Source organism: Salvia miltiorrhiza, chromosome 7 (assembly GCF_028751815.1).
Source record: "Salvia miltiorrhiza cultivar Shanhuang (shh) chromosome 7, IMPLAD_Smil_shh, whole genome shotgun sequence".
Taxonomy (NCBI): Eukaryota; Viridiplantae; Streptophyta; class Magnoliopsida; order Lamiales; family Lamiaceae; genus Salvia; species Salvia miltiorrhiza.
In genome coordinates, this window is record NC_080393.1 from 31,960,395 (window position 1) to 32,032,483 (window position 72,089).

The 72,089-nt window shown below is 37.1% G+C and overlaps 5 protein-coding genes and 1 pseudogene across 5 annotated transcripts in view; 4 read left to right on the forward strand and 2 right to left on the reverse strand.

The window, feature by feature from the left end:
• Window positions 1-7,222, forward strand: part of LOC130995950 (cysteine-rich receptor-like protein kinase 43) — a 9,199-nt gene extending 1,977 nt beyond the window's left edge. Inside the window, exons 4-6 of the mRNA XM_057921473.1 lie at window positions 6,073-6,307; window positions 6,398-6,548; window positions 6,653-7,222. Coding sequence (XP_057777456.1) covers window positions 6,073-6,307; window positions 6,398-6,548; window positions 6,653-7,048 — 782 coding nt within the window. The 3' untranslated portion in view covers window positions 7,049-7,222. The remainder of the gene's footprint in view (window positions 1-6,072; window positions 6,308-6,397; window positions 6,549-6,652) is intronic.
• A 5,989-nt stretch (window positions 7,223-13,211) lies between these two features.
• LOC130995963 (lignin-forming anionic peroxidase-like) lies at window positions 13,212-14,578 on the reverse strand (annotated as a pseudogene).
• A 2,789-nt stretch (window positions 14,579-17,367) lies between these two features.
• LOC130995952 (lignin-forming anionic peroxidase-like) lies at window positions 17,368-18,794 on the forward strand. Its single transcript, XM_057921475.1, is given in 4 exon segments — window positions 17,368-17,878; window positions 17,966-18,131; window positions 18,227-18,594; window positions 18,596-18,794. Coding segments are annotated over 4 exon segments (954 nt in total). The 5' UTR covers window positions 17,368-17,476; the 3' UTR covers window positions 18,614-18,794.
• A 9,195-nt stretch (window positions 18,795-27,989) lies between these two features.
• LOC130995965 (lignin-forming anionic peroxidase-like) lies at window positions 27,990-29,650 on the forward strand. Its single transcript, XM_057921493.1, has 3 exons — window positions 27,990-28,671; window positions 28,759-28,924; window positions 29,020-29,650. The coding sequence occupies exons 1-3, from the start codon at window positions 28,270-28,272 to the stop codon at window positions 29,403-29,405; spliced, it is 954 nt and encodes a 317-aa protein (XP_057777476.1). The 5' UTR covers window positions 27,990-28,269; the 3' UTR covers window positions 29,406-29,650.
• A 4,217-nt stretch (window positions 29,651-33,867) lies between these two features.
• Window positions 33,868-34,867, reverse strand: LOC130995985 (uncharacterized). The gene is made up of 3 exons (XM_057921517.1): window positions 34,685-34,867; window positions 34,489-34,596; window positions 33,868-34,410 (listed from the first exon to the last, which is right to left on the reverse strand). The coding sequence occupies exons 1-3, from the start codon at window positions 34,853-34,855 to the stop codon at window positions 34,072-34,074; spliced, it is 618 nt and encodes a 205-aa protein (XP_057777500.1). The 5' UTR covers window positions 34,856-34,867; the 3' UTR covers window positions 33,868-34,071.
• A 17,324-nt stretch (window positions 34,868-52,191) lies between these two features.
• Window positions 52,192-53,815, forward strand: LOC130995968 (lignin-forming anionic peroxidase-like). The gene is made up of 3 exons (XM_057921496.1): window positions 52,192-52,873; window positions 52,961-53,126; window positions 53,222-53,815. The coding sequence occupies exons 1-3, from the start codon at window positions 52,472-52,474 to the stop codon at window positions 53,605-53,607; spliced, it is 954 nt and encodes a 317-aa protein (XP_057777479.1). The 5' UTR covers window positions 52,192-52,471; the 3' UTR covers window positions 53,608-53,815.
• The last annotated feature ends 18,274 nt before the right edge of the window (window positions 53,816-72,089 follow it).

Below are 72,089 nucleotides of genomic sequence, written 5' to 3' on the forward strand. Positions count from 1 at the left end.
CACGCGCCCAATCACCTCAAACGGCCCATAAAAACGAGCAGATAACTTGTGATGCGGCCCGCTCCGCAGCGACGAATGCCGAAAGGGACGTACCTTCAAGAACACCCTATCCCCCACTTCAAATTGCAGCTCTCGGCGATGTTTGTTGGCGTGCTGTGCCATATCTTGCTGAGCTCTTGTCAGGTTATCACGAAGATGGCGCAAAATCTCATCCCGGCTGCCCAAGCTATCTGCCACCGCCGCGACTTGGCATTCTCCCAGAAGGAACCGTCGCAAAGAAGGAGGAGGCCGCCCATAGACAACCTCAAAAGGCGTCATCCGAGCAGCCGATTGGTACGAAGTGTTGTACCAAAATTCTGCCCAAGCGAGCCAACGAATCCACTGTTTCGGTTGTTCACTGGTAAAGCAACGCAAGTAAGTCTCCAACACCCTATTCAACACTTCCGTTTGTCCATCCGTTTCTGGATGATACGCCGTACTAAACTTGAGCTTCGTCCCCGACTGCTCAAAAAGCTCCTTCCAGAATGCACTTACGAACATGGAGTCTCGATCACTAACAATAGATTTTGGAATACCATGCAGCCGAACCACTTCTTTGACGAATACCTCGGCTACTGATCGAGCAGAGATAGGCGGTTTCAGCGCCATAAAATGCGCATACTTCGAAAGTCGGTCCACCACCACCAAAACAACTGAGAACCCTTTCGACTTTGGCAGGCACGTAATGAAATCCATTGAAATATCCTCCCAAATCTGCTCGGGAACAGGCAATGGCTGCAGCAATCCCGCCGGGGAAATCGCCTCATATTTCATCTTCTGACAAATTAGACATCGAGCAACGTAGTCCTTCACATGGCGGAACATGCCTTTCCAATAAACGTTACCCGCAATTCGGCGATACGTACGGTAGACCCCGGCATGTCCGCCCGCTGGGGTATCATGAAATTCAGTAAGGAGCTTGGGTATCCAAGCAGATGATGCCGGTAGAACCACACGGCCCTGGTAGAATAGCCGGGACCCCACCAACTCGAACCCCGGCTTGCTGCCAGGTTGCTCTCGGACTGCTCGTATAATCGATCCCACATATTCGTCCTTCGCCTGCTCCTCCTCGACGTCACTAAAGCCCACCCACTCGGGATTGCTCAAGGTTGCCAGCTCACCGTCACCATCTCTCCTTGAAAGTGCATCAGCCGCCGCATTCGATGCCCCGGTCTTGTATTCAATTTCAAAATCATACCCCAGCAATTTTGCCACCCATACTTGCTGAGCCGGAGTCACTATCTTTTGGTGGAGCAAATGTTTCAAGCTGCGATGATCAGTACGGACCACGAATTTCCTTCCCAACAGATAAGGTCGCCAATGTTGCACAGCCAACGCGAGGCCCATCATCTCTCACTCGTATGCTGATTTTGACAAGGTGCGGTCGGAAAGAGATTTGCTGAAGTACGCAATCGGTCGCCGTTCTTGCATCAGCACAGCCCCTATTCCCGTACCCGATGCATCGCACTCTACCACAAAATCCTTATCAAACTGTGGTAGCGCCAAGACCGGTGCCTCAGTTAACACCTGCTTCAGCTGGCAGAATGCCTGCTCCGCCTCTTCTGTCCATTTCATAGGTTTCGGGGCGTCCTTCTTCAGTAGGTTCGTGAGCGGTCTTGCTATTAACCCATACTCCTTCACGAACCGCCTGTAGTACCCAGTCAAACCTAGGAAACCCCGAACACCTCGCGGTGTGGTTGGTCTCGGCCAATCGTTCACCGCACTCACTTTTGCAGGATCCATCGCCACGCCATCCTTGGATATAATGTGACCCAAGTACTCAATTTTTTGGCATCCAAAAGCACATTTTTTTCTGTTTGCCAAAAAGTGGTTCTCTTGTAGTATGCGTAGCACCACCCCAACATGCTCCCTATGCTCCTCCTCCGTGTGGCTATAAACCAAAATATCGTCAAAAAATACCAATACGAATTTCCTCAGGTGGGGCCGGAACACATCATTCATGGTGGATTGGAACGTTGCCGGCGCGTTCGTAAGGCCAAAGGGCATCACCAAGAACTCGTAGTGCCCACTATGCGTTCGGAATGCAGTCTTCGGGATGTCTTCGGCTGCCACACGGATTTGATGATAGCCTGATCGAAGATCGATCTTAGAAAACATTACTGCTCCCGATAGCTCGTCCAACATCTCTTGAATTACCGGAATAGGGTATTTATCCGGAATCGTGACTTTGTTGAGCTCTCGATAATCCACAAAATCTCCAACTACCGTCTTTCTTCTTTACCAACAAGACCGGGCTGGAGAAAGCACTCGAACTCGGACGAATGATACCTGCTAGCAGCATGTCTCTCACCAATCTCTCGATCTCGTCCTTTTGGTGGTGGCCATAGCGATACGGCCGCACCGATACTGGTTTTGCCCCTGCCTCTAGTGTGATCCGGTGGTCCGTGTCTCGCGGCGGTGGTAGGTCTTGCGGGTCCCCGAACACCCCCGCGAACTGCTGCAGCAACTCGTCGAGCACCTGTGGAACTGGTTCGGATAATCGGGCCGCTGCTTCCTCGCTCACTACAGCCCACATCTGCGCCTCGGTTGTATGAGATAGCGACTTCACCCCGATGGGTCCTCGGCACAGTCGTGGATCTCCTCGCAGTGTGACTCGCCGCCCTTCTAACTCGAACTCCATTGACATCTGCCCAAAATCCATCCGCACTACCCCCAGAGTTCCCAACCACGTCATGCCCAGGATCAAGTCGACGCTTCCCAGTGTGAAAGCGAAACAGTCGATCTTGATTCGGCATTCTGCAAACTCCACCTCTACATCCGTACACCTCCCCTCTGATTCTTGCCTCCATCCATTGCCGAGTTCCACGCCAAATTTCCTTCTCTTATCCACCGGCAACTCTAACTCCCGTACCAACTTCTCTGATATGTAATTGTGGCTGGCCCCACAATCAATGAGTATAGTGATTTTCCTTTCCCCAATCTTCCCATGCAGACGTATAGTCCGGGCTGTGGTGATACCTGCCATCGAAAATAAAGGTAAGTCGCCTTCCTCATACTCCACAGGTTCCTCCCACTCTTCTTCCAGTCCTGTTGGTTGATAGTACTCATAATTCCTTAGCTCTGGCTGCTCCCCCTCGTCGGCAATCATCACTCGGAGTGACCTCATCAAGCACTCATGTCCGGGTGAATATGGTTTACGACAACGGAAGCACAAGCCCTTGGCCTTCAGATCTGCAAGCTCCTGTGCTGATAAGCGTGTGAACTTCGGCCGATATGGTTGCTGAACAGATGCCTCACTCCCCTTGATTGGTCCCGACTTCTCCCCTGGTCGAGAGCTGTTGCTGGCTGACCCTCGACCTTGTGCGCTCCCCGCCCCAGACCAACTCGACGACCCGCTGCGCGTGTAGTTATTGTTTCGCGCAGATGGGCCCCATAATCCTTGGTTGATTCGTCCACCTCCCTGCATGGCCACATTTGCCTCCACGTCTCGAGCCAAATCCATCGCAACTTCTAACTCTGTGGGTCTGAACATTCGTAGAAACCCTCGTATTTGGTCCTTTAGTCCTTTCATAAAATAGCCCAGATAATGAGCATCCGACAATCCTGGCACTTGACTAGAGAGCTGGACAAACAAATTGATATACTCATCCACCGTACCCGACTGTTTGATGTCGGCTAACCTCTCGAATGCATCTCCTGGGAAACGGGTGTCGAAACGCGAAACCAGCGCCTCTGTAAATTTCTCCCATGTGAGAGATGGCTTGCGAGAACGCAGCCACGTCGTCCAGTATAACGCATCACCTTCCATAGCCACCACTGCTGCTGCGACCTTGGTTTCGGGTGGCGTATCCATGATTTCAAATTGTTGATTGGCGCGAGCCACCCACCCAATCGGATCGGTTCCGTCGAACGATGGTAGTTGCAGCACGCCTCCGTTGCTTCTCCGGCTGCGCTTCTCTCCTTCTTCGCTCCCGTGCTCGGACCCGTTCTCGTCTTCAGCGTGGGATTCCTTCTCGCCGGAAGAAGACGCCGGCGTTTTCTTGATCTCCCTCAGCACCTCGGCGAGGGTGGCCGTGATGGCCACCAGATTCGCCCTCATCTCTCTCTGTTCGTCTCGTATCTCCTTCTGTTCCTTCTCCATCTTCTCGAGCCGTTCATTCACCGATCGTGTCTCCATCGCGTGAGAAAGGGATCCGGCAGGTCGGACCAATTGATAAGAACTGTTTTGATATAATAAAGTAAAGACCAGAGATCAATAGTAATACGGCAAAGCCGTCCCAGCCTCCAGGCTCCAAAATAATATCCACCAAAATTAATAACAATAATAAACCCTAATCTCCTATAAATACTGCTCCAACTATAATTAAGGAAATAATATCAAATACTAATTGAACCCTAATGATAAAACTACTCCTGCAATAGCCCAGCCCACGAACGTGGGCTCACTCCCTTCCTTCACGCGATCTTCTCTTGTAAACAATCAACGGCTTCGGCCCATGCATCTCATGCACGTCAATATCCCGACCCTCTCCTTCAGCGTCGATCTCGGACTCTCTATCAGCATATTGTAACTTTGAGTATGATTTCTGTGAGGATTAAACATAATGTTGCCAAATGCACATGTAGGAATGCAATCATTGATGTGAAATGAACTTAATCTGATAACATAAGTCGTTCTATTGGCTCATATCATTTTGCATGGATATGGAGTGCGATTCATGTTACCTTTTAGTCATCAGCAGCTCGGTAGAATTTGTTGTTTTTGACATACCTATATATACTTGAACAGAATTGAATTTTTGGGTGAGGTGGAAAATATATATGGTGACCACTACTGTGTTCTTGAGTGACAAATTTGTACATAGATCTTAAAATGACTGACATTTCAGCCAGTTTGGTATCCAGTAGCATGTAAATGTGCCATGACAGAAAACTGCTAGCCAACCGTAACTAGGTAGTAACTGAATGGCTTGTGAATGATGTTTTGTTAGGTGCATCTCTGTTTTTGCACACGAACCTATGTAGTTTGTCATGCGATGAAGCGTCAACTAAAAATTAAGCATTTGCTACTGAATTATGTTAATATTGCATGGTCAATTCTATTCTCCATAAAGTGTATATTCTAAAGGCAAACATATTCTAGTTTCTATATACCACCTATATGAAATTGAGTTGACAGGAATACGACATCAGTAACAAAATTATAAGGTAATCATAATTCATTTCTGTGTAAGCTAAAACAATTCTGTACCTTTCATACTAAAAGTGAAATTTATATATTCTCATGTACTCTCTCTATCCCCAAAAAATAGTCCTAGAAGGGGACTACACGGGTTTTAATAAAAGTGGTTGAGTGTATTGTGAGTGGAGAAAGGGTTCCACTTAAAGGGTAGCGTTAATAATGATAATTGATTGTATTGTGAGTGGAGAAAGGGGCCCATCATGTGGTAGAATAGGTATATAAGTTGATATATTGAGGGTAATATGTTGTGGGGTAGTATCTATAAATAAAAATGAACTATTTTTTGTGAATGTACCAAAATGGCAGAAATGGACTATTTTGCAGGGACGGAGGGAGTATTAGAGAAAACACCTCTTGGGATAAGCACTGAATGAGGGGTGAGTAGAAAAGAAGTTTCAATGCCTATGCAATATTAGGTTTCTCTCAGAAGATTGATTAAGGAATTGTGTAGCTTGGGATGGCAAAAGATTCCTGCAAAACGTAACGCAGTTTGCGTATAAATATAGATTATAGAACACTTGACCAGTCATGAGGGAATCACTAGAATACTTATGGGTTGGTTGTGCTCAGCCCATTGTTGAGGCTAATCTCCATCATCATGTGTTGTGCTAATGAATAGCTTTCAAAAATTTCCCACTCTCTATTCTAGAAGTTGGTATGAGGAAACTTTCCAGATTTGGTTCTCGTTTCTTTCCCCTGGAGAATTTCAATATGGCAAATCATTTCCAACTGTAGTTTAATAATTTGTGGAATTTAGGTAGGAAAGCTTTACTTTCTGATGTCCCATGAAAGTAAAATTGACATTACATTATGTGGTTCTCTTTATATAGAGGGTGACAAAAGAGAGTTGCTGGACTGGAAACGACGGCATGATGTGATAGTAGGTGTGGCGAAGGGCCTGCTCTATCTTCACGAACAAGCTCATTGTACCATCATTCACCGGGACATCAAAGGCAGCAATATCCTACTAGATGAGAAATGGGTTCCCAAGATTGCTGACTTTGGCATGGCACGGCTTTACCCAGAAGACCAAACACATGTTCAGACCCGTGTAGCTGGTACCAAGTATGGTTTTTCTTAAGCTTATATCTTGTTACTACATGGCCATTCGAGTCGAGTTAGAGAACAAATATGGATGCATTTATTTGATTGCAGTGGTTACATGGCACCAGAGTATCTCTTGCATGGCAATCTCTCCAAAAAAGCCGACATTTTCAGCTTTGGGGTTGTGGTTCTCGAGCTGATCAGCGGACAAAAAAACTCCACTTTTGCTCGAGATCCAGATTCAGATAGCCTGCTCGAATGGGTAAGAAGTTAAAAATTTGGGTTTCATAAATGTATGTGGTGGATTAACTATTACCTAAGCTCCGGTAAGCTCGTTTTTCATGATCCGATAATTGTTGTCTGCAGGCGTATAAGCTTTACAAAAAGCAAAGGAGCTTCGAGATCATGGATCCAATACTGGTGTCATCAGCAGATATGGAACAGATACCTACACTCGTACAAATTGGGTTGCTCTGTGTCCAGTCTGATCCACAATCGCGGCCAGACATGGACCGTGTGGTGGTGCTGCTGTCAAGAAAACCGAGTCATCTTGAAGAACCAAGGAGACCGGGAGTACCTGGGTCGAGACAAAGGCGATACCGTACCGGAACCATGTCATCAGCCACCGGGAATTCTGAGGGGTCGAGTTCAGGATCGTTCGGGTCCACAAATACGCAAAGCGCCTCAACAACTGCGACTGCGACTACATCATCGAGCCTTGCGAATACCCGGTTACATCGCCATGGAAAGCGTCCTATCTAAGATTAGAGCATCACATTCTTTCGTATATACATTAGTTTCTTTGTTTTCTTTATTTTTAGAAAAGATGATTCATCTTTTCTTCCTTTTGGCCCGCTCAGAATACTGTGTAGCCTAATTGATGTTTTGCTCGTGTACAGAGATAGATTTTTAATACATATTTATATTTATTTTTTATGATTGCAACTTACAACTGTGTAGCCTAATTGATGTTCTGCTCATGTTGTAACTTATAACTCAAGCACTTATTTGGTTTGCATGTTTGGAAATAGATTGATTTTGCCCTTCAATCATCTCCAAATAAATTCTATTTCTTTCACAAAATAAAAGTGAGCTCTAGCACCTTTTATTGTCTTAATTTTAGTTATCCCCACCTAAATTCTCGTATCGAAAAAAAAGTAGATATTTGTTATGGAATAGAGGAAGTACTATAATGTATCACCGAACATACAAATGCCGAGTCATCTTTTTTTATTAATGAATTACTGCAAACTAAATATATCTACAATAGGAGCAATTTTTTCAAAGGAATCGTTCTAAGTCAGCCATTCATGAGAAGGTTATAGAAGATTTGTTGGACTAATTTACAACTTGAAAAAATAATACTCCTATAATACTAAAAGCAATAAATAAGCGTTTGATTCTCTTCTGGTTCTATTCACATGACTTGTTTGAAATTGGGTATGAGATTAGTTGAATGCTAAATATTTAAAAGCAGAAGCACAGCGTATCGGGAAAGCGGACTATTTCCAATTCTAACTCTTCAAATTAGCTACATTGTCAACTTTAACTATAACAAAAAATCCAGTTTCTATTAATTAACTGACATGCTTTGAAAATTTAAAAGTTCTACCACTTCTCTGCTATAGGAAGAATCTGCACTTTTTACCGTTTTGATATATATATGTCCCACGAGAGCGTATTTTTTATTTTTTCTTGACATTATTCCATTGTAATTCTCTTTTTATTCCACTTTATCAAATTATTTACAACTTTACTACATAGGGCTCACCATAAACCCCTGATTTATTATTTCACTATCACAATATTACAATAAAACTGAGTCCAATCCTCCACTCATAACACACCCACCTGGAGTAATATCTATTAAAATTAAGTTAATTGCATGTAAATAAACCAACTTTGGTCAAAATCCATTTTTAACGCTTATTTAGAAAACTTCAATAAAATACACGGCGGCACGGTGACAGTGGCAACACAGCGACAAATTGGGCGGCGGTGCAGTGAAAAGTCAAAGCAAGCGGGTTGAGAGAGAAGTAGCGCGGTTAGGGTTAAGAATGTGTGAGGAAGGGAGTAATTTTGAATTTAAGTTTCACTAATTGCAAGTAACATTTTAATTTATTTTATTTAATATTTAAATAATTTACAATATGAGTTAATTCTAATTAAAAATATTTAATTTTTTAATACGTACAAATTTTATCTTAATTATTAATATTTAAATCATTATTTATAATAATATAACTCTTTTTTTTTCACACATAAATTCATAATTGTTAAATACTTAAATGATTAATAAAAATCATTACAAAATAAATTAACTCTTTAAAATTTTACATGCAATATAGCTTTATCTTATTTAATATCAAAAATATAAATTAATTATTTAAAATTTATAATTATTTTTTATTTAAATAATTATAAATTAAATTTATTTTTATTTAATATATACTACACTTTCAAAATTAATCGTAAAGAAAAGTATATATACACATGCTCATACACTACAATTTGAAGGTCACCGTAGAGAAAAGTAAAACTACAAACGCACATGCACTACGTTTTGGAGAAAAACATAGAGAAAAATTTGGAAAAACAAGCTCATACACTAATATGAACCGTAGACTATGCATATTATAGACTACGCTATAACTATTGTAGTCTATAATCATGAAAAACAAGCACAAACACTACGCGTGTGGTCAAAAAACGAAGTCTATTGGTATATAAACTACGGTTTAGAAAGATCAAATTTGTAGTAGGATCAATTAAGTAACGAATCATGTTTGGGTCTCTATTCTTTCCATCGTTTTGAATGAGGTCCCTGCACTTTTATTTATAGACGTTGAATCCTTATATCGACCCCCCAAATTTAAGCGTAACGCACTTGATTTTAACATCTTTTTTAGAACAACAAAATAAGGTTTAAAAGATATTTATAAATTCAGTTTGTAGGATAGCCTTATAATATTCTACTAGATACTTAATTTCAAAATAATGCCACTTAAAATTAGTTATATAGAGTCTAGCTTACCCACTTTCACAAAATTAATTTCAATTAAGTAATCTGAGATCAGCTCTATCTCAGATAATCTTAAGACAATATTTAATATCAATCGAGCAACTGAAAATACAACTTTCTAGTAAACTTTAAAGATATAAGGACTAAAGCATGTATTTGTCTTTTGATTATTTACGCATGGGCCAAATATACACACTTGAAGTATTTGAACTCGAGATCGAACATAACATTATATTGCAGCAGATTCAACAACTTATATTAGCTAGGTTGTAGATGGCAAAACTATTTGTGAGTTATTTATTGGTTTTAACTAAGAGTTTTAACTAATAATTAAGGTTCGTTAACATAATAACTTGTACTCTACTAACTTGCAAATACAACTACTAATTAAATTGAATTTGATCTTATATCTTTCCGTACTGATTGAATTTACTCTACATTCAAATGTTAATTCAAATCGAATCAACCAATTTATACATTAATATGGTAAACAACGAATAATTTGAAAATGTAGGTCCTAAGCCTTTTTTTTTTTTTTTTTTTTTTGAGGCGATATGATGTACGTCCTAGCCTTTATTTCTATTAATTTTGAGAAAGCCAGTGCTTTAATTTAGCCAACTTACTAACCATCTCTCTCTCTCTCTTTGCCTTTCGATCTTTTATAGAACTGAGCGATTTTAATAATAATAAAAAAAAATAGTACTCCCTCCGTTTCATTACAAATGTCTCATTTTTCATAATGGTATGTCCCATTATAAATGCATCATTCTATTTTTGGTAATATATATTAATTTCTCTATACTTAATATTTAAATAATTTTCACAAACTCACTTTATCTATTTTCTTCATATTTTTTATTTTTCGTGCTCAAAAGTAATGAGACATTTGTAATGGGTACTAATTAATAAAATAAAAGAATTGAGTGATCCTCCGACGTTGAAAATGGATACGTACATTCGCAGGGGCCAAAGTCAATGCAAGCGAACTAGTCATGGGATTCTTAGGATTTACGTAATTACATATAACTAATTCAATATATGGCGCTTTTTACATTGAGTAACGCGGCAATGTCAAATTTAAACAATTGCTACACGATATTGGCATCACACAATTAATCGAAATTAATTATTTAAGAAAGCACCGTCAAATTATTTCTTACCTGCTTGTTATGATTAACTTTCACTAATCTACTTTTTTTTTGCATGACAAGAATTCTTTATTCCACTTTTTTATGTCGTCCGAATAGTGTTTTATTAGTAATTTTTGTAGGCACGCTTCGGTGTATGTGTATCTGAATGTATGATATGCATCCATCTTAATTAAATATTAATTATAAATATGATAACTCATTGTTGAAAATTCATAAATTTAAAATGAAATTAATAGATTCTAACTGGATTAAATTAGGACATATTTACCGTATATTCACTTGAAAATTCATAAATTTAAAATGGAATTAATAGATTCTAACTGGATTAAATTAGGACATATCTACCGTATATCTGAATGCACATGGTTTTTTCAAAATTTTAAACATTTCTCAATTTCAGTGTCTTATATTTCAATTATATTTTAAGATTATTAATGGGGGCTCATATATCCAAGTAAAATTTCAATTAGTATATCTAGTAATTAATTATATATTAGAACAGATTGCATTTGCTTTCCACACCGGCAAAAAACAAGCAAATCAATATATATAGTATCTAGCTCAGTTCAAATTAGCATACATTCAAAGTTCAAATTACCTAAGTTCTCGCTCGCCTGTATTCTAGTTCCTTGATTTTGCCGACGAAGTCATTTTATTTTTAAAGACGATACGCCATAACTGAAAGCACTCGATAGCTACATCATTATTCGAGTTTGTTATTTCATGTAATTTCAATTCACTTCTTTCTGTGTAATTCCCATACTTTCGGTTCATGTTTCAAGTGAAATCGTCCCGTTACAAGTATTTAATTGTACTCATATATTTCTAACAGGTCGAAAATACAATCATATTTGTTGGAGTATAGGATTTTTTTAATTATATTGTCATTATATATGTGGAATCCACAAGTATCAGCCGATGTACGTACTTCCTGAGGACATCTGTTTACTAGTTCGTACGTATCTGGAACTATTTTGATACTTATCCCTGTAGATTTTTAACAGCTGTTAATAGTTATATTTATGTGATTCTTATGAATTTGCATAACTTATTATCTACTAATTTAATGAAGTATTATTGAAGCTTCATTGATTGAGTCCTCGTCCACCTAGCTAGAGATCCATTCATGATTAGGAATGATTAACTTAGGCTACAAGACAAGATTGAGGGCCATATTTCGTTCAAGATGGCTAGAAAAATTCGTGTTAAATATCTCTCGCCATGTAGTCAAGAATTCTTCTGTTCTTGCTAGATGTCCCGTAGACTTATTGTTTGTGGTACAGTTCTTGATATTGTACCTTTCTTTATTCTAGCATAAGAGTGTTTGAGGAAAATACACTATCGAGCATATATTGTAAAAGAGTTATAAACTCTTCTTAATTTGGTTCTTGTTTTTCAAGGGATTAGGTGGTGTGGACGTCGGTGTTCACGCCTAGAAAATTTGTCCAGTTTTCAATATTTGTCCATCGTTGGTGAAGTTTTGGGATGATATATGGGCGTACTAATTAAGAGAGAATACTCCTTATTGTATAAGTCCATATGTATATCTTAACTTCAATTAGTGGATCATTTTTTTTGCCCCTCAAAAGTAGGTGCATGTTTTGTCATCGAACTGGGTAATCATTCTCGACTAGTACGACCATCCGTGCGATGCACAGCGAAATCGAAATTAAACAACATGTTTAAATAAATAAATATAAATATTAAACAGAAACAGAATATAATAAATGCAAAATATGATTTAAAAATAAAATATTAATTACTCAATAAAATCCCGAATTTAAAAACGTAATTTTCATTTATGTATAAAGTGTAATAATAATTATAGTTATTAAATTATTTTAAACTATTTGATAATGAAAATTAATATTACACAGTAGTATTATAGAGTATTTCACATAAAAATAATAATGAAATATTTTCATACACAAACATATAAAAAAAGTTGTAAAATTTTAACAAAGAGAAAGAAAATAAAATATTTTAAATTATAATAATCTATTCGTTTTAAATTCATTTTTTTATGATTTTTATACCATATTAAAGATTTTCTGACAAATTTAAACTTAAGATGCACATTGAATATTTTTTCATAAATTAAATTTGGCGATGTTTAGAAAAGAATTAAAATTATAAATAAAAAAGAAAAAAATAAATAAAAAATGATGAGAGAAGAGAACGAGAAAATGAAAGGAAAAGATGGAGAGAGAAAACCCCTCTTTTATATACTCCCTCCGTCCTAACGAAGATGCTACATATTCCTTTTTGGGCCGTCCCAACGAAGATGCTATATTTCTAAATATGAAAAAAAAATAAGGGAGCTTAATTGCAGAATTACAACTAATTAATTAATCACTCCCTTATAATTACCTTTTCTCTATCCTACTTTATCACTTTTATACTAAACACTTAAAACATTAATCTACAATTCCTTAAATCTCGTGCCGAAAAGAAATATGTCTCATCTTGGCTGGACGAAGGGAGTATTATATATATGTGCTATTTTTTTTATACATTCTGTGATATTGTATCTACACACATAAGTGTTGTATCTGTTGCTACACATCTCACCACATGTTCTTTGAATTAGCCATTCTTTCAATATTCGTATATATATATATATATATATATATATATATATATATATATATATATACACACACAAGTCATTGCTTATTAATTAGATCCATAACTGGACGAAATATTCAGAAGGTGAAGATTTCATCAAGTAAAATGTATATGCAAAATACTATTGTACGGTAAATTACTATTCGTTGTTGATAATTTTATTTCAAATAATTAACATACAATTCATCGATATATAACACATGCAGACGAATTATGCTGAATTAACTAGAAATGAAATAATTGTTGTGAAATCAGAAAAAAGAAGCATCTAGTTGATGGCGCTGCATGTGGTTCTAATGATTCCATTCTGTCCAAGGGTCGGCTGAATCTCCGACATCTTGATCATCGCTGCCGCAAAATCGGCGGCGAATGTTCTGGGGTTTCCACTGTACTGAGACACGATGGTGGCCGTCTCTCCGCTGAAGAGAACTTGATCCGACTGCAGCAATCCCTTCCTCTGCACCAAATTCCTAAAGTAAGTTGTTGTCGAAGGAATTGGGCGTCACCAAATCCAGCGCCGCCAAGTTGCTGTCGCCGCCGGTCTGGGGGCAGCCCCGCCTTCTGGTGCTCGCAAAGCCGGCATCAATGTCGGTGCCGTTGCTGTATATCCTTCCACGGAACAAGAAGCATTGCGATTGACCTAATGTGTGAGCTCCTGCATATATATATATATATATATATAAATAAATAATCCAATCATTCACCTAACTCTTCTTAATTAATAATCATTCACAAAAATTGGTGTTTACCAGATAGGGCAACCATGTCTCTTGGAGTAAGACCCTTCTTGTCGAAAGCGTCAATAAGAACGTCGAGGCCAGCAAACGGACTCGGGAGATCGGTGTTGGCGGCGCCGCGGTTAGCAGTCGTAGAATCCCTTCTTCCCAGTCTCACACTCCATGACGGGCCACCAACCTGCAATTCAAAAGATAAAGTTTAATTAATTTCTTTGATTGCTCTAATTAAGCTATGTATTGGTACGTAATTAATTTATGATGTATACATACAGCGACAGAGGCGTCGCGTGCGGCTAAGGTGAGTATGTCGGCACAGGAGACGACGCCGGGGCAGACGCGCTCGACGTCGCGCTTGGCCGCCTCGATGACGTTGAATCCTCTAACGGAGTTAGCGTTAGGGACAGCCGTCTTCTCGCTCTGAATAGTAGCGGTCTCGTCGAGCAGGATGGAGGCGTCGCAGCCGTGAACGAAGCAGTCGTGGAAGTGGAGGCGGATGAGGGACGCCGCCATGCGCCGCTCAGCAGAAATAGCGCGGCGGATGGAGTTGCGGATGATGGTAGATGCATTGGGGCATCTAGCATCATAGAAGCTGGCTGATAGTTGCGATTGGCATGGAGTGGTGTGTAGGAGGAGAGAAATGGGAAGAAGAAGAGTAAGGAATAGTTTGAAGCTATTCATCGTGGAGAAGATGAATATGAATGAAGAGAATGGATTAAAATGCTCTAAACTGTGAAGATGATTGAGAAGGTGTGAGAGTATTTGACCATATTTATAGGCTACTAAAACGCGTAGTTGCTATTTTTGTATTTAGAATATATATAAAAAGTAGGAAATTTTGTTTGAATATGTTTTGTTGATCATGCAACTTTATTGTTTCTATGATAAATAATTGGCGTGGGTAATATTATATCAAGGTGTCGAGAGGGAAAACAACCAAATCACAAAAGTCAAATTTACGTTCAAGTATTGGTAATGTTAGTGGAGATTGAAATGATCACAGACTGTGTATGTGCGCCGATTATCTTTTTGTTATTACCTTGTTTAGGAAGGAGCATGGAAAATGACATTTCATGAAACCAAACTTTTTTTAATGTTTTGCTTCGAGTCTAACAAGAACTCCTTTTTTTGAAGAAGAAATATTATTTGTACCTTTTAATTCTTTTTTGAGTTGGTTGCTTTTTCAAGTGAGAGAAATATTGCACCCTTTAATAGTTTCCTATATATACTCTACTTCTTAATTAAAGAACAAATTAATAAATGATACGAGCACAAAATCTAATCAATTGAGTTCTTCCTCTTTTTTGAGTTAGGGAAAGAGAGCTAGACGGCCAAAAATTGAATTCTAGAATGTGATTTTTTACACAGAGGATGTTCACCGCTTCAATGTTCCTAAAAGAATATTGAAAATTTCTTTTAGCTATATAGCTATAGGAATCACAAATTTATTGATTTTGATCTTAACTATTTATAAATACGTACACGGATACATCTATATACTTAAATATTTCTAGCACATGCATTTGCAAGCAAGGCAAAATCGTGTTCCAGTTTTTTCTAATAATTAAATGGTCCCATATATTAATTATTATAGGATTTTACTAGTATTGCCAAATAGGGGATGTGATGTACATTTTATTTAAAATGTAGAATTTGCATGATATAGACCAATTCTCTCTTAGTTTAAGATGATAAGTCCAAGTTCAACTTATAATATAGTGACTACATTTTTTATTATTAAATTTGTTACAATTTTGACTTTTAACATGCCAAGTGCTAGTACGCAAACTATTTTTTTAAGGATAAGCAATTGATTAATTAGTATATATATAAATTCAAGATCATAAATGACTCATAAAATATTACTACAAAAAATTAACTAACCATTCATTTGACGTCCAAGTTGGGCACATAAGTCTTAGGTTACAGCTTGAGACAGCATATATCAATGTCGAATATCAATTTGTTTTACTAAGACAATTTCCGAACTCCAAAAAAGAATTTTCATTAGGTCTAGGAAATATACAAAGTCAGATAGTTAATAATGCTATTTGGATAAAAATATATCCAGATACAATATAATTAACACAGACTTACTTAAAATATTTGTAATTTTTTAATTTGAGTTATTTTTTTTAAATATAAAAATTATAAACAATTAATAAAAATTTGATTTGAGTTATTTAAAATTTATAACTAATAAATTTCTCATGTCTCAGATTGGGTCAATTCAAAAAATCATCAATTTTAATAAAATAATAAAATAATAATTTCTTGGAGAACCCCTTTAAAAATATATAGATCCCGTTAATATTATTAATAATTTTTAAAATATTAAAATTACAAATAATATGGTAACTTGTTAAAATATGAACCTATTGTTGAATCATCTTTAGCTTGATCATCATTAAGATCGCTAATAATATCGACCACAATAAATTGATAGATACATGCAATATTCAATTTAAATATAATCCCTCATTTGTTTTTGCACATTATAACTTGATTTAAAACTATAATTTCTGAAACTAAGAAAACATTCTATAAATTAAAAGTTATTAATCTTATCTATAAATTAATAAATTATTAATTTATTGATATGTTAATAAATTATTAAATTTTTGATAAAATTCTTAGTTCCAAAAGTTATTAATTTATAATGATTTTATTATATTTTTTAAGAAATCTTGCTAGTAATTTTACTGAATTGTCAAACACATACAATTCAATGTATGATTTATATACAACTTAGTGAATATGTGATACACACTCTATATTTATTTATATAATTGTGCGTTATTGTTATTCTCATTTATCTAATTAGTTAAATAATCTTATAGGATATTTATCTTTTCCAGGATTATAAAAAGAGTTCTAGATATATATTACATAGATTTTGGTAATGTAATTAATTAGTAATATATTTTTTTATATTTTAATATCTAATAAATTAATACTACATATATATATATATATAATATTGATATAATTATCCGTAGAATTAAATATATAATAGGGAATCTACATTTTTTGCTAAAAATAGTTTTATATAAGTATAGATTTAAATGTCGGTATTACAAAATGATTTATGCGTTTACAATAGTAAGTTTTTGATTGGAGCAGCTGTTTTTTCTTTTATTTAATTGTTCTTCCTTTTTCCTTCGAATACTACCACTAATTCCCCGCTGCTTCGTCGATAAGGTGATATAGCTTTTTCAGTTTTTGCACTTTATACTTAACGTAAATTGACTTGTAAATTATTAGCTGTTTGTATGGTTGTCGTCAGGGAATCTCTACAAAAGTTACCCATACCATACCACATCCCATTGTTGACCAAATCAAGCCAGTTGACTTTCTTCCAGAAACATTCACCCAATCCAACTTGGAGTAAATAGTTGAATTCCACAAAACACACACAATACATATTTCCTCTTTTAGCTAAGCAACATACTTGTTGATTAACCATACGCGTTCATAGCAGCCATTACAGACCTCAACCATGCAACTCTTTTGCTCTATAAATATCATCATCTCCACTTCTTCTCCTCACTCATCTTTTCATTTGCAGAGATTCATCGATTTTCACTACTTAGTTCATCACATTAATTATAATTATACAATCCTCTCTCTCTCTCTCTCTCTCTCTCTCTCCAAAATGATTGGTAGGTTTGCTACTCCTTTAATCTCTCTAATGGTTGTGCTTAGCATCATCTCTTGCCAAGCGCAGCTATCAACCACTTTCTATGACGCCAGATGCCCCAATGCACCAACCATCATCCGCAACTCCATCCGCCGCGCTATTTCCGCCGAGCGGCGCATGGCGGCGTCCCTCATCCGCCTCCACTTCCACGACTGCTTCGTGCAGGGCTGCGACGCCTCCATCCTGCTAGACGAGACCGCTACTATTCAGAGCGAGAAGACGGCGGCGCCCAACAATAATTCAGTTCGAGGATACGAGGTTATTGAGGCAGCTAAGCGCGAGGTGGAGCGCGCCTGCCCCGGCGTCGTCTCCTGCGCCGACGTACTCACCTTAGCCGCACGCGACGCCTCTGTTGCTGTAAGTATACAAACAAGCATCGTTAATTACCAAAACATATGTAATTAATGCTTTGCATGTTTCTTAATTAAAGTATATGAATTGTAGGTTGGTGGCCCGTCATGGAGTGTGAGACTAGGAAGAAGGGATTCTACGACTGCTAACCGCGGCGCCGCCAACACCGATCTCCCGAGCCCGTTTGCCGGCCTCGACGTTCTTATTGACGCTTTCGACAAGAAGGGCCTCACCGCACGAGACATGGTTGCGCTGTCTGGTAAAACAAACTTTTCTTATATTGTGTATGTAATAATAAAGAATGGTTAGGTGAATTAAAATTAATGATGGAATATTATGTACATATATATGCAGGAGCTCACACATTAGGTCAATCGCAATGCTTCTTGTTCCGTGGAAGGATATACAGCAACGGTAGTGACATAGATGCTGGCTTCGCGAGCACCAGAAGGCGGGGCTGTCCCCAAAGCGGCGGCGATGGCAACTTGGCGCCGCTGGATGTGGTGACGCCCAACTCGTTCGATAACAACTACTTTAGGAATTTGGTGGAGAGGAAGGGGCTGCTGCAATCGGATCAAGTCCTCTTCAGCGGATCCACGGCCACCATCGTGTCTCAGTACAGCGGAAATCCGAGGACGTTCGCCGCCGACTTTGCGGCTGCGATGATCAAGATGTCGGAGATTCAGCCAACCCTTGGACAGGATGGAATCATTAGAAACACATTGCAGCGCCATCAACTGAGATTCCACTAAATCTTTCTCTCTCTTTTCGTTTCGTAAAGATTAGCTAGTGTGCATGCAAATCGCAACGCATGCAGTCACCCTTTTTATTTCCAACTGTTCAATCCTCATTCAATTCATTTTACCATGTGATTTGTAGTTAAATTTATACCACCAATCAATGAATTGTTCATTTTCAATAATCTCATGTATTTGTGGTCATGAAATTTGATAGTATTTATCCATTTGACTGCTTATTAATTACTGATTATAAACTTAACCATCAACACGTGCGGAGTCTAATTGTTAGGAATTAAAGTTAAACTAGCATCTAACCCATCGAAATTCGACGGGAATTATTTTATATCATTATGTATAATTAAGTTATGAGAATAGTCTCGTTTGGAGCTTGGCATGCCATATCTGACTTTTGAGCACCCTCTCGTGTGGAACTTGAAAAATCACAACTTAATTTTGAGCATCATCTTGTCTAAAATTTAAAATGTGGTTAGTGGAGATTCCAATGATCAATCACCGCATCACTGTAATTATTATTACTCTCTCCATCTCATAAAAATATGAATATTTGTAAGTGGCATGCATTTTAAGCAATGTTAGATAAAAATGTATTGCTAGTGAAAAAAATTACATTTAATTAAAAATAGAGATACAAAGTAAAAGGATTATGATGGTGTACAAAAATAAAAAGATTTATATTTTTGTGAGACGTCTCGAAACGAAAAAATGTTCATATTTTTGTGAGACGCCCCAAAACGAAAAAATATTCGTATTTTTGTGAGACGGAGAGAGTATTATATATAAGTTGCCGATTAACTTTTTCAATTTTCATTCATTGTTTAGGAAGGAGCACCGAATATGACATCACGCGAAACCAAACTTTATTCTTGTTTTTTTATCTTTTGCTGAATTTGGTCAATGCTTCGAATCTAACAAGAAACTTTTTTATTTTTTATTTTTAATTAAAGGATTAGGAGGGTTTTTTTTTTTTTTTGACTTGGGAGAGTTGGGGAGGGGGAGCAGTGGGGTTTGAACCCGACTGTTCACACAGGAGGTCGCATCGCTTGGTGTCCCATTGGGGACAAAGGATTAGGAGTTACCTATGGTATCTTTGCACATTAGAAGAAAATTTGTATTTTTTAAAATTCTTTTTTGAGTTAGTTGTCTTTTTTTAATGAGAGAAATATTGCACAAAAGATATATATTTCCCAACTTTCTCCCTTAATGTATCATGTACTTTACTTTTTAAATAAAAAATTTAGAGTGAACTTTGAAAATGATCATTTTGAAATAATCATAAAAAAATTATTCATTGAAATAAAAAATTTAAAATTTGGTCACATTTATCATTTTACTCTTCATATAAAAAATTTAAAAATGCTCCAATAAATTGTACTCGAATTAACAACCAAGACTATTCTTAGTTGGGAATTCAAGCTTTAAAACTTAAATTCACAACTAAAAAAATTAGAGTGGACTTTGAAAATGATCATTTTAAAATGATTATAAAAAAAAAATTATCCATTAAGATAAAAAAAAAAACTTAAAAATTGGTCACAGTTATGATTTTACTCGTTATATAAAAAACTTAAAAATTATCCAGTGAACTCAAATTAACAACCAAGACTATTCTTAGTTGTGATTCAAGCTTTAAAACTCGAATTCACAACTGAATAGCTAGTGTTAGTTGTGAATTCGAGTTTTAAAGCTTGAATTCAGAACTAGAATTAATGTTAGCCGCGAATTCAAATTTTAAAGCTTGAATTCACAACTAGAAATAGTGTTACACTACAAAAAAAAATGAAAATACCGGCGGCGCTCGGCAGCCAGTAATTACCAGCGGCCTTCCGACGGCGAAAGAGCCGACCACCCGTGTTTTTAAAATTTCAACAGAAATACCAGCGGTAAAATCGCCACCGGTGACCACCAGCGGCACTACCGCCGGTAACAAAGCCGGCCGCCACTAATATATATTAGTTATCTTTTTATTATTTTTTAATATTACCGGCGGCTTTTGCCGTTGGTAATTAGCGGCGGTAAAAACGCCGCCGGTAATATTTAAGCCCAAATTGGGCAGTGCCCTAGCCAGCAGCACATTTCAGCGTTAGCAACACCTTTTCTCTCTCAACGCCTCTCTCAAGCTCCAGCCCTCGCCGCCGCCGTCGTCGTACGCCTCCGTCCAGGTAAGCTCTCTTCTTCCTTTGTGTGTGTGTCTCTCTCATGACCCCCTCTCTCTCTCCCTCTCATGACCCTCTCTCTCTCTCTCTCTCTCTCTATCTCATTTCAGCCCCACCACTACTGCCGCCACCGACCACTACTGTACGCTCTCGTTCTCGTTTGGTTGCTCCGCTGTTGGCATTTTCACCTTTTGGCGTCGAGTTCTTGAGACTGACGAGTTTTGGTCGTTGATACGCCATGTCTCGCTCTTTTCAGAGCTTTGGTCTTCTGGTGGCTGCAAGAGTTGTTTAAGGTTGAGATGTATGTGCTGTCATAGGCTGCTTGATCACTTCGATTTCTCCACTTTTCATAGGAGCTGGCTTCGTTGGGATAACACTTGGTTTTGTTGCTCTTTTTGTTGGTTTCTTTTGTTTTATGCTCTTGCTTACTTGCATTTTCTTTTTTTCTTTTCTGTGTTGGGTAGCCGAGACAATCTAGGGACGATGGTTAGGCCGGAGTCTTTGAGGTGGTCTCACTCCGCTCCCTCATAGTTTTTTTCTTCGCTTCTTTAGACGAATACTCTTTTTCCTCAAGTTGAGGTTTTAATGAGGCTCGGCCCTTAGTCTGCTTCGCTGTGCTTTCAAGGGTTTAGGTTTTCGTTTTTCTTTTATAAAATCTTATTTTAATAAAAAATAATGAAAATTGGAGTGTTACAAGTGATTAAAATTAATGTTAATTAATTTTAATTAGAAAATTTAAAATTTCTCTAAAAAAAAACAAGTGATTAAAATTAATGTTAATTAGATTAATTTTAATTAATTTATAATATGATTAATTATGAAGTATGATTAATTTTAAATTTATTTTTACTATTATTTTGTTAGAATCTAATTAATGTTAATTAGATTAATTTTAATTAATTTATATTTTGATTAATTATGAAGCATGATTAATTTTAATTAATTAGATTAATTTGTTAGTTTATAAAGTATGAATAAGTATGAATTTATTTGATTAATTTATTTATATTAGATAATTTTGTTTAATTAAGTAAGTATGCCAGTATGGTTTATAATGAAATGATATGTTATTATATATTGTGGGATAGATTTAATCAATTTCTTAAGGATCTTCTCCCTTTGGGATATAAATTGATTATTTCTTAATTAAGGATCTTCTCTCAACAAATGATTGCTTTTAATTTAATTACTATATTTTTTTATTGCTTAATATGTATTGTATTGTTTCGACAATGGGGGGCCGGGTAGACCTAGCATAGCTTAGTAAATTAGGACCACTATGATCACTATAGCTGTTGTATTGGGGGGACGATAGTGAGTTGCACAGCTGTAACTTCTGTGGCGAGTCATGATATAAGGAGATACGGCGTGCATCTGGAAGATTGCGAAAGCCAGCAAGATGTACAGTGACATAATGAGCGACTACAAGAGGAAGCTCAGGGCTAGCTAGTATCGATGCAGGCCTGCCGATGGATAGACCCTTCTGGATGTCTGCCGAATTCTGGACGGGACTCCAGGCATACTGGGACCAGGAGAATGTTCAGGCCATTTCCCAACGAGCACATGTGAACCGGATGTCTGAGCCCGATGGACCCGATACAGGGATCAACTGGCACGTGGGAGGGTCTCAGTCAGTCCACTCGTATCCTGCAATAGAGTCTGGTTAGTAATTATCAAATAAGTTCATAAGTACTATACACACACACACACACACACACACACATATATATATATATATATAATATTGCAAATAATAACTTATTTATCTTATATACATGCATGAACAGAGTTTGGAGACTGGACTTCCCCTAGCTGCACAGAACTATAACACCTTCCTCCGCCTCCACATGCGGGAGGATGAAACTTTTATGTCAGCGAAGGATGAGAGACTAGATGTAAGTGCTTAAGTTTAATCAAATATTAGTAATACATAGTGAAATGTATTTTCTAACAATTATGCATTGTGATGTATAAATTAGGTGGAGATTCGTCGCATTGTTGTTGAGACTGAGCGAGAGAACCGGCTGGATGAGATCTACTTGGAGGTCGTACAACCCGACAGGTCACGTTTCTACAGCACTGAAAGTGCCGGTCGGAGCCAGGTTAGTAGGGGCTCTACTCACAGCACAAGCACTTCCGCGATGTCTCAGCAGCTGTATGAGACACGGATCTCCATGCTTGAGAAGCGGTTGCAGAAGGCTGACGAGGATAGGGCTACAGCACTTCAGGCTGAACGAGCAGCACGTGAGGCCCTTGAGCAGCGGATGACCTACTTCGAGGAGATACTGAGGTGGTCGGGCCAGCTACCTTAAGCAGCACTTCTACGTATTTTTGTTTGATTGAACTATTCAATTCATGTTTTGGAACAAAATTACACTTGCACTTTCTTTTTACATTTATGTTTGCTTGAACTATTTATTTCATGTTTTCAAACAACATTGCACTTACTTCGTAACAAATTAATAGATAAATATTTTTTCGACATAATAATAAGGACGTATGGAAATAAATGCAAAATACATTACAATTACCAAATTAAAATACTTATGGTGTATAAACTAGATTGATAAAAAAATTAATAAATAAATATTTTTTCGACATAAAAATAAGGACGTATGGAAATAAATTCAAAATACATTACAATTACCAAATTAAAATACTTATGGTGTATAAACTAGATTGATAATATATATTGGAAATATATATATATATATATATATATATATATATATATATATGTATATATTAATAATAAATTAATAAATAAATATTTTTTCGACATAAAAATAAGGACGGAACCAAGATGCACCGATTCGTAATTAACAACATCACTTGGATATCATCTCGGCATATTATAAGGTTATGAATATATGATATTGTATATTAAAGTAGACTTTAAATGAATTAATAGGTACTGGATATATCAATAATACGAGTGTTCTGTACTGATGACCATTCGAAAGGAACTTCAAGGTTAAGCGTGCTTGACTTATAGCACAACTAAGATGGATGACCGACTGAGAAGGGACAACTTATGCAATACTATATAAATACGAAAATAAATTATGGAAATAAATAAATAAAATAAAATAAATAAATAAATTAAAAAAAATACCGGCAGCAATAGGCCGCCGCTAACACCGGCCGCTGGTAATACTCCGCGCTTCCGGCGAGAGGCGCCGCCGCCGTCCGATCAACATTACCGGCGGCGGAAGCGCCGTCGGTAATTAGCAGCGGCCGAATGCTGCCGGTAATTCTCCGGCAGCTCTCCGCTGTTCAACGACGACTGTTAACGGCGGCGACTGCCGGTGGCGTGTGTTTGCCGCTGGTAATCGAGTTACCAACGAGGAACCCTCCGGCGGCGTCTAGCCGCCGGTAGTCCTTTTTCCGGCGGCCGCCTCCAAATTACCGACGGCAAACGCCGCCGGTAATTGCCTGTTTTTTTGTAGTTTAATTCGTGAGTTCAAGGTTTAAGACTCGAATTTATGACTAACACTATTGCAAGAAGTGAATTCGAGCTTTAAAATTCGAATTCAAAATCAACATTAGTGATTCAATTGTGAATTCATTGAATTGAAGAAAATTAACAACACAAACTCACATCCATAACAATTGACAGCACGCAACCTCACCTATTTGATTAATTAAATCCACATAAATTTCTCCATCACTTGTATTTTTTGTATTTAAAAAAAAATCGAGCTTAATTTTGAATTTCCAATGCCTCCGATGAAATTAAAATTGTATCTATGCACTTTCGCATGAGAAATTGGATCTGAAGCAAAGCAATTAACGGAGGCAGCGCAAGACGAAGGCAGCAGCTGCAGCTGAAGCTGAGGATGTGGAGAGTAACGAAATCAGACAAGGTTCATATGAAAAGTAGCTTAACTGTTGCGGTCAGAAAGGAGTCAAAATAGATCTCCACTATAGTGCAATATGTTGTTCTTAATACAAACAATGGTCGTCACTTCCACAATCATCATGTTCACCAGCGAGGAGGTTTGCTTTGCTTCGACAACAATATAATGATTGCTCTACCCATATCACATATAATAACCTCTACTCCATAAGCTCCAGCAGATTGGTTGAAGGCAGCAGCTTAAGCTGCTTCTTATTTCCATTCTCATACGAAGCTCATCCTTAACTTCAAATCATCCAAATCGAAGCCTCGTTCATCGCGTGGCTGTGGAGCAGGGGTGAAGGGCGGCGGCGACCGCTGAACGCGGCCAATTAAGGACCAGCAACAACGACCCTCGATCGGCAGTTCGCCAACGAAAATCGCTTAAGAGAGACAGAGATGTGAGGCGCCAAAAGGATGATAAGGGAAAATTTAACTTATTACACAACACGTGACTAAATTTTCATATATTGTACTCAAAAATTTATACAATCACAAAATCTAATCAATCTTCTCAAACAAAATCGGCAACATAGCTTGTAAAATAAAAAAGAAATTAATAAGCAACAAGGTTTGTAAAATTATGGAATTACATCATTCCTTTTTAATTCAGGTGCATAATGATATGATTTTGTTAAGTCTCGTTATTTATTATAATAAGTTAATATTAATAATAAATTAAATCGATTGTTAACTATCGATATATCGATATTTCAATCGCTAAAATAAAAAAATAAATTAAAAATTAAAAAATTTCAAACAATCACCCAACGGTCGTTAATACTGTAACAACCGTTATTTTCGATCATAATATGCGCATTTTCTAGTAGTATAAACTATTGAAAATACATGTAAACGTTCTATCCACAAAAATCATTATTCTTTCTGTTAGTATAATAACTTTAATAGTTTGAGCATTTAATTGATATTATTAATAGTTTCTAGCATTTTTCTTACAAAGTTCAATAGTTGGGTGTCTTAATTGATATTGTGGCACTGGATATATAATCAGGTTTAAATAGATATCCACCATAATTTATTTCACTAGATGCATCTCATATATATAAACACAGACATGCATGCATATATAACATCTTCTCTAGAGATCATCCCACATATAAAATGACATTATCAAGGTACATATGTTACGATGAATAGTGATTCTAGAGACAACTTGCATTGCTAAGGAAGCCCCAACCGCGTTCCAGTTTTTCTTTAATATTACTAAAAGGTTTCAATATATATATATATATATATATATATATATATATATATATATATCATAGAATTTCATATCATTCGTTCCATTACAAATGTCGCAATTTCTATGATGAAATATCCAATTACAAATATGTCATTTTTTTGACAAATAATCAAGGAATTAATTAACTAATATACGGCCCACCCATCCTACTCTCTCTCTAATTATACCTATTTTTACAAATTTTAATTTACTTCTCTCTCTCCCGCAATTTACATTATCTACTAATTACACACTTTTTAAATCATTGTGCCCAAAAGTAATGAGACATTTGTAATGAAACGAAGAGAAGTAATAGTTTGCCAAATAGGGGATGGATTGTAATTTATTATTATTAAAAATATAGGAATTTACATAATAACCCAATGCTCTCTTACTTGAAGATGATATTAGTGTTAATATATATCAATTTATTTAATCAATATATATATATGCATTTCTCCCATGATATTAGTCCTAGTTCACTTTATTTAATCAAGTGAATATATTATTTTAATAAATTTGTTGCAATATATTTTGACTTTCAACATGCCTAGTACTTAATAATTGAGAAATCACAACTATTTTCTAAGGATCGACATACATAGTGAAGATCATAACTGACTCAAAAATAAATTAAAATAAACTAGCCATTCCTTTGACGTATTAGTGTAGCATGTAACGTCACGCAGGGAAAAGAAGTCTTGGGTTACAGCTTGAGACAGGATATATATTAATAGTTGAATTTCAATTTGTTCAACTAAGACAAATTCTCCCTAAAAAAACACTATATAAGACAAATAAATTTTAGTATATGCGGATACACACATATATATAGGTGGTCTTGGGTACATCCGAGTGTACCGTACTTAGATTGACTCGTATCCAAATTATGATCCAAATTCGTATCCTGACTCAAATCGTGTAAATGACACTATTTGGTTATACAAATGACACTGCCTGTAATTTACACTATTTTGTTATACAAATGACATTGTATATAAATGACACTATATATAATATTGTAAATGACATTGTGTATAATTGACACTATTCAAAAATATAAATGATACTTCCTGTAATTGATACTATAAGATTGTAAATAACATTATAAAATTGAAAATGACACTATAACATTTTAAAATGTTACAATGTCATTTACATAATTGAATAGTGTCAATTATAAACATTGTTATTTGTATAATTGAATAGTGTCATTTACATTTGGGCTAGGATGCGGGTTTCGATTAGCATGCGAGTCAAGATCGATTTGGGTACGAGTCAATCCAGGTGTACGGTACACTAGGATGTACAGGAGATTTTGTGTGTGTGTGTGTGTGACACTTAGCTCAATTACCGAATAATATTAAAAAATTTGAGATCTTGGAATTTCCACATTTATTTAAAAGTTTGTTTAATTACTTGAATTTCCACACTTAGTTAATATTTGTTTCCATTGAACTTATTTATCATAAATTATTGTGGATTTTATTCCTCATGATTTAAGTTAGGAGGTGTACGTCAATTTATATGTTCTCATTTAGCGTTTTAAGAAGAAGGTTTACTTTCTCTCTCAAAAAAAAGAAAGAAAGAAAAGTTTACTTTGTATTTTCCGCATCTAGTATTTAATTAAATTTAAGTTCTAAGTCATTTTACAAATTCATTTACATTTTAGCATATATAGTACTAAGTTTTTTAATATTGGAACAATGTTTTGTTGGTTTGTTTTTTTCTTTTCCTTTTTCACATGCCACGCACTGTTTCCCTGCTCCTTCGTGGATAAGGTGGCGTCATCATTTTAATCCCCACGAAGATAATGTGACATGCATACATTCTATACTGTGTGGAATGCTTTTGAGTTTTGGCATCCACTTTTACTTATTTAAAGTAAATTGACTTTCTAAATTATTAGCTGTCTGCATCTGCATGTCGTCGTTAATTAGAGAATCTTCCTACAAAAGTTACCCACACCACGGAACATCCCATTGTTGACCAAATCATGCGACTTCACAATCTTTAATACCACTATTTGACATTGAAACACTCACCGATTTGAATCCAACAAAGATACAGAATTGCCTCTTTTTGCTAAGTACTAACATACTTGTTAATTAACTTGGTCCAGACGCGCTTATAGCAGCCAATACAGACCTCATCACCAACTTCTCAACCTCGCTACTTCTATATATACTCATCCCACCTTCTTCTCCTCACTCATCTCATCTTTAATCCAATCAAACAATTAATTTCACAACACTCTTCTGCACAGATCGATCGAGCTTCACTACTGTGTTATTAGCATCGCATTGCTTATATAATCCTCTCTCTCTCTCTCTCTCTCCAAAATGATTAGCAGATTTGCTATTCCTTTAATCTCTCTAATGGTGGTGCTGAGCACCATCTGTTGCCAAGCGCAACTATCAACCACTTTCTATGACGCCAGATGCCCCAATGCACCAACCATCATCCGCAACTCCATCCGCCGCGCTATTTCCGCCGAGCGGCGCATGGCGGCGTCCCTCATCCGCCTCCACTTCCACGACTGCTTCGTGCAGGGCTGCGACGCCTCCATCCTACTCGACGAGACCGCTACTATTCAGAGCGAGAAGACGGCGGCGCCCAACGATAATTCAGTTAGAGGATACGAGGTTATTGAGGCTGCTAAGCGCGAGGTGGAGCGCGCCTGCCCCGGCGTCGTCTCCTGTGCCGACGTACTCACCTTAGCCGCACGCGACGCCTCTGTTGCTGTAAGTATACAAACAAGCATCGTTAATTACCAAAACATATGTAATTAATGCTTTGCATGTTTCTTAATTAAAGTATATGAATTGTAGGTTGGTGGCCCGTCATGGAGTGTGAGACTAGGAAGAAGGGATTCTACGACTGCTAACCGCGGCGCCGCCAACACCGATCTCCCGAGCCCGTTTGCCGGCCTCGACGTTCTTATTGACGCTTTCGACAAGAAGGGCCTCACCGCACGAGACATGGTTGCGCTGTCTGGTAAAACAAACTTTTCTTATATTGTGTATGTAATAATAAAGAATGGTTAGGTGAATTAAAATTAATGATGGAATATTATGTACATATATATGCAGGAGCTCACACATTAGGTCAATCGCAATGCTTCTTGTTCCGTGGAAGGATATACAGCAACGGCACCGACATTGATGCCGGCTTTGCGAGCACCAGAAGGCGGGGCTGCCCCCAGACCGGCGGCGACAGAAACTTGGCGGCGCTGGATTTGGTGACGCCCAATTCCTTCGACAACAACTACTTTAGGAATTTGGTGCAGAGGAAGGGATTGCTGCAGTCGGATCAAGTTCTATTCAGCGGAGAGACGGCCACCATCGTGTCTCAGTACAGTGGAAACCCCAGAACATTCGCCGCCGACTTTGCGGCTGCGATGATCAAGATGTCGGAGATTCAGCCAACCCTTGGACAGGATGGAATCATTAGAAACACATGCAGCGCCATCAACTGAGATTCCACTAAATCTTTCTCTCTCTTTTCGTTTCGTAAAGATTAGCTAGTGTGCATGCAAATCGCAACGCATGCAGTCACCCTTTTTATTTCCAACTGTTCAATCCTCATTCAATTCATTTTACCATGTGATTTGTAGTTAAATTTATACCACCAATCAATGAATTGTTCATTTTCAATAATCTCATGTATTTGTGGTCATGAAATTTGATAGTATCTCAATTTGCAGATAAGATTCTCTGTCCACTATTTTGTGTGTACCACTCTTAATCTATCTATTTTATAGTAATTGTTTTTTATAAAAATAAGTATTATTATATTATGAACACTAATTAATATTTATAACTAAAAATTGAAATTTTAAAAAATTATATACCCTAACTTTGAATTAATGAACCCAAATAATCAATTATTAATTCAAATAAATACTCCCTCCGTCCACGAAATGAGTACTCATTTGTGGACGGCACGAGTTTTAAGAAATGTATTGAGTGTAGTGTGAATAGAATAGAGGTCCCACCTTTTTGAGTGTATTAATTAAAGTGTTGTGTGGGGTACACTTGCCAAAAAGGGAAATGGGTACTCATTTCGTGGACGGACGAAAATGGAAATATGGGTACTCATTTCGTGGACGGAGGGAGTATAAAAAAATAATTATGAGTGAACCCTTGTTAATTATTGTGACAGCCCGAAACCAAATAATTCATTTAAATTTTTGTTTTAAAATTATTTCATATTTAAATTATTTTGAAGCATTTTATATTTAAATTGTGAGGTTATTCAAATTTTAGTCTATGTCATGAATTATCTAATCGCGCCCCTAGTTAGATGTATGATTTCGAACTATAGATTATATCTATGGAAATGGAAGATTATATTCAATTAATTTTACTTTAATTTGGGCTTAAATACTATTATTTGCAATTTAATATATGTTGGACCTTGTTTAATTTTTAATCTAAGCTTATATACATTATACCGGCCCATTTACTTATAATACATTCCAAGCCCTATATATATATATATATATATATAATTATTGTGTAATTAACTTTTCATTGAAATGAAAATGAGATTAACGTGTATCTTTCTTTCAGCTAACCAAATTTGATTTCACTTTCCGTAAGATTTGATTTTTTTTTTTCTTCACAAGCAGCAAATTTTTGATCTATTTCACATTCAAATCTTTGACGACGAACGAGTAAATTCAATCTATTTAAACCTCATTGTATCATCCTCATTCCATCAGCTTCGAATCATAAACCATCAACTGAATTCTCCATTTGCTCTTTTCACAAAATAACTCAAATCTGCCACTCTCACTACAAATTTCAGCTTTGCCACTTTCAGCTGGTAACTTTAATTTCTTCTGTAATTTCATTTTAGTACATCAATTATTTTATGCAAAGACAAAACTTTCACAAATCTTTCGTTTTACACAGCATATGCATAATCAAATAGGATAAATCTTATAAATTACATGAAAAAGGGGAAATAGAAATAGAAGAGGAAGAGAGGGCGTCTGGTGGCTGCTGCGGGGCTGCTGTCCCAGTGGCGCCACTGCTGCGCTGTAGACACGGGGGTGAAGTCGTTGGAGAGAGGCGACGAAGAGAGGGAGAGTGAGGGCGAGAGGAGGCAGAGCCGCCAGCTCCGGCGGCGGCGTTGCCGCCTGGTGGTGGCGGAAGGGGAAGACCGAGGGAGAGAAGGGGAGAGGGAGAGGGAGAGGGAGAAAAGGGGAAGAAGGGGGCTGCGTAGGAAATGGGCGTGAGAGTTGTGTGTGTGTTTGTGAAGTGTGAATGTGTAAGTTTAATTAGGGAAATGTTAGATGGGCTTGACTTTAGGTTAGTTTAATTATAAATGGGCTTTAATTGGGGCTTAATTTATTGAATAAGTTGGGCTTAATTCTACTTTTAATATGGCTGCATTTACATATATTTTTACAATGATATTATAAAATTTTATATTTTCAATTTACACTATTAATTTAAATTTAGTTTTCATTAAATATTGAGCTCAAATATTTTCATAAGAAAAACTCTTTTATAATCTATTAGACCAATGATTTTTAAATGGCTATATGATAATAAATTCTTAAGATTTAAATTACTATTATTATTATTTTTTTTAATTCAATTAGGCCCTTATGTTTATTATTTGAATTTATCTGACTAGGTGCGGCGCGACTAGGACATAACTGTTGATCTGAAATTATTCAAGTTATCTATCAAATCCATATTTTCAGGTGTGGGATTTATTTCAGTACATGCACGTGGTTAATATTTGTCCATTTTAATATTATGTGTTTACCGTATGTGTTGTAAAAATATTTATCGCTAGGGGCCAGCATAATTGGTCCAGGACTTCACCGTCCTTGGTATGCCACAATGCGATTTCATGTTACAGGGTTGCAACCATTATATTGTCGCCAGGGGCCCACATATAGGGTCCGGGACATTAAAGTCCTTGGATTGCCACAGTGCGTATGGAAGTTATGTTACGTTATGACAATATGTGTTACCATATTATTAACATGGACAATTATTGCATGTTTCCACACTGAGTGTACCCTGTATGCTCATCCCATATTCAACAGTTTCAGGTGATTGATATTGGAGGCGCGTGGAGAGTCGAATGGGCGCGTCGAATCTATTTAAAATAAATGTTTCTTAAAACATATTATGTTATTTCATGTGATATCTTTTGGTTATGTAAACTCTGAAATTCTATACTATTTGAGATTTGTGTGTGATTTATTTAAATAAATGTTGTTATATTATTTTAATGTCATGACTTGTTTAATTTATATTTAAATTCATTTCAAATATTTATTTAAGAATTTATATCTTTACAAAAATATATACATGGATACATACATAATTTTTAATTATATAAAGATTTTATTTTGTTATATTTTCCGCTGCTAAAAAGATATTATTTTATATTTAGAGTTTTTCCTTAGTACAAGTTTTATTAATTAGTTAATTATTTTTCTGACATCTTCATGTCGTGCTTTGAAAATAAAGTTGTTAAAATTATGATTTCAAAATCAAGATTTATATTTGAATACATTATTGAAAATTTTGATATCTTATAAATCTTTTAAAAGTGCTTTAAAAACCAAATTTTATTTAAAGATTCTTTTTCTTAAAATTATTTTCGAAAATATTTATTTTAAAAGTGAGTTTTAAATTATTTTAAAAGACTTCCGCATTAAATATTTATTTAAATTTTATATTTAACTCCTTAATTAGATTAGGGTGTTACAATTATCTTTTTATAATATTAAAGCATAATAAATTAAAATTGAAAAAAATATAATTAAAAATTATAATAAATTAAAGTGGTACACGGTAGTACATGTACACAAGATAGTGGGACAGAGGATCCCATGCGCTCAATTTGATTTATCCATTTGACTGCTTATTAATTACTGATTATAAACTTAACCATCAACACGCGCGCGGAGTCTAATTGTTAGGAATTAAAGTTAAATTTGTTCCCGTAATTAATTGGGCATGCATTGTCGATTTATGTCACGTTATTACTTTTCATATGTCGTTATAACATGCACAAAATCTTGACATTCCAATTATTTATGGAAGCCCAAGTTTCAGGATTCGTATGCATGTTCTCCCTCTATTGGATTCCAGAGGATCACGTTAATTATATAGATGTATACGTAGATGAGAATAATAAGATACCTTGTCCCACTATTTTGTGTGTACCATCATATACAACTCTTAGTTTATTTATTTACAATTATTTTTTATAAAAATAAAAAATATTATTATATTATGAACTCTAATTAATATTTATCCACTACAAAAAAAACGTTGATTACCGACGGCTAAATAGCGACGGAAAACTAGCGACGGCGATTACCGCCGCTAAATAGCGGCGGCGAAACGCCGTCGGTAACAAGCTACCGCCGGCCGGTGGGTCATGCCGGAGGATGGCCGTGTATTTACCGAGGGCAAATTGCCGTCGGTAACTACCGACGGCGTTTTGCCCACGGTAATGTTTTTTATTTTATTTTTTTATTTTATTTTATTTTATTTTATTTATTTATTTATTTTATTGTATATTGTATATCCACAATTTATTTCCGTATTTATACGGTATTGCATACTTTAGACGAACTTCCCAGTCGGCGACCCGACTTCCCAGTGGGTCACCCATCTTGCTTGTGCTCTGTGTCAAGCACGCTTAACTTTGAAATTCTTTTCGAGTGATCACCAGTACAGAACACTCGTATTATTGATATATCTACATCTATTAATTCATTTAAATGCTATATACTCACTCATATAATTATAATCTTTGAATGTGTGGAGATAATACCTGAAATATGTTGTTAATTAGTGAGCGAGTTCGTTTCGGTCCTTATTTTTATCGTCGGTAAAATATTTAATTAATATTTAATAATTAATTAATTTTTTTTTTAACATTAATACACCAAAAGTGTTTTAATTTGGTTATTATAATGTGATTTGAATTTATTTGTTTATGTTAAATGCAATCATCATCATCATTGCCTTAAATATATAAAACATATATAGTTTTAATAATTAAAGCACTTGAAATATATAGTTCAATAAAACATAAATTTGAAAAGAAAGTGCAAATGTAATTTTGTTTGAAAACATAAATATATAGTTTTAATAATTCTAAGCATCATCATCATCATCATCGGCATCAGGCCCTGGAGGTGGCTGAGCATTATACATCCTCATAAACGCCTCCAATTGAGCCATGCGGTCCTCCATCTGTTGGCGTTGTGCTTGCTCTGCGACCAATTGCTCCTCCAGCGTGGAGATCCGTGTCTCATAAAGCTGCTGAGACACCGCAGAACTGCCCGTGCTGCGGATAGACCCCCTACTAGCCTGACTCTGCCCGGCACTCCCGACGCCGTAGATCCGTGACCTATCAATTTGCACCACCTCCAAATACACCTCGTCTAGCCGCTCCTGTCGTCCTGTGGCAGCGGCCAGTCGATGAACCTCGGCCTAATACATACATAACAATGCATAATTGTTAGAAAATAAATACATTCACTAAATATTTGAATAAACTTAAACACTTACGTCAATTCTAGCATCTCTCTCCGACGTATAACTTCCGTCGGCGTACGTGTGGAGGCGGAGGAAGGTGGCATAGTTCGGTGCATCCTGGGGAGTACCAGGATCCAAGCTCTGTAGATGCATTTATATAAGATAAATAAATTATATTAGTCAATATATTAATTTAATTGATATACTTAATTATTTGTTAATTACATACCATATACTGCTGCAGGATACGAGTCGACTGGGACCCGCCCACGTGCCTACTGATCCCTGTACCCTCCCCATCGGGCTCGGACATCCGGTTGGCACGTGCTCGATTTGAAACAGCCTCAACCTCGGGCTGATGCCAGTAATCCCGGAGTCCAGTCCAAAAATCGGGAGTCATCCAGACGGGCCTAGACATCTCTCTCCCTTGGCGGATACACTGCTTGAGATCTGTCTTGTAGTCGCTCATCATGTCGGAGTACCTTTTGCGGGCTTTTGTCTCCCACATTTTCCTCACGTCACGCTCATCATCGGGCTGCCACATAAACTCTTTCTGTTGAAAGAAAGAGAATTAATTTAATATCAAACATTTTAACAATTTAATATGATATATTTATATGTATTATACTCCCTCCGTCCATGAAAAAGAGTCCCATTTCGGGTTCGGCACGGGTTTTAAGAAAGTTGTTAAAGTAGGTGTAAGTGGAGAGAGAAGTAAATTTATAGGGGTAGTGTTAATGATAATTTTAATTGCTTAATCTTTCAAATTAACTATCAGTAAACAATTTCAGCAAATTGCAAACAATGTCAGTGAATGGATAAAGAAATTCAACAAATTTAGCAAATTTCAAACAAATTTAGTAGATGGTAAAGATTTTCAACAAATTTCGAACAGAAATTCAGTGAGAAGCCATAGCCAAGAAGTGAGAAGCCATAGCCAAGAAAGTGGAGCAGAGAGATGATTTTGACAGAAATTTCCCAGAATCCATTCTCATTTCTTTGCATCTCTCAAACCCCATTTTTCAAACAAATTCGACTCCAGTAGTAAATGGATTTCACCAACAAATTTAAGAAATTCCAAAAAATTCCAAAAATAAATTTCAGCAACAAATTTAGGAAATTCCAGCAACAAATTCAAACAAATTCAACAAATCGATTCCAACAACAAATTTAGGAAATCCGAGCAACAAATTCAAGAAATTCCAGCAACAAATTCGAACAAATTCAACAAATCAATTCTAGCAACAAATTTAGAAAATTCCAAACCAACGGAGGCAGAGCGCGACTAGGAGCGGAGCAGAGGAGGAGTCGGCGTCCCAGACAACGGCGAGAGCGAGTTCCTGAGGTGCGGAGCGGAGCGCGTCGACTGGGAGTGGAGCGGAGCGCGTCGTAGGCGGCGAATTTTTGGGAGGTGGCGCCTTAGGGTTTCGAGCTCAGAGGGAGCGAGGCAACGAGATCAGTGAGGCGGTGCTTTCAGACGATGACGAAGAAGGAGAGAGAAGCCGCACCACTCTAGAGAGATCTAGAAGATAGGGTTTGAAGAGTTGATGGGGGCGGTGAGCCGAGGCACGGCGCCGGCGACGACCTAGCTGCTGCCGGAGAGGTGAAGGGGAAGAGGGGCGTAGGTCGGGTCCGAGCCTCGCCGGAGGAGGAACCACGTCGGGGAAGAGGGGAAGGGGAAGAAGGGCGTAGGTTTGGTGAGGGAGAAGAGGTGTGCGTGCGTAGAGTGAGAGAATTTTATGATTAATTGTGTTTAATTAAGTTTAAGTGAGGAGAGTTTTTAATTATTGAGGTGGGTCCTCAATAGCAAATGAAGTAAATACATAAAGTTATAAAGGGTATAATTGTATAAAAAGTGAAACAGGACTCTTTTTTGTGGACAAAAAAAAGAGGGAAAATAGGACTCTTTTTCGTGGACGGAGGGAGTAAATTTAATTGTACCTGTAATTCATCAAAAAATTTATCCTTCATCGCCGGGGGCGTCAACTTCCATGTGTACCCGCCTGGGTTTTCAAACATCTTAAATGTGCTCGTGCAAGCTTTGGACAGGCCAGTGGGCTCTAACAAAACACCGTGTACAAGTAATTTTGTCACTTAATCATGGTGTACGAGAAACAGTAATTTTAACTAAAATACTTACCCAGTCGTAGGATGCCTCTGAAATACCGTCCTCCCATCAGGTGCCTTAACCTCTCTCTCTCTGATAGCGGCAGCTGTAGGGCCCCTAGGCCTTCTAGCCCGTGAACTACTAGAAGCCTGGGGAGTCTCGGGAGTCCCAGAAATATGCGTCCCAGACCCATCAGATGTATCTGCTGTAGCTTCTGGCGCATTAACGCCAGATCGCCTCCCAAATCCCAAGAAACCTCGAGAGGTAGACATGATGCATGTTGCATACAATTAAATTAACAAATATATAGCGAAACATAACATTAACAGTAACTAACAAACATAACAAATTTGCAATCAAATTCAACGTCATATGTGCATTTACATTTATTCATAAGCATCACTACTATCATCATCACTATCGTTAGATGTCAACGGGGAATCATCGTCTTCTGCTTCATCGTCATCTTCAATCTCAACGACTCCACCGAGGGGATGAAGGAGAAGTGGTTGTTCAATGCCTACACTTGTGTGAGTAGGCATAATAGTAACCACTTCTTCTTGAAATGGTTGATCTAATGTTGATGTAGATGCTGCAGTAGACACTTCAACCTTTGATCTTGCGTTGACTTTGCATGCTGACCACCAATTTTTCTTTGATTGGTTCGTACTGGGATAGGGACAGTAAAACACTTGAACTACTTGACTCGCCAAAACAAAGGGATCATACTTCTTATATCTTCGTGTGTGGTTCAGTGAAACTAACTTGAAGTCTGTATCAATAGAAGTTCCCTGAGCCGACAAGTCAAACCATTCACAGTTGAACAAGACTGTCTGCTTAATTGGATACCCCGGATACTCCAGCACGCAAACCTCTTGCAGACGCCCATAAAAGTCTAGCACATCTCTATCACTACCATAGACCGAGCCTTTTATGCAAACGCCACTGTTCACAGTCGCACTCTCTCTATCATGATCAGTTGTGTGAAACCTGTAGCCATTCACGAAATAGCCGGAGTATGTTTCAATCTCCCTTAATGGTCCAGCTGCAAGCGACCTAATATAAGGGTTCAACTCGTCGTTACAAGGACGACAAACTTGTTTCACACAAATATCATTTAAGTTTGCTAGCCAATTTTAGAGTAAGTAAATGTATATTTAACATAAATTTATCGTCTCTTACGTAATGGTTAAACCACACAATAAACTCGTTGTGAAACGCGACTTCAAACTCTGCATCAGTCATGTAAGGATTTGCATATCGTTTTTCCTCCTTGAAGATCCTTGGATACAAAGAATCAAATAAATATGTTAACACCTATATATGATGAACACTTCTTATACGTAAATTGAACGAGAATACTCACTTGCTATATGTCTCTGCAACCTCTGCACAATTGCTCAAAATATACATGTGTGCAGCAAGCCATTCGCGCTCATCCATGTATCTCTTCGTCCCTCGGCCAAGTGAACGCCCAATAGGTTTGAATATGGCGAGACAAAAAGGATCATCATTTTCAGCAACGAGCATCTCAATATTGCGAGGCAAAGTTGTCCACTTTGTAGATATTTGATCTTCAAAGTAAAACGAAGAGAAGGTTGACATTTCTGCAAGTAAGTATGCATTGGCGATGGACGCCTCAACCTTGGCTTTGTTTTTTATATGATTTTTTAATGTCCTCAAATATCTTTCAAAAGGATACATCCACCGATATTGCACTGGACCAGCCAATCGTGCCTCATCTGCCAAATGAACTGGTAGGTGCTCCATTGAATCAAATAAACTAGGAGGGAAGATACGCTCAAGTTTGCAAAGAGTAACAGCTATCTTCTCACTCAGTATTCTCATGTCATATATGGCCACGTTGCGGGATGTTAATTCTCTGAAGAAGAAACTTAACTCTGTAATTGCCTCCCAAACATTCTTAGGAAGAAGTTCTTTAAATGCAACAGGTAGAAGGATTTGCATGAACACGTGACAGTCGTGACTTTTCATGTTGTGCATCTTCAGGGCGTTCATGTCAACGCATCTACTAATATTTGACACGTACCCATCGGGAAACTTAAGACTCTTGATCCATTGAAGTAAGATCTTCTTCTCTTCCCTGTCAAGCGTATAACATGCTTTCGGATACCCTCGAGTTCCATCCACTTTCTTCAACTCTTTCCGCTTGCAGAAGGTGTTCAATTCTTCTCTAGATTTTTCTGTATCTTTTGTCTTCCCCTTCACATTCAGGACAGTATTAAACACGTTATCAAACACATTTTTCTCAATGTGCATGACATCCAGATTATGTCGAATCAAAAGATGTCTCCAATAGGGTAGATCCCAAAATATGCTTTTCTTTTTCCACCCTACATCTTGATATTTGGCGAGTTGAGCGTTCCTGCCATCGAAGTCTTCGGTAACCTTCACGAAGCCTAACCCCTCGATTTGATTCAAGATTTGTATTCCTGATCTTTGTTCTGGTGGACCAACATTGCATGTCTTATTCCTCAAGAATGAAGTTTTGTTTCTCCTAAACACATGGTTAGGAGGTAAGAACTTCCGATGATTATCAAACCACGATTGTTTTCCACTCATCGGCAAAGTGAATGCTTCTGTATTTTTCATGCAATGTGGACATGCCAATTTCCCAGCTGTACCCCACCCAGACAACATAGCGTACGCTGGAAAATCACTGATAGTCCATATCAGAGCTGCTCGCATCTGGAAATTTTGCTTCAACGATATGTCGTAAGTGTTCACACCAACCTCCCACAGAGATTTTAACTCGTGTATCAATGGCTGTAAGAATACGTCCAACTTCATCTTTGGGTTTGATGGGCCAGGCACGAGGACTGTGAGGAACATGAATTGTTCTTTCATGCACAACCACGGAGGCAGGTTATACGGCGTGACAATAACTGGCCAAGAAGAATATTGACGCCCTGATTGTGCAAATGGGGCAAAACCATCTGTAGAGAGGCCCAATCTCACATTTCTGATCTCATTGGCGAATCCAGGAAAGACTGAATTCAAATGTTTCCATGCCGGAGAGTCGGCCGGGTGGCGCATTATCCCATCGTCTGTGGAGGTCGCATGCCACCGCATATGTTCAGCAGTTGCAGGAGATGCAAACAATCTCTGCAATCGGGGCGTCAAGGGAAAATAGTGCATCTGTTTGGCGGGCACTTGTTTCTTTCTGCGACTCCCAGATGCACGCAAGCTGTCCTTATATCGTGATTGGTCACAGAACATACAACTATGTAGCTCACTAGTTTCCCCCCAATACAACATGCAGTTATTAACACAGCAATCGATCTTCTCTACTGGCAAACCCAAACCACGTAGATTTCTTTTCGTACTATAGAAGTCTTCTGGACAGTTGTTACCCTCTGGTAAAGCAGCTTTCATCATCGAAGACATCTGATTGTAAGTCCTCTCTGACATGTGGCTTTCAGTCTTTATGCTCATGAATTGAGTCATCCAACTTAATTGTGTGTACGTGTCACATCCTGCGTACAATGGAGTATCCGCTGCATCCAACATGTTATAAATCTGTTGAGCGTCATTATTGGGCGGCTGCTCCAGATTTGGAGGATCTTGATAATTACTAGGTCCAGCATGGTCATGCACCATCCTTTCGTAGTTATTGTATAATCCATCATCCTCATTCATTATAGCATGTGCTCTCGGCATAGACAGCGGTGCTTCCCCGTGACAAACCCAAACTTTGTAATTCAGGACAAATCCATGCCTACTAACATGTTTTCTGACCGTAGGTACATCTAAATACGCTTGATTCTTACACTTCTTACACGGGCACCTAATGTTACCTTGTCCATCTGTGTACGCCGTTTGATTGAACGCCCACTCAAGGAAAAACTCAATCCCCGTTTCAAATGCGGTACGATCATTGTATCTCGCGTACATCCACGTACGATTATCACTCATTCTTGCAAATTCTAATTGAAAAAAACAAATAAAATATAATAAATTACTTGAAATCTAACAAAATTTCGACAGCATAACCCCACTATCCTAACTACCAAGTGCTCGACTCTACCAGCAACTATAGTGACCATAGTGGTCCTAATTTACTAAGCCTATACTAGGTCTACTCGGCCCCCCAATGTAGAAGCAATAATACAATACAAATAAAAGCAATAAAAATCATGGTAATTAAATTAAAAACAATCATTTGTAGGGAGAAGATCCTTAAGAAATAATCAATTTCTATCCCAAAGGGAGAAGATCCTTAAGAAATTGATTAAATCTATCCCACAATATATATATATATATATATATATATATATATATATATATATATAACATTTCATAAACACATAGCACATAACATTTAATTTAACAAAATTATCCAACATATATAAATTATTCTAACAAACAATTCTTAAACTAATTGATTAAAATTAATATAATTTAAAATTAATCATGCTTCATAATTTAAAATTAATCATGCTTCATAATTTAAAATTAAACTAACAACATATATTAAATAGATTAATATAATTTAAAATTAATCATGCTTCATATAATTTAGTTATAAACAAAATCAATTATAAATTAATTAACTATATATAACAAATAAATCTATTTAATTAATATATAATTAAATACATAAATAAATTCATAATTAAATAAATAAATAAATAAGAGAGCGTACGGTGGTGGTTTCCGGTGGGTGTCGTGAAGAAGGCGGTGAAACGAGGTCGTCGAACTACAATAAATAATATAAGTGAAAATTATATAATTATATATATATATATAATTAAAATTAATGAGATATATATATATATATATATATATATATATATATATATATATATAGATCTAGAGAGAGAGAGAGAGAGAGAGAGAGATACCTGCTAGGGCGGCGGCGGTCGGCGGCGGCGGCGAAGCAGCAGAGGGGGGGGGGTGGATTTTCGTGTGTGTGTGCGGCGCAGAAACTGAAAAAAGAAGGAACCCGCTGCCCTATATTTAAACGGTTACCGACGGCAAATGCCGCCGCTAGCTAGCGGCGGCAACTTTGCCGCCGTTAATTCTATAAAATAAATTATTTAATGCGTATTTTAATATTAACGGCGGCGTCGCCGCCGCTAGCTAACGGCGGGGAATTTGCCGTCGGTAGATGGCCGGTAAATTCGAAAGTTCGGGTCGCCTGGACTGCCGCCGCCGTGCCGCCGTTAGCTACCGACGGCAATTTTGCCGTCGGTAGTTTTCGCCGGTAAAAACGCGTTTTTTTGTAGTGATCACTAAAAATTGAAATTTAAAAAAATTATATACCCTAGCTAACTTTGAATTAATGAACCCAAATAATTAATATTAATTCACATAAATATAAAAAAATAATTATAAACCCTAATTGGACGAGTGAACCCTTGTTAACTATCTTTTTATAATATTAAAGCATAATCAATTAAAATTGAAGAAAACATAATTAAAAATTATAATAAATTAAGAGTGATACACGGTGATACACACAAAGTAGTGGGACAGAGGATCCCATTTGCATGTATACATCAGATTAATAATTTGAAGCTTTTCATAAAGGATTTGAATGAATTAAGATGGTAGAGAGAGTATTGAGCATAAATGCATTTATAGGGAAATGGAGGGTTGCTAAAACGCCTAGTAGTTGCTATTTTGTACTCCCTCCGTCCCACTCCAAATGTCCCCTTACTTTTGGGCACGGAGATTAAGAAATGAGTATAAAGTAGATAAAGTGGGTATAAAGTCGATAAAGTGGGTTGGTGGAAATTATTTAAATGTTAAGTATATAAAGAGAGTGTATTGCCAAAAAAAGTATGAGACATTTGGAGTGGGACACCCCATTATGAAAAGTGGGACATTTGAAGTGGGACGGAGGGAGTAGTATTTAGAAGAAAAAAACAGTAGGAAATCTTGTTTGAATATGTATTAGGAGGGAGTTTGACTGAGCTTACAACTTCTTTAAAATTGCTTATAAACACTTTAATTATAAAGTTTATAATCCCCTTCAAAGTGTTTCTCAAAATAAACTCCTAAAGAGCTTATGAGCAATAGAAATAAGTTCTAAGAATTTATGAGCTCCCCAAAAGATAAGTTCATCTACCCCAAAGTCATCCAAAATCTCTCTTTTGTGACTTTGCACACGACCTTAAAAAATAGCTCCATAATACACGAAGTATTGATTTAATTGCAATTTGCACACGGCGAGAAATCCGATTAAAATTAGCGTTGACCGGCAATGACGTGGACTATTATTAAATTTATGTGGCAGTACACATGGCATTTCTAACACAGTGGCATGAGAAACTTCCTTCCTTCTTTAATCTTACACACGCACAACACACGCAACACACACAACACACACACACATTCAAAATGCACACGAGTCCTTCCATTCCTCGGCTCTCCTTTCTTCTCCAACGGCGGCGACCGCCGGCGGCCCCAATCCCAGTCACCACTACTTCTAGTCTCCGGCGACCGGGCCGATAGCAGCATCAAGCCACCTCCGCCACACCACGCTGCCTCTAATTTCTCTACAAATTTCCTCCGTCGACCTTTAATATCAGAGCCCTGCCGCCGCGACTTTCTCTCCCAACCACAGAGCATCCGAGGCCACCGAAAGCAGCCCCTTCGGCACGACTTCCTCTTCCCCCACGATTTCCACCACCTCGCCCGCCTGCAAACTCTCCCCCATCATCGATCCGCCGCCCTCCACCAGATTTGAGGATATAGAGTTTTGGGGGATCTCCAATTTGTTTAGGGATTTGGCAGCTGAGATTGTTCTACGATATGCACAACGTTTCAGAAATGCGCGATTCGAGATTGTGGAAGGAATCTCTCCGATGTTCTGCGATAGGCACAATATTTTCAGAGAAAGGGAGAGGTGACGACGACGTCGGCAACGCCGGTGAGGAAGAAGGGGCCTCTGTGTGTAGAGAGAGAGAAGAAAGGGGAAGACACGTAGCTTTTTTTTTAATTTAAAAAAGCTTGACAAAACGACGTCGTTTTACATGACCGCCGGTACGTCCACGTCTGCAAATTCCGGGAAACACGTCATCTAAGATTTAAGAGATGGTCAACGCATGTGCAAAATGCAATTAGATCAAAAGGTGGTGTATTGTGGAGCTATTTTTTAAGGTCATGTGCAAAATGCAAATTCGATGATAGTTCGTGTATTTTTCGGCCATTAACCCTAAAAAAAAATCACATTTTATGAAAAATAGAAATACAAAGTAAAAGGATTATGATGGTGTACAAAAATAAAAATATTTATATTTTTATGAAACGTTTCGAAATAAAAAAATATTTATATTTTTGTGAGACGCTCCAAAACTAAAAAATATTTGAATTTTTGTGAGCTGAATAGAGTATTATGTATAAGTTGCCGATTAACTTTTTCAATTTTCATTCCTTGTTTAGGAAGGAGCACCGAATATGACATCACGCGAAACCAAACTTTATTCTTGTTTTTTATCTTTTGCTGAATTTGGTCAATGCTTCGAATCTAACAAGAAACTTTTTTATTTTTTATTTTTAATTAAAGGATTAGGACTTTAGGAGTTACCGATGGTATCTTTGCACATTAGAAGAAAATTTGTATTTTTTTAAAATTCTTTTTTGAGTTGTCTTTTTTAAATGAGAGAAATATTGCACAAAAGATATATATTTCCCAACTTTATCCCTTAATGTATCATGCACTTTACTTTTTAAATAAAAAATTTAGAGTGAACTTTGAAAATGATCATTCTGAAATAATAATAAAAAAATTATTCATTGAAATAACAAATTTAAAATTTGGTCAATTTATCATTTTACTCTTCATATAAAAAACTTTAAAATGATCCAAAGAATTGAACTTGAATTAACAACCAAGACTATTCTTAGTTGGGAATTCAAGATTTAAAACTTAAATTTACAACTAAAAAAAATTAGAGTGGACTTTGAAAATGATCATTTTAGAATGATTATAAAAAAATAATTATCCATTAAGATAAAAAAAAACTTAAAAATTGATCACAGCTATCATTTTACTCGTTATATAAAAAACTTAAAAATTATCCAGTGAACTCGAATTAACAATCAAGACTATTCTTAGTTGTGATTCAAGCTTTAAAACTCGAATTCACAACTGAATAGCTAGTGTTAGTTGTGAATTCGAGTTTTAAAGCTTGAATTCAGAACTAGAATTAGTGTTAGCCGCAAATTCATTTTTAAAGCTTGAATTCACATCTAGAAATATGTTACACTACAAAAAAAAAATACGAAAATACCGGCGGGAATTACCGGCGGCTTTCCAACGGCGGAAGAGCCGACCCGTGTTTTTAAAATTTCGACAGAAATACCGTTGTTGTGAGTAAGTCCACTAGTGATAAAGTGTAGTAAATATAGAATATAAAAATGATAAATGTGTTTTAAGGTGGGTCCATTAGTGGCAAAGGGTAGTAAATATAGGAAAAGAAGAAGAGTAAAAGGGTACAAAAAGCAGAATAGGGCATTAAATTGTGGACAGCTTTTTAAAGGCAAGTAGGGCATTAAATTGTGGACAGATGGAGTGTTGTATTGTTTCGACAATGGGGGGCCGGGTAGACCTACTATAGACTTAGTAAATTAGGACCACTATGATCACTATAGCTGCTGTATTGGGGGGACGATAGTGAGTTGCACAGCTGTAACTTCTGTGGCGAGTCACGATATAAGGAGACACGACGTGCATCTGGAAGATTGCGAAAGCCAGCAAGATGTATAGTGACATGATGAGCGACTACAAGAGGAAGCTCAGGGCTAGTATCGATGCAGGTCTGCCGATGGATAGACCCCTCTGGATGTTTGCCGAATTCTGGACGGGACTCCAGGCATACTATGACCAGGAGAATGTTCAGGCCGTTTCCCAGCGAGCACGTGCGAATCAGATGTCTGAGCCCGATGGACCCGGTACAGGGATCAGCAGGCACGTGGAAGGGTCTCAGTCCACTCGTATCCTGCAACAGAGTCTAGTTAGTAATTATCAAATAAGTTCATAAGTAATATATATATATAATATCGCAAATAATAACTTATTTATCTTATATACATGCATTAATAGAGCTTGGAGACTGGACTCCCCCCAGCTGCACAAAACTATAGCACCTTCCTCCGCCTCCACATGCGGGAGAATGAAACTTTTCTTTCAGGGAAAGATGAGAGACTAGATGTAAGTGTTAAAATTTAATCAAATATTAGTAATACATAGTGAAATGTATTTTCTAACAATTATGCATTGTGATGTATGAATTAGGCGGAGATTCGTCGCATTGCTGTTGAGACTGAGCGAGAGAACAATCGGCTGGATGAGATCTACTTGGAGGTCGTACAACCCAACAGGTCACGGCTCTACGACACTGGAAGTGCCGGTCGGAGCCAGGTTAGTACGGGCTCTACTCACAGCACATACACTTCCGCGATGTCTCAGCAGCTGTATGAGACATGGATCTCCACGCTTGAGGAGCGGCTGCAGAAGGTTGACGAGGACAGGGCTGCAGCACTTGAGGCCGAGCGAGCAGCACTTCAGGCCGAACGAGCAGCACGTGAGGCCCTTGAGCAACGGATGGCCTACTTTAAGGAGATATTGAGGCAGTTGGGTCAGCTACCTTAAGCAGCACTTCTACGTACTTTTATTTGGTTGAACTCGTATTAGCGGCGGCCGGTAATACTCCGTGATTCCGGTGAGAGGCGCCGCCGTCGTCCGGTCAATATTACCGGCGGCGGAGGCGCCGTCGGTAATTAGCGGCGGCCGAATGCCGCCGGTAATTCTCCGACAGCGCTCCGCTGTTCAACGACAACTGTTGCCGGCAGCGTGTGTTTGCCGCCTGTAATCGAGTTACCGACGAGGAACCCTCCGGCGGCGTCTCGTGGCCGGTAGTCCCTTTTCCGTCGGCCGCCTCCAATTGCCTGTTTTTTTTGTAGTTTAAGTCGTGAATTCAAGGTTTAAGACTCGAATTTACGACTAACACTATTGCAAGTTGTAAATTCGAGTTTTAAAATTCAAATTCACAACCAACATTAGCAATTCAATTGTGAATTCATCGAATTGATTATGAATTGAAGAAAATTAATAACACAAACTCACATCCATAACAACTAACAGCATGCAACCTCACCTATTTGATTAATTAAATCCACATAAATTTCTCCATCACTTGTATTTTTTGTATTTAAAAAAAATCGAGTTTACTTTTAAATTCCAATGCCTCCGATGAAATTAAAATTGTATCTATGCACCTTCGCATGAGAAATTGGATCTGAAGCAAAGCAATTAACGGAGGCGGCGCAAGAGCCAAATGCTGCAGCTGAAGCTGAGGATGTGGAGAGTAACAAAATCAGACAAGGCTCATTTGAAAAGTAGCTTAACTGTTGCGGTCAGAAAGGAGTCAACATAGATCTCCACTATAGTGCAATATGTTGTTCTTAACACAAACAATGCCATGAACAATGGTCGTCACTTCCACAATCATCATGTTCACCAGCGAGGAGGTTTGCTTTGCTTCGACAACAATATAATGATTGCTCTACCCATATCACATATAATAACCTCTACTGCATAAGCTCGAGCAAATTGGTTGAAGGCAGCAGCTAAAGCTGCTTCTTATTTCCATACTCATACGAAGCTCATCCTTAACTTCAAATCATCCAAATCAAAGCCTCGTTCATCGCGTGGCTGTGGAGCAGGGGTGAAGGGCGGCGGCGACGCGAGACACCGCTGAATGCGGCCAAGAAGGACCAGCAACAACGACCCTCGATCGGCAGTTCGCCAACGAAAATCGCTTAAGAGAGACGGAGATGTGAGGCGCCAAGAGGATGATAAGGGAAAATTTAATTACACAACACGTGACTAAATTTTCATATATTATACAATCACAAAATCTAATCAATTATTATTATTATTATTATTATTATTATTATTATTATTATTATTATTATTATTATTATTATTATTATTATTATTATTTTTTGTTTAGAAACCATTAAATTAAGTTTTAAGGGGACATGTCCTTAAGGGGATACAAAGCGATGCAAACTCTTATATGTGAACAGTGAGGTCTAGAGTTCAAACCCCACCAATCTCCCTTCCCCAAGTCAAAAAAAGAAAAAAGAAAAAAAGTTTCAAGGCGACATCCAAGTAATGCGAACTCCATAAAGAGTGATGTCTATGATTCAAACCTCACCGGTCCCCCTTCCCAAATAATAAAAAAAAATAAGGGTTAATAGCCAAAAAATACACCAAGTATCACCGAATTTGCAAATTGCACATGACCTTTAAAATTAGCCCCAGAATACATCACTTTTTAATTTAGTTGCAATTTGCACACGCGTTGACCATCACCTTAAGCGTAGTTGATGTGGCAGCCGGAAATTGCAGACGTGGACTAACCGCCGGGGATGTAAAACGACGTCGTTTTTTAATGCGTTTTTTTAATAAAAAAAATTAAAAAAATGGAACAGCCTTGTTCTCTATCAATCTCAATTCCAAATTTTCGCTCAAATCTCAATCCCAACTTTCGCTCAATCTCAATCTCGGTCGCTGCAGCCGCCGGAGAAGTCATCGTCCTGCCTTCCGGCGCCGTTCTTCCCTCTCTTTGCGTGGTGTGTGTAGGTCGGAGAAAGTTAGAGGTGGCGGTGGGGTAAAAAGGGGGAAATCCCCAGATCTGGCGCCGGCGGCGGCGAGGAAGAAAAGGAGCTGGGGTTTGGTGTTTGTTGTTGCGTGGTGTGTGTGGGTCGGAGGGGGTTTGGTATTGGCGGTGGAAAGACTCGCGAGGAATATGAAGGCGGCGGCGTTGTTGGAGAGGATGAAGGCCGAGGGCTGCGATTTGGGGATCTAGGAGGTCGAGGGCCGCGATTTGGGGATCTGCAGCCATGGCGCTAGCTCCTAGCGGTGGAGGAGGATGAAGGCTGTGTTGAGGGAAGAGGACAGAGAGGCGACTTGGCGGAGGAAGACGGAGTAGGTGAGATGGGGGGAGGTTGCGGCGTCGATGAGGAATGGTGCCCCAGATCCGCCGCCTTTTCCAGACACCGAGCACCACCTCTACCTCCGCCTCCACCGCACCGCACACCTTCAATTCACCGCCATATCTGCAAAACCCTCAAATCCCCTGAGGTCCGACGCCTGATTTTGGTGGAAGAGCTGGCCGGCGGTGGTGGAAAGCTTGAGGAAGGAGAGGAACGACGCTGTGATTTGAGAGAGAGAGAGATGATTTTTTGTTTTTTTTTTTAATTTTTTTTAATAAAAATGACATGTGTATTGCCAAATCAATTAAATTGCCACGCGTATTGCCACATACAATAAAAATGCCACGCGTATAGTCCACGTCATTGCCGGTCAACTTTAATTATGGCCGGAGTTCTCGCCGTGTGCAAATTACAACAAAATCAATAGCTTATGTATTCTGGGGCTATTTTTGAAGGTCATGTGCAAAATACAAATTTGGTGAAACTTCGTGTATTTTTTGGCTATTAAACCATTAATATAATTTTAGAGCACCGATTTTTATACATATTGACTATTTATTATAGATACAGACACTAATTTTTTGCACCCAATTAAATCTTAAACTATACTCTTAGTCTCAATAACATCCTAAATTATTGATAATATTAATTGAAGGCCTTGTATAAAAAATATCCTAATTAAATTATTGATAATATTACCAGTTGTAACAAAAATGTCACTATATTTATTTTCATTAACAGAATGCTAACTTCGTATTTAAACGACAATTTAATAAGCACAAGTCCAATAAATTAATAGGCTGATAAATGACAACACAGTCATTGAATAGGAGAAGAACCTTAACTAGTAAAAAAAACATATGATAGTAATAAAAGAACAACAAATTCCTTGAAAATCAACAATAACTTCTAGGCGTCTACCCTAAACGAATTAACAACTTCTCAAACAAAATCGGCAACACAGCTTGTAAAATAAAAAAGAAATAAGCAACAAAGGTTTGTAAAATTATGGAATTACATCATTCCTTTTTAATTCAGGTGCATAATATTGATATGATTTTGTTAAGTCTCGTTATTTATTATAATAAGTTAATATTAATAATAAATTAAATCGATTGTTATATCGATATTTCAATCGCTAAAATAAAAAAAAAATTAAAAATTTTCAAACAATCACCCAACGGTCGTTAATACTGTAACGACCGTTGTTTTCGATCGTAATATGCGCATTTTCTAGTAGTATAAACTCTTGAAAATACATGTAAACGTCCACAAAAATCGTTATTCTTTCTGTTAGTATAATAACTTTAATAGTTTGAGCATTTACTTGATATTATTAATAGTTTCTAGCATTTTTCTTACAAAGTTCAATAGTTGGGTGTCTTAATTAATTGATATTGTGGAGTACTGGATATATAATTAGGTTTAAATAGATATCCACCATATCACTAGATGCATCTCATATATAAAAACAGACATGTATGCATATATAACATCTTCTATAGAGATCATCCCACATATTATAAAATGACATTATCAAGGTACATATGTTATGATGAATAGTGATTCTAGAGACAACTTGCATTGCTAAGGAAGCCCCAACCGCGTTCCAGGTTTTCTTTAATATTACTAAAAGGTTTCAATATATATATCATAGAATTTCATATCATCCGTTCCATTACAAATGTCCCAGTTTCTATAATGAAATGTCTAATTACAAATATGTCATTTTTTTTGACAAATAATCAAGGGACTAATTAATTAACTAATATACTGCCGACCCATCCTACTCTCTCTCTAGTTATACCTATTTTTACAAATTTTAATTTACTTCTCTCTCTCCACCAATATACCTTATATACTAATTACACACTTTTTAAATCACTGTGCCCAAAAATAATGAGACATTTGTAATTAAACGAAGAGAGTAATAGTTTGCCAAATAGGGGATGGATTGTAATTTATTATTATTAAAAATATAGGAATATTAAGCCAATGCTCTCTTACTTGAAGATGATATTAATATATATCAATTTATTTAATCAATATATATATGCATTTCTCCCATGATATTAGTCCTAGTTCACTTTATTTAATCAAGTGAATATATTATTTTAATAAATTTGTTGCAATATATTTTGACTTTCAACATGCCCAGTACTTAATAATTGAGAAATCACAACTATTTTCTAAGGATCGACATACATAGTGAAGATCATAACTGACTCATAAATAAATTAAAATAAACTAGCCATTCCTTTGACATATTAGTGTAGCATGTAACGTCACGCAGGGCAAAGAAGTCTTGGGTTACAGCTTGAGACAGGATATATATTAATAGTTGAATTTCAATTTGTTCAACTAAGACAAATTCTCCCTAAAAAAACACTAAGATATAAATTTTAGTATATGCAGATACACACATATATATAGGTGGTCTTGGATACACCCGGGTGTACCGTACACTTAGATTGACTCGTACCCAAATCATGATCCAAATCCGTATTCTGACTCAAATCGTGTAAATGACACTATTCGGTTATACAAATGACACTGCCTGTAATTTACACTATTCTGTTATACAAATGACACTGTATATAAATGACACTATAATATTGTAAATGACATTGTGTATAATTGACACTATTCAAAAATATAAATGATACTTCCTGTAATTGATACTATAAGATTGTAAATAACATTATAAGATTGAAAATGACACTATAACATTTTAAAATGTTACAATGTCATTTATATAATTGAATAGTGTCAATTATAAACATTGTTATTTGTATAATTGAATAGTGTCATTTATATTTGGGTCAGGATGCGAGTTTCGATTAGCATGCGAGTCAAGATCGATTTAGGTACGAGTCAATCCAGGTGTACGGTACACTAGGATGTACAGGAGATTTTGTGTGTGTGTGTGTGACACTTAGCTCAATTACCGAATAATACTAAAAAATTTGAGATCTTGGAATTTCCACATTTATTTAAAAGTTTGTTTAATTACTTGAATTTCCACACTTAGTTAATATTTGTTTCCATTGAACTTATTTATCATAAATTATTGTGGATTTTATTCCTCATGATTTAAGTTAGGAGGTGTACGTCAATTTATATGTTCTCATTTAGCGTTTTAAGAAGAAGGTTTACTTTCTCTCTCAAAAAAAAGAAAGAAAGAAAAGTTTACTTTGTATTTTCCGCATCTAGTATTTAATTAAATTTAAGTTCTAAGTCATTTTACAAATTCATTTACATTTTAGCATATATAGTACTAAGTTTTTTAATATTGGAACAATGTTTTGTTGGTTTGTTTTTTTCTTTTCCTTTTTCACATGCCACGCACTGTTTCCCTGCTCCTTCGTGGATAAGGTGGCGTCATCATTTTAATCCCCACGAAGATAATGTGACATGCATACATTCTATACTGTGTGGAATGCTTTTGAGTTTTGGCATCCACTTTTACTTATTTAAAGTAAATTGACTTTCTAAATTATTAGCTGTCTGCATCTGCATGTCGTCGTTAATTAGAGAATCTTCCTACAAAAGTTACCCACACCACGGAACATCCCATTGTTGACCAAATCATGCGACTTCACAATCTTTAATACCACTATTTGACATTGAAACACTCACCGATTTGAATCCAACAAAGATACAGAATTGCCTCTTTTTGCTAAGTACTAACATACTTGTTAATTAACTTGGTCCAGACGCGCTTATAGCAGCCAATACAGACCTCATCACCAACTTCTCAACCTCGCTACTTCTATATATACTCATCCCACCTTCTTCTCCTCACTCATCTCATCTTTAATCCAATCAAACAATTAATTTCACAACACTCTTCTGCACAGATCGATCGAGCTTCACTACTGTGTTATTAGCATCGCATTGCTTATATAATCCTCTCTCTCTCTCTCTCTCTCCAAAATGATTAGCAGATTTGCTATTCCTTTAATCTCTCTAATGGTGGTGCTGAGCACCATCTGTTGCCAAGCGCAACTATCAACCACTTTCTATGACGCCAGATGCCCCAATGCACCAACCATCATCCGCAACTCCATCCGCCGCGCTATTTCCGCCGAGCGGCGCATGGCGGCGTCCCTCATCCGCCTCCACTTCCACGACTGCTTCGTGCAGGGCTGCGACGCCTCCATCCTACTCGACGAGACCGCTACTATTCAGAGCGAGAAGACGGCGGCGCCCAACGATAATTCAGTTAGAGGATACGAGGTTATTGAGGCTGCTAAGCGCGAGGTGGAGCGCGCCTGCCCCGGCGTCGTCTCCTGTGCCGACGTACTCACCTTAGCCGCACGCGACGCCTCTGTTGCTGTAAGTATACAAACAAGCATCGTTAATTACCAAAACATATGTAATTAATGCTTTGCATGTTTCTTAATTAAAGTATATGAATTGTAGGTTGGTGGCCCGTCATGGAGTGTGAGACTAGGAAGAAGGGATTCTACGACTGCTAACCGCGGCGCCGCCAACACCGATCTCCCGAGCCCGTTTGCCGGCCTCGACGTTCTTATTGACGCTTTCGACAAGAAGGGCCTCACCGCACGAGACATGGTTGCGCTGTCTGGTAAAACAAACTTTTCTTATATTGTGTATGTAATAATAAAGAATGGTTAGGTGAATTAAAATTAATGATGGAATATTATGTACATATATATGCAGGAGCTCACACATTAGGTCAATCGCAATGCTTCTTGTTCCGTGGAAGGATATACAGCAACGGCACCGACATTGATGCCGGCTTTGCGAGCACCAGAAGGCGGGGCTGCCCCCAGACCGGCGGCGACAGAAACTTGGCGGCGCTGGATTTGGTGACGCCCAATTCCTTCGACAACAACTACTTTAGGAATTTGGTGCAGAGGAAGGGATTGCTGCAGTCGGATCAAGTTCTATTCAGCGGAGAGACGGCCACCATCGTGTCTCAGTACAGTGGAAACCCCAGAACATTCGCCGCCGACTTTGCGGCTGCGATGATCAAGATGTCGGAGATTCAGCCGACCCTTGGACAGGATGGAATCATTAGAAACACATGCAGCGCCATCAACTGAGAATAATTAACCACAACGTAAACTTTCATTTTGTGCATGCAAATTGCAATGCACGCTACCACCTACATCTTAACAAGTGTTCTTTTATTATTCAATTTATTTTAGATCACCTACTCACAATGAGTATCTTCATTTTCGCTCTACTGCACAATGTGATTTTGTAATTTCATTTATACAACCAATCAATGAATTGTTCTTTTTTCACTAATTAATTAGTCTCCAATTTTATTTAACGTATCTATATATGGTCATGCAACTTTCCAAATCTGATTTATCCGTACGTCGAACTGCTAATTAATTAACTTAAACATCAAGTGTTCATCCGCCCCCATTCAAAAAACCAAAAAAAAAAAAACATGGATCAAGTGCCCATATATGCTAGTGAAGACGGTTGAGCGGTGATTTAAGGAGTCTAATTGTTATAAGAAAGATTAAAATAAGCTTGCTCCATGAAGATTTGCTTAATCGGGTAGAATAGAAAAAGGGAAAAAGTGATGTGTATTCAACAATCATAGCAGAAGATTTTTACAAAAGCTAACGTTATTGTTCATGTACATATGTATTTATATGAAACGTGTTCATGCTTTACATTCACATAAGAATCAGAGCTATAGAAGAATCTGGACCATCTATCCTAACTAAGCATCAACGGTGGAGATCAGTTGGTATCTGCACCAAGGATCGAGTCCTGCTGAGGACAGATGCTCCATTACTCCCATATATAAGGAGTAACATGCATTGTCGATTGTAGTCATGTTATTATTACTATTATATGTATCGTTCTGCATATACAAAAAAAAATATGTGTATGTAAATGCTTCGAAACATTGCATATATAAATCCATATATACAGGAGAAGGATCATATAGTACTCAAGGCTTAGGTAGTATGTAGTACCAATTTTGGACTATGTCCATGTGACAGCACCAAAATTGTGATATGTGGCAGATGCATTCCAAAGCAAATTTCGCGCAGGGGTAAAAAAAAAGTCAGATCTTAAAAAAAATCAGTTTTTTTCGTGAGGTTGTTATTTTTCATTAGATGTGATACTGATAAATACAGTATGCAGTGATGAATTAAGCAGTTATATTTAATGATGAATAATGAATTAATGATGTTTAAAAAATTAGTAATTTTTTTTTGCTCCCTCCAGAATTCGATCTTAGGTACAAAATTTCAACTTTAGATAAATATCAGCCATATGATATATTAAATCAAAACCTATAAATTAATTTAAGATATCAACATATATAAGGGATCTCATTGAAATCGTTCCTGTATTATGTACACAAAATGAAATTGGAGAAAAATAAAAAAAGACCTACATGGGAGTGATCTCATTTTATAGTGTGTAAAGAATTGGCCGTTTAGTTAGACTTAAAGTGAGAAAAAATTGGTTTATTTGTTTAGGCATCACGTTACGTACGCACGCCACCCTTTCCAATTAATTACTCCATGATATTTCCTCAACCACGACTGCGGATGAGGTGTCATTTGCCTTACATAAAAAGGGATTAAAATATTATGCAAATCATGCCATTGATTGATACAATAAAATCTCAATTACATGACTTCACAAACATGTCATTGATTAATACAATTAATGAAATCTCAATTACATAATTTCAGAAGTATTGGGTGAAAAATAATTTGTGATGAAGTAAATAGATTTTATAAGACGAATGCTATTTTTCTTATTCATATGAAAGACACTATAACTCGACCTGGTTATAAAAGGCAGAGCATCACCAATTATCATTATTACCATGTGAAGATTTATACTGAGATATTTATTTTAATTTTTAAATATTTAATTCATTTTATTTGGATTAACTTTTCATGTCTTAACTTATGTATGATTGCAATGATAGCTAGGTTGTTGATTTAATCATATAAGAGATGAATAATCGTTTTCCTAAAGCTATCACCGATCTACTTAGGTGCATGGCATGTCTTGATCCAGAAAAAATTCTTTCTCTCAATTCAACAATAATTAACTCATGCGTTTTACTACTTGGTATCCTGAAGACTTCTTGATAGGTGATTATTTATATTTTTTACAATAATTTTGTAATATCTTTATTAATATGCACTTTTTAACAGGTGGAATTGTTTATGTCTTCCACAACAACTCCGTAATTTCATGGCATTTGAGCGGCATCATTCTCGTTTTTCTACGATAACTGATTTTTGGGAAGTTTTGCTCAAGAAATGGTTAAAAGTGGCAATCATTTAATTTTTCAATTGGTTTATCGGATGATTGAGTTGACATTGGTTTTACCTATAGCAACTAGAGAGAGCATTTTCTGCAATGAAGATAGTCAAAAGTGATTTATGAAATTGTATGCAGGACGAGTGGATGAACGACAGTTTGATTGTGGAAATTGATATTTTCTCAACAATTGATAACGAGAAGATATTGCAATGTTTTCAATCGATAAGTACGCGTCGCAATCAATTATCATTGCTTTCTCAAGCATAAACGATTAGCTCACCAAGTATTTATTCTTAGGTTATTTGTAATGTATTGAAACTTTTTTAGTTATATTATTTATAATGTATTGGAATTATATAATTCATGAAAATATTATTTGTTATTATTACTACTATATTTATATTGTTTATAAAAAATATCTAAAATATATAAAATATTCTAAAAAAAAGCGAAAATCCCATACAAATTCAGCCCTGAAGCAAAATTCCTGGCCGCCAATATAACCAACATAAACAAGAATAATAGTTTTGTGCTTTGCCACGTCGCTGTCACAAAAGCTTTTTCAGATAATATACAAAATACCCACATCCATTACCTACCAAATCATATCGAATTGACCATCTCATAATAAACATCGATGTCCAACAAGGTCAGATCCTAGTAATTAATAACAATAATAAATATAAGGACCAAATCCATCGTGGACAAAAATAATTGAATTTGAATATTCAAATTAATTAAAATAAAGACCAGTCATGCAGAAGCTCCTTCCTCGAGAAATGATAATATATAGAAGCCAATATATGGTCAAATATATGAAGAATTTTAGAAGCCATAATAATTGAAATTAAGCAGACGCGTTATAGACGCCAATAGTTAAATATACAAGGAATTTTAGATTTTGGAACTATAATCCTTAATTTAGAAAATAATAACCAAATAATGTGCGAAAACAAGCTACGAAAAGGAGTTCATAACTCTAACAAGGATAACAATAAGGTTAATCTCCTGTAAATGTGAGAGGTAATCTGTTTAATTTATGCGATTAAACTGAAATTAAGGGCAAAAAAAGTACTATTGCTATTATTTTACAGAATATTCAATTCAATATTATTAGAAACTATTCTAACATCCACTCATCATGAGTCAGTAGCTTAAACGTGCGTATACTAATTAAAACAAGCTTGCATTCGTGTTTGGCTTAAAGCTAGCATGTACTTGAAGCACCTTCAACGATAGATTTTAGGGTAAATATCAATTTTTGACTCATTGTTTGAGCGTTTTCTTAAAAAATCACACTCGGCCTAAGTATAATTACAAAATAATACCATCGTTTCAATTTTTATTTTATTTATGACCCGCAAAAATAATCCGACAACCGATATATGACGTATTCCGGCAAATGTCGTGTGGGTAGACACACGCAGAATTAATAAAAAAAAGGAAAAGAATTATGAGAAAAAATCCACGTATTTACACAGCTCTTCTCATCTCTAAAAAAGCGTATTAGTTATGAACATTCCCATTCTCCCCTCATTAAACCCTAACTTCCTCCATCTCTGAAAAAGCCCTACCTCATCATCTAAAAACGCAGCTCTACCTCATCGTCATCTATTACTTGTGCTTCCATCATCGTTCACAGCATTGGCTTCTCCTTGTACTAGAATTGCTGTAAGATTGACTAACGCTGCATTTTCATGAATTTGGGCGTCCTCATCAGCAATAGTGATGGCAATGTCACTTTCGAATTAAAGTCTAATCTTTTTAATATGAGAAGTTGAATACCAAGTCACCATGAAGGGGTGACTTAATACAAAATTCACGCTAATTGATGCGAGCTGTAGGTCAATTTGATGTTATTTTCTTTTGATAATACATTAGTTTCGTCTTATTTTTTTACTTTCTTTGGAGACTGTTAAAGAAATAGCCTCTATGTTCAACTCTCAAAATTTACATCGCTCTTTTCTAAACAGGAGGAATTACAGCCAAATTTTAAACTTATTGGTCAAAATTTACATGATCGTAAACGCTGTTGGCGGCGGAGAAGATTGCGGTGGGTGGGCAGGGGGACGGCGAAGAGGAATCAGCGGAGGAGATGGCGGGGGAGGGAGTAATCGACGGTGGATTGAGGAATCGGCAGTGGGTTGAATGAGCTAGAGTTGATTGAGGAGGCAAGATGGAGGAAGAAGAAGCGCTTTTTTGGGAGAAATAAATCGTTTTTCAGAGATGAACAAGAGTTGTGTAAATACGTGGATTTCATAATTCTTTTCCTTTTCTTTTCAGTTCCGCGTGTACTACAGACATGGTATTTGGCCGGAACACGCCATATGGTAAGAAAAAAATGGGTATTGTTTGTAATTATTATGCTTATGGTAAGATATTTTTGAGAAAATGCCAAACGATAGGCCACAAACTGATATTTACCCTAAATTTTATAGGGCAATCAATTTAATTATAATACGACGAACACTATAAAATAATGCTTATGTCTATCATATTTGTTTATTATCATACCGATCGACATGGTAAATACACAAAAAAATAATATCACGTGATATTTGTGTTCATGTCAATCAATTAAATACACTAATTTAATTTTTATTTTGAGAAAAATTAAATACACTAACTTGATAACATTTTAATTAGTACATAACCTGCTTACAATCGGCCCTATAATATGATCATGATAACTGCATGTTATATAGTGACATGGTAATATATAACAATCAAATAAACTATAAACTTATTAATATTATTATAAGTAAATTAAAAAATATATTTAGTTATTTTTATTATTGATGTTAAATCAACAAGGTTCGTGTTGTTATTTTTCATGTCTGTTAAATTTTAATGCGTAAGATAAATAATTATCGTGTCATCGTGATCGTATATGTCGGGCCTATTTGTAGAAAGATAACACAAATGCACGAATTGACAGTCATAAATATGTTAGGTATTCAAACTCAAATTTATTATTATAAAATAATGTATTATGATATTTATATAATTTGAATTATACACTCACTCCCTCCATCCACGATATCGTTTCCATTTTATGGACACACAAGTTTTAGAAAAATGGTGAATAATAGTTGATAGTAATGAGTATTGTTGTGAGTAGAGTTTGGATCTCACTATTGTTGTGAGTGAAGTTTGTAAATTCTACTGCTATAAATAAAAGTGGAAATAATATTGTGGACGAATTAAAATGGCAAAAATGGAAACGATATCGTGGACAGATGGAGTATTAGTTAGTAGATGTACATCAAACACTAAATAAAAATCGAAAAAAATTTGCAAAAATTAAGTTTTTTTTATCAGGACAAAAATTAACTAACTTGTTACTTAATCAAAAAACATGTATATAATTTATCCTATATTTTGTATATATAGACAATAGTATATATATTACTAGTTAGTATGAATAGGATGATTATATTAGTTTATATAATTTAATTATATACTAGTTAAAGAAGATAATATAATAACATATAGTGGTCATTTGAGATAATATAATGTGTGTATATATATAAAGAAATAAAATGGAGATAATATTATTAACATAAACACTCTAAATATTAAGTAAGCGTTTGTGGGCGAGGAAATTGAAGTATAAATTTTATGTAATTAAGCGCTTTGTTATTCAACAAATATTAATTGAGTGCTCAACTTATACAAGTCAAATGAAATTTAAAAGTATAGTTTTTATAAAATTAAAAATAAATTCCCTAAAAAAAATTAAAAATAAATAAAGAATGATAGGAAATTAGGAATAGAAGATCCAAAGCTTAAATTTATTGAATGACCAAGTCCATCTCGGATGTTTGACATCGGCAATGTCAATGGTTTGAGATAAAAGTTTGTTGTTTCTTGGCGGCCGCCAAAGTGGCACAACAATATTCAAAATTTAAGCATTTAATTCTATGTGTAAACATGATTAACTGAGATAAGGAAAATGATCACCGTCATTTTTTAGGTGTTAATTAATTCTTAATTACCATGTATTTTACGCTAAAAAAATAAAAATATTACCATGTATTTGATTGCCATTTAAAGTGGATTATTACCGAAACAAATTTAGAACTACAAATAAGTGTTGTTATTAGCTAGATTATTGTTCTTCAACCGGATCAGATTGAGTAATTTGACTATTGAGTCGTGAAATTGTCGTGATTTCGATTGAATTTTTTTGGAACATTTACTTTGGATGATTGCTTATAAAAATATACGTACAATATATATATATATATATTATATATAATATATGTATATTGTGTTATTAGAACAAAAATACTCATTGAAATAGTGAAAATTAATAGTTGTCCATTTAATATTATTTCAATAAATTATACTATTAATTTTAATTATTTCAAGCGGAATTACGTACCTCTGGCCTTCTCCTTTGTACATACAAAAAAGCACACAATTTCTCTTTTTTCTTTATTCAAACCCTAATTCTCCCCTTACGTAGCCACCACTCTGAAGCCGTCAACATCCTCCCGCCATTGAATCCCTAATTCTCCCGTTGCGCTGCCGAGTTGCTTTTTTTTTCCCTCTCCGACGAACTTCTCTCTCTATAGAATTCAGCAAACTATGAATTCTAAGAGTTATAGGATTTCAGTTCTATGAGAATTATGAGATGTAAATGAAGATTTAAGAAGCTCTTGAACGAATTTGTCATGTTACGTAGAGGAATGGATGGTCCAAACGGACCCGTTGACACCATCCATTTCGTCCGTTCATATATCTATCGCACATATGTGCAGCACGAATGGTATGAAATATACCATTTCGTTGTGTTCAGGGATATATATTTATGCTAGAATATACTATCTAGCCTTCCCATAATACATGCCTGGAATAAAGATTCACCGGCATAGCTGATGGTACCCATTCTAATTAGTTGTACATTTAGTTCCGGCATAGCTGATGGTACCCGTTTGCTCTTGTTGCTACCTGTACGGGATATCATCTTCTCATTTTCAGACTTTTTACCTTTCTTGCGCCTTTGGTTCTGTTTGGATCATCGAGGATCTGGTCTGTGTTTGGTGTGGTGGTTGGTCCGGGTCTGCTTGTTACAGCTGTCCTTTTGTTGGGCTGGGCTCTAAGGTCTTGGGTTGTCATTACTTGGGAGACTTTGCTGGCCGTGATTTGTCCGGTAGATGCTAGCAGGAGTATTTTCATTGCAATATGCTTAGTATCCTCTCTGGTATGTATTTTTTCGGCTGGTGGTCTTTGCTCCTCTGATGTAATTCCCATTATGAGCATGGGAAACCACGCGGGAAGACTTGGGAAACCCCCAATGGCTTCATCCCGTGACATTGACCCTTAAAGCATGCTTAATAAGTGAGTTTCATGATTAAAATAATCTTGGTTGAGAATGGATCATAAAAGTAATTGCATTAGAAGATTCACTGCTAGCGGAGAACTGGGTCTGATCGGCTGGCTGGTCTTACTTGCGATGGCTCCTCTTCACTTTGTCCCCCTTTCGTTGGTAACTGTTGGAGCTTTTGGATTCAGATTTGGTTAGTGATTGTTGGTTGTTTGATCCTTCTGATGTTCTATCTTTCCTGAGGGCGCTTTTGGGGCTGATCTGTCTGTTTTGGAGAGGTTTTCCTTGGATAGCAAGAGTTTGTTTTCTTGTGCAGTTTTTGCCTTCTTTGTTCTGCTTTCCTCTCCTGTTGTTTGGTTTCGCAGGTTCGTGTGGAGAGATCAGTGAAGAGCTCGAAGGGCAGCGTTGAGCTTTGCTCTGGTGCTTGAGGTTTGCTCTGAAATTGAGGCCTGCTCTGGCTTTGAGCTCCGCTCTGGCGTTGTGCTTCGCTGCTCTGGAGCGACTTCTCTGCTCTGGAGCGACTTCGCTGCTCTGGAGCGACTTCGCTGCTCTGGAGCGACTTCTCTGCTCTGGAGCGACTTCTCTGCTCTGGAGTGACTTCGCTGGTCTGGAACGACTTCTCTGCTCTGGAGCGATTTCGCTGCCCTGGAGCGACTTCGCTGCTCTGGAGCGACTTCGCTGCTCTGGAGCGACTTCGCTCTCGCTGCTCTGGAGCGACCTCGCTGCTCTGGAGCGACCTCGCTGCTCTGGAGCGACCTCGCTGCTCTGGAGAGACCTCGCTGCTCTGGAGAGACTTCTCTGCTCTGGAGCGACTTCGCTGCTCTGTCCGGGCTGACTCTGGCGGGTTTTTTGGCTCGGGCCCGACTGTCACTCTCGGCGGCTCCGTTCTTCCTCCGCTTTACTGTCTTGTTTTAGCTTGTTTTTCGCTTGGGTTGTTGTTTTTTCCTCGCTTTGGGGTTTTTCTGACTTTTGTCTTGTTAGCGCTTGTGCTCTCAAGGGTTTTATTTTTTCTTTAATAAAATTTCTATTGCAGCAGTAAAATGAATAAGATGAATAAAATATTGTTTTGAATTTGTATTATTTTAAATTTGTTTCATATTGTGTAAATTTTCTGTTGATTCATACTATTTGTTCCAACAATTGTCTCGACAACAATGAGACGAACAATACTTAATAGCATGTTCACACCATTCGTTCCAAGGTCTATCATGCCAAATGTTGAGATGAATGGTACAAATATGCCATTTTGTACCTTGTGTCCCAAGGTTTGTCACACAAATGTTAGCACAAATAGGTCATTTCGTACCATTCTCCCACAAAAATAGCGCAAAACTTTTCGATAAAAAAATTATAGCCTTATAATTTGTACCAACAATTGACACGAATGGTACAAATTTACTATTTCGCACCATTTGTCTCAATGTTTGTCGCGCCATCACCTGAGACGAATGATACGAAATCGTATATTCGTACCATTCGTCCCAATGTCAGTCACGTAAAGTTATTGGCATGGATAGTACGAATATGTCATTTCGTACCATTTGTGACAAAATAAAAATTGAAGAATAAAATTTGAATCAACATTTTATTAAATTTTGTTCACTTTCCAAACAATACAATTGTTGATTATGATCATATCAACAAGAAATCTTACAATTAACATAAAATCTAAAGAAACTCCTAAATTAAATCTTCATTTTTTTATTTTTTATTTTATTATCATTTCCCTCACTTTCTTGCATTGGAGGAAAGTCCCGTGCGAGAGGTAGCGGTGATGAATTGGAAAGGATGGAGATTGTTATCAGTTGTAATACATCTTCGGTTGATAGGGGTGAGCAAACCCGAACCGGATCCGCCGAACCCATCCGGACCGACGGGTTTGGTCCGGACCGGACCGACCCATTGTATATTAAATTTCAAAAATTTCTAAAACCTAAAGGAGGATTGATTTTGATTTATGTTTTTTGTTGTGATTGTGGATTGCGAATGGTGGAACTATGATATTGATATGTGTTTGTATCGTATTTATTATGTTTTATGTATGAAAATTAAGTGCGAAACAGGAAAAAAAATAATTTCGGCCTCGGCGGGTCGGACCCGGACCGAACCGGACCCGTTGCTCGGGTTCGGTCCGAGTCGGTCCTTCCTTTCAAAATTTTCGGTCCAATCGGTCCGGGTCCGACCCGCTACACACCCCTATCTGCTGAGCACTCTTCACGGTTTGGAACAGATGGTAACTAATCTTTGCCTCGATAGATCTTGGTAAGAATGATATGGATGAGGCTAATAGGCGAATTGACCCCTTAAATTTCTCTGGGTGACACAACAGATCTTGAAACAGATGGTACAAATTTGTACCATTTCGTTCTAGATCATCTTAGATCTGAATTTGCATCTCATAATTCTAGTAGATATAGAATTCCTTGGGCTCCTGAAACAATGAAACTCATAGAACTCATATTTTGCCGAATTTTGGAGGACATGGTGTTGAACGGCGGCGTCAAAGGAAAACATACAAATGGGCTTGTTGGAGAAAGAGCAATGAGATAGAGATATTTCAGAGTGGTAAAGTCGCGGCAGAGCAACTAGAGTTTGAAAGAGAGATATATGTAGTGTGAATGTAAGGAAGAGAGAGAGAGCCCATGTTTTCTTACGTATAAGAGAGAATGGCGGAGGGTAATTTTGTCCAAAATACTTAATTTTAGCTATAATTTATTGAACCATATATATTTGAAGAACGAACAACTACTGATTTTCATTATTTTGTATGACTAATACAAAAATCGCCACATATATAAATCTACCACATTTTTTAATAATTAAAAGACTTTGAACTCGTTAAGTTGCACAACCCATCAAATAATTTTATCTTATAATAATTATATTTAATTAGATATTTAATATAATTACTAATTACAATATATAAATATAAGTTGTGCTTGATAATAATTTATATTTTCAAGCTAAAACACTTAACAAGCTCATTTACTCGCTAACGAGCTAAATACTATTGAGCTCAAGTTTGGTTTATTTATTTATCGAATTTCACTAAACGAACATGAATGACCTTTTTTCGAGCCGAGATCCAAGTAGCTTGTGAGCCGCTTGATTTGTTTACAATCCTAGTTAAAATTCACTAATAATAATAATAATAATAATAATAATAATAATAATAATAATAATAATAATAATAATAATAATAATAATAATAATAATAATTCAGCAATAGTAAATGAATAGGAAATAAATATGAAAAGACAATTAGACAATCCTAAACCCAACCCCGTGTCAGTCTTCGGCCTAGAATTCGTTTTTGCCTTCTCTTTTTAAACCCTACCAATCCCCCCCCCCAAATTCAACCTATTAAAAGTAAAAAATATATTTTTTTTCGAAAAAAAAACTATGGGATGATTTTAAATTCAATCTCAAATTTTGAGCGTTGCTGCAAATTCCAATCAAACTTAAAACCGTTTCACTTTAAGAACATAACAGCAGCCGGAAAATAATTCAGCCTTCTCTCTTCCCATATCTCGCCGCCATCCTTTTCATCCCTCAACTCACAGGATTCCCTTCCTAACTGAAAATGCATATGTATGAATTCACCTTAAACAAAATCTTATGTTCTTTTTAAAAAATAAAAATAAAAAATAAATTGGATGTAAATTCCTTTATATATATATACATAGATTTTGAGCTCCCAATTATTTAGAGCATCCACAATGAGGATGACTTGATAGCTTACTTGATAGAAGGTCAAGGGAGGACTACAATGAGTAAGGAGACCATAGTGGGGTGACTTGATAGCTTACTTGATCTTTTTAGTTTTGATTTTTGTATTTTTCATTTAAATTTAATTGCATAAATATAAATAACACAATTTACTTCAAATTTAAATTGCATTAATTTTAGAATTCTAAAAATTACATAAATCTTAAAAATTTAAAAACATATCATAAAATAACTATTCCGACCCTAGAGGTCCGAAACGTGTCCAAACGTGCTCGATCAAATCATTTTGGAGCTGAGCATATATCTGCCTATCTCGGAGAAGTGCATCTCTTTGCACATATTCCTCGAAACAAAGCGGGGTTGCTTGAGCACTCTCCGTCGAGTCACTGCTAGACGCCCCGTGTCCTGCTTCGTCATCTTTTCAATGGGTAGCTTTTTCACCTTCGTTCTCCACAATCATGTTGTGGAGAATGATGCAACACATCATGATGTCCTTGAGATGCTCGACATACCAACTCCGCGTTGGACTTCAAATGATTCCCCATCGAGCTTGAAGCACTCCAAAGGCACGTTCGACATCCTTCCGTGCCGATTCTTGCATCTTCTTGAACCTCGCCTCCTTTGCATTGGTCGCCAACGGTGGACTCTTGACGAAGCAACTCCACTCCGGATATATGTCGTCGCACAAGTAGTAGCCCATCTGGTAGTAGTGCCGGTTGGCATCAAAGATCACCGGCGTCACCGTTCCATCCAACACGTCTGAGAACAGAGGCGACTGGTTCAGAACGTTGATGTCGTTGTTCGAATTGGCGACACCGAAGAAGGCATGCCAAATCCACAAATCGTGGGATGCAACTGCCTCCAAGATTAAGGTGGGCTCCCCTTGATCACATCGTGTATATGCGCCATGCCACGCCCTTGGGCAATTCTTCCATGCCCAATGCATACAATCTAGACTCCCAAGCTGTAGGAATATTAAACTTAATTAATACTCGATTTGCCCGAGAATCGTCTCTTAGATTATCTTAATTAACCATACATCGATTAAACCTAGCATGCTCCTATTAATTTAAATATTGCACCGAGGAGTTTAGAAATACCTGAAGAATTACTAAGAATTCATCAATTCGTCGCTGAACAGGTCAGGCAACTTCAACCCTTTGTTTGAAGCCTCAAACGTCCTCCAATCATATTTTTCCGAGAAATACGACTTCTTCATTTTCGAAAGAGCTTTTTGTGGCCACCTGTTTCATTCAAATCCGAGTTTTGTAGAGGAAGTTATGACCGTTCTTCGAAAACTGCCAGAACTTGATTTCCTGCGAAAATCTGACTCCAGTTCTGATCTTCTGGACTGTATCCCGCTCAATCCCCGGCATCGGATGGACGACGATCTTCGAGGATTCCCCAGAGAAAATACCACTCAACAGGCACCGCTCAACTATCACAGAAAACCTAATTTCTATAATCTGAAATTATGTATTACGTCTGGTCTATTTTGTTCTGAGAGCTGCTGTGTATTTATAATTATAAATACAGGATATGGGCCAGACTTATAGTTGGACTATTTTTCTCCTACCGGGCTCAAGAGTCTTTGGGCCATCCTAGGGATCAAATACAAGGAATAAAGATGGGCCTCAAATGAATTAATTCTTATGATCAGCCTAGATCACAATTAATTCATAAATATTAATTCATTCCACTAGAGAATCAATATTGACTTACCCCTTTATTGCCGATGATGAGTCAGGCTTGTATTTAGACTTATCGAACCCCCGTATTTAAGATATCCAACACCCATTAATTAATTAAAGCTTCTGACAGCTTATATTAATTAATTTCTTATTAATCCTTAAGTTGTACCACTCAACCTTATTATTGCACATGAACTTAATCAACCTGCAGGGTTTAGTGCAATAAACCTTTTGAGCTCCTTAAGGGGATGTTATCATCCTATACCGGATACGGTCACCTAATACAGATTACCAAATATCATATATAAATTGCTATCACCTAAAATACAGAGTACTCAAGTTAATATGTAACTCTCACCCATAGTAAGTCAAAGTGATACACAAATTTATATATACACCTGAAATCTTATTAGGATTTAGGTCTCATTAAGTACTGAGATCTTGATTCTTCACTTAGGTCAGACAGAAGAACACATCTCACTATGATCCTATCAATACGTTTACACGCACCAGTATAGACAAGTAGCCAAGACAAACTACTTCCATCTATACTGCAGCCTAAACCAACAACTCATCCTAGAATCGTCTCGGCTGTGATCAATTTTATATCTCATAAAGTTATTCCAACTATATGGTCTTCTGTGATCTACAACACACCATATAATCTACTTATATAGAGATAATATGACATACATATGCAATTATGAACAATTCAGATAGGAGATTAGATAGTGAACTCAGGAATCATTGTATACAAGCATAAAAGTTCTTGCTTTCAGTATACGAATCCAACACAAGCATCCCGGGAAATTCGTGTCGCGCCTCGTGCATTTGAAGAAGGCGTTGGACGTCCGCCACCGCAGGACGTTGAAGATACTCAGCTCCGTATGCTCGGATGACAGCTTTGCAGAATTTCTTTAGGCATAGACGCCCCGTCGTGTCTGCGACCTTGAGGTACTCGTCGAAAGTATCCGCACACACGCCGATGGCTAATTGGCGGATAGCCACCATGCATTTCTGCAAAGGCGTGAGAGAGTCCCAACCTCGTGCATCATGGCTCATGTGGAAGTAACTATCTTCACCTTGCACAACATCAACGATGCGCAAGCACAACTCCTGCATCCAAAAACGATGTCAAAAAAATGTAGGCCCGTACGTCGGATTGTTGTTGAAGTAGTCTTGCATAAGACGTAAATGGGCAGCCTCACGATCACGGTAGACGTAAGACCAGTGATAAACAACACGTTCGGCTCCAGTTGGGAGTACATTTGAGCAATCAATTGTTTCTGCAACTTGATTTAGCTCATCGATGATCTCTTGCGTGCGCTACCCCGTCGGACAAAGACGATGAAGTACCATCGAACCATTTGGCCATTTTTTGAAAAAAGAGAATATAAAAATTTAGTAGAGAAAGATTGAAAGAGAAGTTTTTTGGATTTGTGAATGAATGAAGGAGAGAGAGGTTGTTAGGTCCCTTGGGGTCTCGAATAGGTGTATGGGGGGGAGGGGAATACACCTATAGACTATTTTTCAAACGAAAACAAACTGACACAACCTTTTCAGTTAAAAGAGTTTAGCAAGACTTATGTTGGCGACTGATACTGAATACTCTTCAGTAAGGAGTTATCAGTTAAGTCAAAGACTTTAACTGATACACGTTAGGCTTCAATCGAGTTTGTAAAACAGAGGAGTAATATGAATCTCACTGACTGTCCGGAGATTTATCAGTTCGACTAATATTACTGGCAGTTGAAAACTTTTCTTTTGAAATAACCTTTGTGATTAAACAAGTTGTCAAGGTTTATGTTTCACTTTGCTATTAATCAGTATCAGTTGATAAAACATTTGTGCACAGATAAGAAAGATATATTTTGAAAGCGATAAATAACAAGAGGATTTTTATGTGGTTCGGAAAACACTTCCTACATCCACGGTCAGTTGATCAGACTGACAACTTCACTGGGCTTGTGCTTACGGGTGCACAACAAACCTAAACAACCGAAGATCCAATCTTCAGTACCAACACACTGGGTTGGATTTCTCACTCTTAGCTTCACTGAGACAAAACTATGCCTTTCCGCAAAGACTAAGATCTCTTGGAGTCAGAACACTGGTCTGAACTCCTTACAACTCAAACTCCCAATTCGGTCCGTTGAAAAGAGGTTCGAAAACTTGCCAACTAGATTACAAAGAACAGGTTCTCTGTAATCAGTTATACCTAGGCTTTGGATATACAATATTTACCTAAGTTATAAGAGAATGTATGTAATCAGCAGTGACTGATTTTTGGCTTTGTGATTCTCTTGTTCGATTCAAACTTTGGAATGTTTTTGAATTGCTGAGTGACGAATTCGGCAGCGTTTCAGCTTATGTAGTTGAATCGGTGAAGATTGAAGTGATCCTCGAGCTCTATTTATAGGAGAGGTCTTGAATAGATCCGTTGGCTGAAATGGTCTTCAAGAATTCATCCGTTGGAGATAGATTTGAACTTTGCTGAGGCTTCAATCTTCGAGGTTCCTTTGTTTGGTGAGAACGGATACTTTGAGAGCAGGAGATACGACGTCTCTAAAAAGGTAATCACCGAAAGGAAGGCTCTGCAGAGAAAGGACGATCCTCGAAATTTCTGCATTTAATGCAGCTGTACTTCTGGAGTGCGTGACTTCCTTTAAGCTTTGGAGCTTCAGTCCGAGGAAGAATGTTCAACTGATACTTGACTTTAGTATCAGTCCGCTGAATCCACGTGGCTCGCATTAAATAATCAGTCGTAATTGATTCTTGGACTGTTCAGTCAAATATCAGTATTTGACTCCGCTTTAATTCATCAATAGTCGACAACTTCAGTCTTCAGTCTTCAGTCCCCCGACTTCAGTCTTCAGTCTTTAGAAAAGCAAGTAAACTAGAAATAGAACTCTAACACTTGAGTCGAACAGTTCTAGTCTATTACAAGTGAAACCTATTGATTTTTGTATCATCAAAACTAGGATTATGATATTTCATTAAGTTCCCAAATTTTTTCCCCATTTTGATGATGCCAAAACCACACAGCAGTTCTAAGACAAGAAAAGACTGAACAAGAACAGCAAGTTACTAAACATGGTGAATACTATTTCCCCTTAATAAGATAACTTATTAACTTGCATTCGAAGGAAAAATACAACAGTTCAAAAGAACAAAACGAAGACATAACTAAAGTAAATAATCAGAGCCTGGACAAAAAGGTATTGTCCTCAGGTTGAGATAAAAAGAAGTTCATTTCATTTCATGAGAACTGATGAGAAATCAGTTAAGGTACAGAGCAGAACATACAAATGAGTAAAAAACATAAAAACACATGGAAATGCATGGATTCCAGCAGTCTACCTGTTTGCACCTTGAACTTCGTCTTTGATCTTCGTCTTCATCTTCATGTTCCTAAGCTTGTTTCTTCTACACTTATTTTCCATTGACTCGAGGTCTTACTGGTTCGTCATCTTTGAACTTCTGGTGATCCTTTTGCTTTACCAACTTCAGTCTTTCGAGAAGATGCAGAGAACCAACTTTGAAAAGGTTTTTCTCTGACTTCTACTTTCTCTTCTTTTGGCTACATGAAAAAGAGAGAGCTGATGATGGAAGCTATGATCAGAAGGTACCCAACTCCGAGTCTCAGAAGCTCGTGAGAAGATTCGAGAGGAGTGTTAGTATAGAGATGCAGAAGAGGAAGACGTTAGTGGGAAGGGAGATGATGAGGGAGTTGGAGAAGAGGAAGAGGCTTGGAGATGGAGAAGATGAGGGTTGATGAGGAGAAGAGAAGCGTGGATGCGGGGAAAATGAGTGTTTGTGAGGAGAAAGAGGGTGGGGAAAAGGTAGGTATGCACAACTTTTTGGAGATATTCATGTAAAGCGGCTATGCATACGGACGTTAAAGGAAGGATGAAGGGCATAAGATGGAGAGAGAGAGGACTAGGTTGGAGAAAGAGGGAGAGTACGTGAGATGGGTGTGAGAGGCGAAAATCGAATCAGTGACAGTCGTGAGGACTAGCACTGTCGATTGGCCAACACGAGGTCTTAGTTGAGAAGACCATGTGCGGCTGGGGATGCCGGCAGATAATGAGAGAGAGCTCGTTGTTGTTGCATGCCATGGAGGTGAGCAAGATATGTGAAATAAGCATGATAACCTCCTGAAGCGTAGAAGCTTCTTGGCGCCTGGCATTAGGATGGAAGACACTCTTGTCGCTGGATATAAGTGAGAGTAAAAATAAGCTTGACGTCGGAGAAATGTCGATATTCAGTGGAGGGGTTCTGTGTAGACCAGTTGTGCGAGCATCATTTTCCCACTTCATGACTATTTTGTCATTGATCTCTCCATTGTTGGAACGAAAGTTTTCTGCAACTTTTGAAAAGTGTTCTCACAGAAGTGTCTGTGGAAATTTGTTAGTCGTGATGAAGAAAATGTTGCAAGTGTAAAGTATTTAAAATACTAAGTAAGAAAGATGAAAAGTTTTTTGAATATTGTGCCTAAAATTATTTTGAAGAAAATTTTCACGTCCGGTGTCACTGCAAAGGACGAAGCTTCAAAAAGAAAGAAAAAGTAATAAACATCATTGCAATTTGTCAAATCAAATAGATTTTCAAGATTTTAATTGCAGAGGCACAATAGTTGGATTTGATCAAAATAAAGGATCAGAACAAGTTAAAATATTTTTAAACGTAAAGGTACTTATCCTTCTCGGATATTTCATTTCCAACAATCATTTAAAGCATTTTTAAAAAGCAATTGACCAGTTAGAGAAAGATTTTAAAAACTCATTACTGAATTTAACTGATATATAAAAAGTCAATGTAAGTTAAAGATACTTACTGGTCGACTGATCATTGTAGCAGTCGATACCACGACATTTGTTGACTTTTCTGAAGAGGTTCCCCCTCAGATGAAGACTTATCTTCTTTGGTTGTCACGTCATCAGTTGAGGAGCACCAGTTGATTGAACAACAGTTGTTGTGACTGCAGTTAGAAATCTTCAAGAGCAACGTCATTCTTTGGGGTATTTGAGGCCGATCCTTCAACAAAGATCGTTGAACCTATCTTCTGGAAGAGCTTTGGTCAGCAAGTCGACTCTCTGAACTATGGTCGGAATCCATTCAACAGAGACGTTTTTCTTTTCCACATGGTCACGAATTACGACGTGTTTGACTCTTCTGTGGTGAACTGGATTCTGAGATATTGCAATAGCACTGGAGCTGTCGCAATCGATAGGAACTTCTTTTTCGTTGATCCCATAGTCCTTTAGTTGTTGGACTAGCCATAGGAGTTGTGAGCAGCAACTTCCCGCAGCAACATATTCAACTTCAGTTCTAGAAGTGAAGTCTACTTCTTTGAAAACCATGAAATGAGCTTGTTACCTAGGAACTGACAAGTTCCTAAAGTTGATTTCCGATCAATTTTGCATCCTGCAAAATCTGAATCTGAGTATCCGGCAAGCTTGAAGTCGTCGTCAGTTGGATACCAAAGACCTATGTTGGGCGTGCCTTTGAGATA

Excerpts from the sequence above, each read along its gene's own strand:
- LOC130995965 (XM_057921493.1), top strand. The coding sequence starts at position 28,270 with ATGATTAGCAGATTTGCTATTCCTTTAATCTCTCTAATGGTGGTGCTG. Across the intron at positions 28,672-28,758 it reads CACGCGACGCCTCTGTTGCT|GTTGGTGGCCCGTCATGGAG; the intron begins GTAAGTATACAA and ends TATGAATTGTAG. Across the intron at positions 28,925-29,019 it reads AGACATGGTTGCGCTGTCTG|GAGCTCACACATTAGGTCAA; the intron begins GTAAAACAAACT and ends ATATATATGCAG.
- LOC130995985 (XM_057921517.1), bottom strand. The coding sequence starts at position 34,855 with ATGACTCCCGATTTTTGGACTGGACTCCGGGATTACTGGCATCAGCCC. Across the intron at positions 34,597-34,684 it reads GTATCCTGCAGCAGTATATG|AGCTTGGATCCTGGTACTCC; the intron begins GTATGTAATTAA and ends ATGCATCTACAG. Across the intron at positions 34,411-34,488 it reads AGAGAGATGCTAGAATTGAC|GCCGAGGTTCATCGACTGGC; the intron begins GTAAGTGTTTAA and ends TGTATGTATTAG.
- LOC130995968 (XM_057921496.1), top strand. The coding sequence starts at position 52,472 with ATGATTAGCAGATTTGCTATTCCTTTAATCTCTCTAATGGTGGTGCTG. Across the intron at positions 52,874-52,960 it reads CACGCGACGCCTCTGTTGCT|GTTGGTGGCCCGTCATGGAG; the intron begins GTAAGTATACAA and ends TATGAATTGTAG. Across the intron at positions 53,127-53,221 it reads AGACATGGTTGCGCTGTCTG|GAGCTCACACATTAGGTCAA; the intron begins GTAAAACAAACT and ends ATATATATGCAG.